At 39.3% G+C, this 69,763-nt stretch overlaps 2 protein-coding genes across 3 annotated transcripts in view; both read right to left on the bottom strand.

Annotated features, from left to right (window-relative positions):
- Window positions 1-23,281: 23,281 nt before the first annotated feature.
- On the bottom strand, window positions 23,282-53,546 carry LOC106547425 (LON peptidase N-terminal domain and RING finger protein 1). 2 transcript variants are annotated; one of them, XM_087709422.1, is made up of 13 exons: window positions 53,422-53,546; window positions 52,354-52,580; window positions 49,743-49,861; window positions 45,764-45,886; window positions 44,450-44,584; window positions 43,236-43,350; window positions 42,157-42,289; window positions 37,469-37,583; window positions 36,438-36,559; window positions 34,523-34,681; window positions 32,491-32,653; window positions 30,728-30,874; window positions 23,282-25,391 (listed from the first exon to the last, which is right to left on the bottom strand). In XM_087709422.1, coding segments are annotated over exons 1-13 (1,725 nt in total). In that variant the 5' UTR covers window positions 53,424-53,546; the 3' UTR covers window positions 23,282-25,226. The 2 variants fall into 2 exon arrangements, with proteins under 2 accessions (XP_087565548.1, XP_013920075.2); XM_014064600.2 differs by lacking the exon at window positions 53,422-53,546 and having other exon boundaries at window positions 52,354-53,400.
- A 10,419-nt stretch (window positions 53,547-63,965) lies between these two features.
- LOC106547427 (uncharacterized) overlaps window positions 63,966-69,763 on the bottom strand; it is a 17,031-nt gene continuing 11,233 nt past the window's right edge. Inside the window, exons 4-5 of the mRNA XM_014064603.2 lie at window positions 64,675-64,734; window positions 63,966-64,133 (exon numbers count right to left, since the gene is read on the bottom strand). Of these exons, the coding sequence (XP_013920078.2) occupies window positions 64,095-64,133; window positions 64,675-64,734 (99 nt within the window). The 3' untranslated portion in view covers window positions 63,966-64,094. The remainder of the gene's footprint in view (window positions 64,134-64,674; window positions 64,735-69,763) is intronic.

The raw sequence follows: 69,763 nt of genomic DNA, 5'->3' as shown, positions 1-69,763 counted from the left end.
TATTAATCGATAAGAAGGTTTTATTGATAACTACCATGCACAAGATAGGATTCACTGGAGGAGAATACTTAAATAGTAGACAGGTGAGACTTAAATACACAAGTTGAGGTCTCATGAGTATTATCAAAGTGCGTCATAATACAATTACATAAATGCATTTGCGTGATCAATAACAATACTTGGCAATATTGACAATAGTTGCCATTAATTAAGTGAACACCCCAAAAATAAAATTCCCTGAAATATTTCTGGGAACTTCAGGTGAATTTCTGTTACATGCATGTCAGGACATATGTCATTCTGAAACGTTCCACAAAATCTTCATTTCCTCCTTTCTCACAGTTAACAATAGCTAGATAATTACTGGCTTTCTGAAAAACATATCCATTTCAGAGGATTTTATCCCTATTCTTACACCAAAGCACCAACAGAATAATTATTAACTAGAATTTCACAGCAAGGAGAATCTGATTTGTAGCTCCAAGTGATTCAAAATGCCATGGTTTATCATCTGAGGCGTTATGGTTTTTCTTAAAAGCTGCTATTTGTATCTGTTCTTGTAAGAACCTGCCACAGGACAGAAGCAGTCCATGGCAGACATTCTCTTCTCTTCTCGTCTCCTCTTCTCTCCTCTCCTCTCTCTTCTCTCTTCTCTCTCCCCAGACTTAGTTAGCCAATATTGCAAGAATAGTCCTAAAACAAGAATGGCAACAAGGCACACACCATGAGAAAGCAAAATGGATCAGACATTTTATGATCTGGAACTATGAAGTGTGATTGGAAACTAATTAAGGCAAGTGTCAGTCTCCAAACTGGGCAGCCCACCTTTCCCTTTTCAAAGATATTTGAGTACTGTAAGAAATTTAGGGGATGCGGTGGCTCAGTGGCTAAGACTCTGAGTTTGTCGATCAGAAGGTCAACAGTTCAGCAGGTTGAATCCCTAGCACCGCATAACAGAGTGAGCTCCCATTACTTGTCCCAGCTTCTGCCAACCTACCAGTTCGAAAGCATGTAAAAATGGAAGTGGAAAAATAGGACTAGCACTCCATGCACCTTCAGCATTTAGTCATGCTGGCCACATGACCACGGAGATGTCTTCAGACAGCACTGGCTCTTTGGCTTAGAAATGGAGATGAGCACCACCCCTAGAACCGGAAACAACTAGCACTCATATACGGGAAAACCTTTATCTTCTTTTTTTTTTAAGAAGATTTAAATAGTCAAGGATTTTCAACCTAGCAAGGTGGCCTGGTGTCCTACATTAGGAAAACAGAAGGAGAAAGAAAATGTTAAAATGTATTTATTTATATGTTTATTTTATTTGTATCCTGCCTTTATTATATTTACAAAAAACTCAAAGCAGCGAACATAATAATCCTTCCTCTTCCTATTTTCCCCACAATAATAACCCTGTGAGGTGGGTTGGGCTAAGAGAGAGTGACTGGCCTAATTAGCTGGACTTCATGGCTAAGGCAGGTCTAAAACTCAGGGTCTTCTCTTTCAGATCCCAAAGAAATTAAATGTTTTCCCTGGCATGTCAGGGAAGTGTCTGAGTTGAAAAGTTTCTCCCTATCATCATCTAATTTTCTATTTCTCTCAAAAGAATTTGGAAGACATTGAACATGTCATCATATGAATGTTACTAGTTTGCATTAGCCATAGATCCAACTTTTAATGAGTAAAATTCATCAATTGGTTAAAGCAGAGAGCCAATAACAATTAGTGGCAGCTGCAGTTAGGTACTCAGGGGAATGTCTAAGCAAATAAAGAGATTTCTATTCCCTGTGAATTCCTTTGTGTACTTTTTTTTTTTTAAAAAAGAACTGAGTGCCCTGAGTTTTATATATATCAATGCTCCTTGCTATCCTTGCTTCTGGGATGCTCCCTTGAAGTCTGACTTACTAGCTTAATGTTTTCTCCACTGTTTATTTCTGCATTTACCAAAAGCAACTGAAGTCACAAAATATCCTCATTTATTATTAACCAAGCCATTGTTTTTTTTCAATGGCTCATTTTTGGGGGATTTGTGATGCTCCAAAAGCAAGAATCACATAAATTACAGAAAGGTATCTTAAACAATAACTACAAGCTATCTGAATCTAGACAACCAGAGTTCTGGGGCCAGTATTTGTAATGTTGGTTCTTCCCACAATATTGCATTTGAAACACATCCTGTCAGAGAAAGGGAGAGATTAAAGCTGTTGTTCGCACTTTTAAAAGTATCAGAAATAGATTTGACTCCTGGCTTGTACATGAAAGTTATTTTTGCAGGTTTTTTTTTCAAGTAGTTCCACTTTTTGATGTGAAGCAGGTGGTAACCTGAAAGAAGGATTCCCTATAGTGATGAAAAACTGAAAATGGGAGGGGGAAATCTTTTTCCGTTATAAGCTTCTGGTGCCATGACAATTATTAATGCTAATTAGTGTCAATGCAGTTAGGCACATTTTTATTTTATTGCAAGATAGCATATTTTTTCCCTTAAGTAACACTTCCCCCAATCTTTATTCACAAAATAAATTTATTGAATATTTATTCGATATTTACTCATAATCTTACAAATCTGTTAAAAGTACATGCTTAAATTTTATCTTCAGCCAGGGATCTGCAATAGATTTTCCAGCTGTTTTTAAGGGGTGCTCTTCATATTTCAAATCAGAGGAGGAAAAAAGAAGAAATTCAACTCATGATGTAGGACAGAGGTGTCAAACTCAAGTCATCACGGCAGTGTGATGTGACGTATCAGGACTTTTTTCCCCTTTGCTAAACTGGGCGTGGCCAGCACATGACGCATCCAGCCTGCGGCCTAGAGTTTGACAGCCTTGATCTAGGAGAACTAAGTTTTATACGTTGTTCTTAAATATGTAGGAAAATGTTTGCAGTCCAATAGAGGTGGCTTAATAATCTCTAGAAAAATTCTAGCCCAGTGATGGCTAACCTTTTTGTTGTTGGGTGCCAAAAATTTGAGCGTGCTTCCAGTAACGAACTTCCAGTAGGCCTGTTGGGCCTGTTTTTCACTCTTCCCAGGCTCCTGAGGCTGTCCTGAAGCCTGAGGAGGGCAAAAATGGCCTTCCCTGGTCCCCTGGAGACCCTCTAGAAGTCAGAAACAGATCATTTCTCAATTTCTGGTAGGCCCGTTGGACCCATTTTTCATCCTCCCCAGGCTCCGGAGGCTTTCCTGGAGCCTGGGGAGGATGAAAACGGCATCCCCCAGTTCTCCGATAGGCTGGAAATCAGATGGCTGACACATGCATACACACTGGAGCTGACAGCTTGCATGCCAGCAGATATGGCTCCACGTGCCACCTGTGACACGTATGCCATAGGTTCACCATCACGGTTCTAGCCCAATTACTTTCAAATATCTTTAATTTCCTTGAGCATATGTTTTAAAAGCATTTGTGAACTTGATATTTGATGCTTGAGTTCATAAAAAAAAACTTTATGAAATGAACTGGGACAATAAATATATTATTGAGAAAGTTGTGGTCTTCTCTGTCGGTTTATTGATCTATCTTTCTATCCCAATCAAACCATGCAAAGAAGTTCCAGCATGAGAGGCTACATAGACAAGTCTTTAACTTTAAAACTGACACATCTTCCATTTGTCATCATGCTCAGTAGTCTGATTCTTCATCTCATGTAATGCTCAGCAATACTTTCTGATTGAATACCTGTTGATTTCATCTTTGGCCTGACAAGCTACTGTCTTCATTCTATCAATCAAGCAAACAACTGGATTGTCAAGAGTAGATAGATGGCAATGGGGTGGGGACAAGGATGGAATCTTCTAATTCATTTTTATGTATTTATTTCATATTCTTATACAGAAACTGGTGGCCCATGGGCCAGATGCACCATACACAGGCCATGCCCACCCCAACTCCACAAATGGGAAACATCACGAAACATCAAGTGACGGCAACGTGACGTGGCAAGTTTAACACCCATGTTCTTATATCTGCCTCTTCCCTTTTCCTGGATGTCTGTTTCTACCTCGCCTTTATATCTTCTGCCTCTAACATTCTACAGCCTTATAATTTTCCTCAGTTTTTATCTCCTGAAGGTTCCCTGTTATGTGAAATATTGATGCTTCCTTAACACCCACTCCGAATCTTTTAAAGGAAATCTGTCAGTTTTGAGATCAAAGAGATCTAAAGTATTAATGGTAGAGGAATGAATAAATCTAAGCTTTTTAAAAAAGAAACATTAAAAAAACAACCACCATTTTCTGCCTAGGTAATGCAGCATATTTAGAAATATCACAGCTAGAGTTCTTTGCAGATAAATCCCTGTGTAGCCTGTTGCTATAGAATCAGATGAAGGCTCATATCAGTCTAACGTTCAATTTCTAGCAGTAGCCAGACTAAACTGGAATCCTGTGATCTTCACTCTCTCTATTTGCTCCTTGCAGATAGCATTCTTGACAATACAGCATGAATGTGCATATTACTTATAGCTACTAAAAAGATTGTCACTCTGAAATTGGTCTAATCTCCACTTCAGTCAACAAAATTGGTGATCACATAAATCTTCCAGTTGTGGATTATGTTAGCTATAAAGGCCATAAAATAAGGTCCACATTTGACCTCTTTTTGAAGCTAATTTTATTGGATCATGCTGACATGGATGCATTGCAGGAGAGAGGACAACAGCAAAAAAAAAATCAACCCACAATATCATTTATTTTAATATATCCTATTGTTATTCCTTTTCTAACACAAAGCAGTCCAAATACACTCTCTTCATTTTTATCAGAAGAGGTAAACAGAGAGCAATTTCTAATTTTAGGCTTTTATCCTCACCTCCAAAATAAATCTCATACATATATATTCCTACCGATTGGTTGGCAGAAGCTGGAGCTCACCCTGTCATGTGGTGTTCCAATCACATTAGTTCCCATCCTAAAGCCAGCTCCTGCCAACCTAGCAGTTCAAAAACATGCAAATGCAAGTAGATAAATAGGTACCACTTTCCTGGGAATGTAACAGCACCCTGAGCTATTCTATGCTGAACATAGAAATGTCTTCAAGCAACTCTGGCTCAAGGGCCTTGAAACCAGGTGGATTTCATTTAAATCAACTTGATCAACTGTCATCTCTGTCCCACAGAGGCTCCTCCTCTGACCTGCTGTTGACTCACTGACAGTCCCATTCACTTTAATGGGATGGCTGGTGATGTGGCAGTGACAGAATAAGATGAGGGACATGGCAGGTAGCAGGTGAGTAGATGCCTGCTAACAGGCACTGCCATGATGGATCTGAAATGACAGGTGCTCTTTAATATTATATTTATAATGGGGTGGGTTCCAGCAGGCACTATTGCCGGTTTGCTCATGGGTGCACTGAGCATGCGTGCGCACTTAATGCATGCTGCAAATGCATGAGCAGCACAATAAAAAATTGTTCTGCACATGTGCAGAACTGAAAAACAAGATGGTGCCGCCTATGGCGCCACCCAGAGAACTGGTTCAGGGATGTGGCAAGCTGGGTCGCTGCTGGTTCCAGCAACCCAGGCCACCAAACCATTACCAGTTTGACCGAACCAGTCCGAACCAGTAGGAACCCACCACTGATTTACAAGCTGCTTAGAAGGTTTCACTTTCATTTTTACTACTTGCCCTTCCTCCTCACACTTAGAGCTGGTGGTATAGATGTATTTCGCTTCAAACAATCATACAGTTTGTAGTGTACCTAGCTTTGCAAAACAATGGGATAAAGGAATATTCCTGAACTTTGTTTTATGGTTACCGTGAAATTGTGTGAATGTAGCGCATGTTATCTCAGCTTGCAGAGCTTGGATTCATTGAATGAATTTACCCAAAATGTAAATATTGCAGAATGTACAGCCTCATGCTACATAACTAAGCTCCATTTCATGCTGAACAAACTAAATGATTAATGTATCTTAAATAGAAAAATATATTTAGATAGATTTTTACTCCAAAAGCAATCATTAAAATTAATTTGATAAAAATAAAAAAAACTGATTTAAATTTAAAAATTCGACTTTTTTTATTTTAAAAAAAAATCATCGATTTTTATCCACCCTGCTTGAAACAGGGATGAGCACCACCTCTATAGTTGGCAACAACTAGCAGAGTAAAATCCACAGGGACTCCTCTCCTTAAATAGATACACAAACATACGTATACTCGAAGAAAGACATGAATCTTTTACATCCTTTCTAAATCCTGGTTCAAACATTTCTCAAGGTTTTTGTTACATGTTTCTCTAAATTTCACACATGCCCCTTGTCTTTCCCAAATTTTTCATGGCATTTTCTCCCATGTAAGACTCATTAAAGTTGACCTTCAGCTTACAAGCTTATGAAATTGCCACGTTTTTCAATAAAGCACAGTAAAAAGCATTTTAAAAAATGAAGTGTGATAAATATTATTCCTTTTGTTTTAAATGGGATGTTCTTTTTTAACTTCATAGAGACTCCAGGACAAAGATAGTCTTAATAACATCAATTTAATCCTGTTTAAATGTTCAACTGTTCCTTCTCAGATTAATTGACTATATTTTAACTCAGAAATACATCTCTTAATTCCCTTATCTTTCTGGGAGCACCTGGCAATGTGTCCTATTTAAATTTACCTATCCAGAGCATATCTTAAACAAATAATACTCAGTTTTCAGTCACCCATACCGACACATAAAAAGGTCTATATTTGGTCCATGTCGTTTCCATTTCCCACGGCGTTTGTGAGAGAAATCCTGGGAGAGCATAAAAGCTTTTAAGATAAATTTAAAAATTGTGACCTTGTGCAGTAATCTTCATAGCTATGAATTTAAGAAAAAAATGAGTTCATCGCTGTTTTCTTAAATGCTTTCTATAATATATTTAGGCAAGGCAGTGGGAGGGTTTGGGGCAGTAAATCATTTCTAATGGTATTTGCTAGGACTAGAATGGTATGAAAGAACCTTAAACTAAGTAATTGGTACTTACTGGCCAGCAAGTGCTTTTTTCTCAGTTTCTTTTCTTTTCCATCACTTTTTTGCCATTTCTTTTCCCCTTCCAGAATAGATAAAATAATTATGGGACTAAATAAGACTAGCAGTTATACAAAAAGTTTAAGTGTATTACCTCAAAACTTACAATCTTTTCCTATTTGCACAAATATACTCTGGCCCCAAATCTATGGAGACTCTCAGTTATCCGGACTGGACTACTGTAACGCACTCTACATGGGGCTGCCCTTGAAGAGCATTCAGAGACTTCACTTATCCAGAATGCAGCCGCGCGAGCGATTGTGGGTGCACCTCGGTACACCCACGTTACACCTATCCTCCGCGAGCTGCACTGGCTGCCTGTTGGGCTCCGGACGCGCTTCAAGGTGCTAGTCGTTACTTTTAAATCCCTACATGGTATTGGACCTGGGTACTTGAGAGACCGTCTCCTGCCAATTACCTCCCTATGACCAATTAGATCCCACAGATTAGGCCTCCTCCAAATACCATCTGCTAGCCAATGTCGACTGTCGACCCCTCGGGGGAGGGCCTTCTCTGTGGCTGCTCCGGCCCTCTGGAATGATCTTCCCGTGGAGATCCAGACCCTCACCACTCTTCAGGCTTTCCGCAAAGCCATTAAGACCTGGCTGTTCCGGCAGGCCTGGGGCTAATGAGTTCCCAGCCCCACTAGACTTGAATTGTTGCGACTCTTGCTTTGTTTTTAACTTGTTTTGTCTTTTGTTCTGTTGTTTGTACCCCCCCCTTGTTTGTTAGCCGCCCTGAGTCCCTCGGGAATAGGGCGGCATACAAATGGAATAAACATTTCCAAACATTTCCAAACATCCGGGTCATATTGTCCCAAAGGTGCTTTTTCAGGAGACAACAGGAGTTCTTTGAAGACATTTCACTTCTCATCCAAGAAGCTTCTTCAGTTCTGTCAGAATACTGGGGAATGGAAAGATTTATATTCCTTGCAGACAGCTGGTCATTTGCATCCTTTCAGAGGGTTGTTGAAGCACTTGGAGGTTTATCTGTGTCCTCAGGGTCACCTGAGTAGTGGCCCTGGTTCCTGTCGTCTGCAATTTTTTCTGTCTCTAGAAATCCATTCCTACTTCCAAACCATTCAAAGGGTATTCATCCCAAATTGTATAGCTAAAAGTCTGTAGAAATTCTCAGTCATCCAGGTCATGGTTGTCCCAAAGGTGTCTTTTCATGAGGTAACTGGACTTTCTTGTTTTTCTTTGAAGACATTTCACTTCTCATCCAAGAAGCTTCTTCAGCTCTGACTGGATAGTGGGGAATGGAAGAATTTATATTCTTTATATGATTCTGGTCTCAACTTTTCATGGTTTTATTTGATTGATTGATTGATTGATTGATTGATTTAATTCATTCATTCATTCATTCATTCCTTTTTATGCCACCTACCTCCTCTACAAGGTGACTATGGGAGGTTTTGATTCCCTTTTATAGAGCTTCAGCTTATTCCAGCCCTTGAAGGAAACCATCATAAGTTGTATTGGTACAAAAGAAGCACTCTTTCTCCTATTTTGACAACAAAATAGGAGAGACCGCCTGCTGCCAATTACCTCCACTAGACCGATTAGATCCCACAGATTAGGCCTCCTCCGAATTCCATCCGCCGGCCAGTGTTGACTGGCGACTACCCGGAGGAGAGCCTTCTCTGTGGCTGCTCCGACCCTCTGAAACAAACTCCCCTTGGAGATTCGAACCCTCACCACCCTCCAGGCCTTCCGCAAAGCCCTTAAAACCTGGCTGTTCCGACAGGCCTGGGGCTAAAGAGCTGTTGCCCCCGTCTCGAATGGTATGACTGTTGTGTGTTTTAAATTATGCATTGTTATGTTTCGTTTTTTAATTTTTTGTCTGTATCCCCCTTCCCTGGTTTGAGTTGTGAGCCGCCCTGAGTCCCCTTCGGGGGGAAAGGGCGGCATATAAATATAACAAACAAACAAACAAACAAACATTCGAAAGAAGATTCCAGGTTTTAAAATCTGTTAGGCTTTGTCACCCTCTACCCTTAGAGGGCAATCGGGTTGTTAAAAGCATTTGGAAGAGAGGCAGTGGAGGCAGGATAGAGGTTGGTAGCAGAGATAGCAAATGTTATGGTAGTATAACTTTTCCCAACTGATAAAGAAGTGGGCAACAGTTCATCTCAGCAGTGAGGAATAGAATAGAATAGAATAGAATAGAATAGAATAGAATAGAATAGAATAGAATAGAATAGTTGGAATTCTTCTAGTCCAACCCCCTGCTTAGACAGGAAACCCTACACCACTTCAGACAAATGGTTATCCAATATCTTCTTTAAAACTTCCAGTGTCAGAGTATTCACAACTTGGTTTTGAAAAGCCCTTGGTCTCATGAAGACCTAACTGTGCATATTGTACTAAGTTTATTAATGTAAGTCTCTTGTCTATAATATATTAGAGTAACTTTTTGTGAAATTGGAAGCTATACAAATATGACTGATAAATGGAAAAAAAATATCAGTTCCTTTTTCACTGCATGCTAGATAGCCACTTTGCTGGTTTCTACTACTAATAGTGCCTTTAAAAAAAATATGCCAAAGAGGTGGGTTTTTTTTCTGCATATGCCTTTTCCCAAACCCACAAAATAGATTCAGTCTGCATAGCAAAATGAGACAAGGAAACCACAATAAAGTTTTCAGGAATGAGATACTACAGTTCCAGGAGGTCACACTGCTCTGTTCAACAAGCTTTGTATTGCATTGCTTGTATTGCTTTGGGAAGATGAAAAAGCATCCCCTAAGGAGGAACAATAAAGCATTTCTATATTGTTGCCACTAAAACTCCATGGACATATCTATGAAGTCATTACAAATCAAGTCCCTTGAACAAGACTTTGTAGCCTGCTGATGCTGTCACTCACTGTGATAGAACTACTGATAATTAGTATTCTCAATACAGGTGTCTCATGGCAAATTTGGAAGGTGGGGTTCCCTCAAAGATACTTGGGATACGTATATAGAGACATATATAGTTAAGAGAATTTTAATTCTATGCTATGTTTCCTGCCTGTTTTTCAAATATAAATATAATGGAGAAATCAATATGTCCAGAGCAGGAAAGCTACTGACACAAAATGATGCCTAAGGCAGTTGGAAGTGTTTTGCTTCCTCTGCATTAATTAAGCAGCTTTGAAAAGTCGCACATGGGTTCACATGTAGAGTTCTCCTCTCTAATTGTCTTTGGGTATCCAGATTATAAATCATCTGAACAACAATTGAATTACCAGGATCTTCCAAGAGCATCCCTAAGGATATATCCAAGTTACAATAAATGCTCTGCTGAAATTGTGCTTTCCCCCACAAACACACACCTTTTTCTTTTCACAAAGGAATCAAGTCTTCAGCCAAATACTGAGATGGCTCAAAAGCTGTTTTATGTAAAATTCACAGTGCCGGTATTCCCACCTTGAATACTAAATTTAAGGATACGCTTGCCCTGTAAACTGCCCATAGTAAAATCCACACCCATTAATATTCCTGCAGCCAAATCACCTTATGTAATCTGTGGCAAGACTCCTTTGAAATGTCCATCTTATAAGTATGTATGTTACAACAGAATATTGAAAAAACTCAAGGAAGAATTTGAAAGGGTCCAGATAATTCGCTGTCCAGTTTCCAGGTACGCTTACCAATTCCAGTCAGATTTGATCTAATGTGTCTTTGGTTATTCTTGTTCTACTGCCATCATCACATGCTATTCCCAACCAATTTCTGACATATTTCTAATGTATTCTTATTTATTTTATTTATAAAATTTATTTGCCACCCATCTCACCACAAGGTGAGTCTCAGAAAATTCTTAGAAAATGAAGGATCGCTTTGGCACAATTAGACATTATGGATAGTCTGCACTTACTGATCACTATGTGGAACTAACAATTCTGACACTAAGCAGCACAGTTTTCAGTGTCACATACTGGATAGAATAGGCTCTAGAGGGATTTATGCTCAGAGGAACATAAAGTTGATGTGAGGGACCATTCAAAATGAAAATGATTTCTCTGGAATTATGGGAATGGCATCAGAAAGTATCAGCGTGTTGAATGAAATGTCCTACTATCAAGCAAAGGGAATAAATTAAATCCTGTGAAATTATAGCCAACTGGATCATTTTCTTAATATTGCGCTTCGGTTCCTGACAGATCTTTGATCTTCCTGCCTGTATTGCATATGTATTGCTGACGTATTTCATTTTGGGAATATGGGGGCCAGCAGGAAGCTAAACTCAGGTCATATTAAGTTCTGCTACAGTCAGCTATAACTGGCTTTATTTGCCTTATGTCTGCTTTTTACTAGGTTGCCTCTTGATTCATTTGTTTCTTACTGTCAACTAGAAACTAATTTCTGCTTAAGCATCCTTATTTTCTCACATGTTCTGCTATTAGAATCTCTATATTTCCCAAGAAAGCTATATATCTAAGAATAAACAACATTAACTTTCTGCCTGGGCTGCATTCTTTTGTCAAAGAAGTTCTATATTTTGTTTTCACCTTTCTTAGCAAAGATGTCTTCAGGGTATGGTTAAAGAAAAATCAAGATGGTGGTGACAATAGTGCTATTGAAGAGCCATCTGTTTCTATGTGCATTGCCACCATCTTGATTTTAACATTTTAGCTGATTGTATGTCTTTTTTAATTTTGTGCACCACCTAGAGTCCATTGGCAGTCAACTATAAGCAAACAAACAAACAAATCCTTTTTACCATAATCTGAGGACATCCCCGATCCTTAGTGGGACTTTCATTTCTTCAGCACTATGGCACAGACTCATGTAGAGAGACCCCAGGGAGCTGATTAACATAACAGAAAGCAAACACTGAATTTTCCTCTGGCGTGGAGAAAGTGATGAAGTTTCTTCTAGACAGTCCTTTGAGCATTCAGGAACAGGGGTTGCCAACAAAAGCAGACTCTTGGGATCTCAGCAACCCAAAACAAGAGCTCAAAAGTAATTCTCAAAATATCTAACCAATAGTTAGATATGGTGGTAGCAATTTGAGGCTTCTTCCTCTGCTTTCCCACTAAATGAACTCAATGTGTCTTCCAGCCTCAGCTGTGCGTATAAAGGCAATTTCCTACTTAGAAAGTCTCTGGCCCTTTATTTTTCTGTAAGAAAGGCCTTCAAGTATGAGGAATTAGCTCTATTCTGTGCCAGGAGAATGAACCAAATCTCAGCCAGTCAACTCAGAAGAGTTGTTTATAGAAGTTAGACCTTAAGCTTAGAACTTAAAGGAGTTGTTTATAGAGAACTGATAAGAATGATCCCCCAAGTGCTTTCTTTGCAGGCTTCTTTTTATTGTCCTCCTCAGGTAAAGACATCTGTCATCTCTCTCAACATTTTCTCCAACCCAGAGGCCTGTCTTTTTCTTCAGAGCAGTCTTAATGCTCAGCAGACACTGAATTTGCAGGCGTTCATATTCTGCTGCTTTGGGTTACTCATAAGCCTCTTCACGAGGCTGGTCTTTTCCCTTCACCACAAACACAGCAAATGCCTCCATTTTAAAAAGTAAAAAAAAAAATATCATCCTAGAAAGTTCTAAAGAGAGCCCTCACTTTGTTAACATCTTGTTCACAGCATTGAAGATGTGAGATGTGCTTCATGGCCTGAGGTTAATTGTTTGGTTCAGTAACCATTGTAGGGTTTTGTTTTTATTCTTTATAATTGTTTGCTTGTTTAACATGTATTTATCTGCTCGGAACTGCATTTGTGAGATGGGCTGTCATAGAAATCCACTAAATAAATTCTAAATTAAATAAATTTCTTCTTTTCTAAAGGAGGATACTTAATTTTCAAATCAATGAGGACCTAACAGACGATTAAATGAAGTGATCGGCACCCATGAGGAAAACTTGCTTTTTAATTCAAATTGCAGAGGGATGAGAAAAATTCAATTCCACTGGGCCAGGATGTCCAAATTTTTGCTGAAATCAGACCAGAAAAGGATTCTGCATACCACCATTAATTCTAAATATCAGTGGGAGTCATAAAGATGTGAATGCAAAATCCTCTAACCACATGATGGCAAACCCAGGTGGCACATGGACCCATTTCTGAGGGTACGCGAGGCATTGCCCTGTCAGTTCCACCATGCATGCGTGTGCTAGCCAGCTGATTTTCAGCCTTGATTTTCGGCCATTTTTCATGCAAACCTGAAGTTCAAGAATGGACTTCCGGTTTGCACGTTGGGTTGTTTTTTGCCCTTCAGGAAAGCCTGCTGAAGCCTTTGGAGGGTGAAAAACAGCCCAACAGGCACCCCAAAAGTCTGTTCCCAAACTTCTGGTTTGTGTGTTGGGGCATTTTTCACCCTCCCCAGGCTCCTAGAAAGCCTCTGGAGCCTGGGGAAGGCAAAAAACAGAGCTATGGGGCCGACCAGAAGTCAGAAAACAGGCCATTTCTGGCCTCCAGACAGCCTCTTGGTGGGTGGGATGGCTGTTTCTGCGCTCCCCATGCTCCAAGAAAGCTATTCACCTATGCGTGGGACAGCCGGGGGGGGGTCACGTGCACATGCACAGTGGGCACAACATGGGAAGCATTAATTTATGGGGCGCGTGGGCGCGCATACCTTTGGAATCTGAGGTGAAAAAGGTTCACCATCACTGCTCTAACCTTTCTCTTACCATATGTCATAAACTGAGACCAAAAAGCATGACACAAAATTAAAAAAAAAGATGGCAAGAAGATTCCTAAGTCAATCTGCTGCATAGGCTTGTCAGGGGCAAGTGGTTTATACCATTCCTGTTCTCCCATTCAATCTCCAGCTGCTCTCCCTTCAGTCTCCCATTTTGTGACAGAACAAGAAACAGCTGAGGTTTAGAAATGTTACAAGATTAGCTGTCCCTCCCTCCCAACTCTGTCCCTGATGTTAGGGTGATTAATTACAAAGTTGAAATGGGGAAATTTGATCATAAGAAATCCTGGGCCTTTGTCTTTTTCTTCAAAGTTTGCTTATATTCTGTCCATTGTGCTTGGCTTTTTATCACCAGCATTTGCAGGTTGGATACTGTGTCCCCATGCTGATATGACTGTATTCATTTATAAATGCCAGGCGTGCCTCCCTCAGTAACCAAGAAAGAAACCTCTCAACTCCATTGTTTGTGGAATTAAAACTACTTTTACTGGTTATGAATAGATAGCAGCGAAGTAAAGCGAGGTCTGAGGCAGAAAAGCACAAAATCATACATATCAAACATTTGCCCAGCCCCCTCCCTCCAACAACCCCCACCCCATTGCCCAATCTGCAATTCCCTTAGGTATCATGCGGGTTGCATCTCCAAGAAGCCTCATCAGGTTGGTATGCAGGACAGTTGGCCTTGACCAGGTCCATGCGCAGATGATGGTGAGAACAAAACTCCCTTTTTGACTAATCCTCCTGTACCAACTATTCCCATCCCAAATACCATGCCCCCCCCGGTTGCCATGGCAGCCGAAAGCAAGCAGGCGAAACAGAGGCTGACAATAGGTTTCTATATTCATTTCATCTCAAAGTAGTTTGCAGCATGCTGTTAGTGATTTCCATACTTCCATACCTGCTCGATTTGTTGGATAATATTTGTTTGTTTTTCCTTCACTTTCTATTCAGATTAGTAATTCATCTACCTGGATGTCTATTTCATGCATCTGATAAAATGAGTCACTGAGGGCAAGATTCATTCATCATGAGAGTATCATTTAGGGTAGCTCAATACAACAGCAAAGTTCACTATAGTTGGTTACATCCAGAAATCCAAAATGATAGACACAAATAAATTCCTCCCTTCTTTAGTGCTGTTTCCATTGCCACTGTGACGTTTGTCATTGTCATCTAAATGCAGATCTCAGCCTGCGAAAAGATAGCTTTCCCAAGTTGCTATCATAAATCTACTTTTTAGGAAAGTTCTGAATTTTCCCCAGTCCAATTATAGTTTGTCAACCATTAGGATGTGAAATTGAACTCTTAGCCCTTTCCAGAATCTGCTCATGTGCAACTTTCATTTGAGTTTTACTATACATATTTTATAACATGTAATGATGATTTATACTGACAAAAGAACAAAGAAGATAACTGATGAAAATGTTTTTCTGACAACTGATTCTCATTCATTTGTGCCCTTCGGTTGTCCTTGCATTTTTTTTCGACCTGGGAAATATAACCTCATCATCCAGATATCTGTGGTTAGTTGAGTTCCTTAGAAGCCATCAACATAAAAGCTTTAGAATCAGGTTAATATATTTTGCTTTACAGATTTCTTCTCAAATTATAATTAATGGAGAGGAAACAAAATAAACCAAGCAAAACTGAGATTACTACCTTCTCTAGAGGCAGTGTCACATTAAAAAAAATTTTTTTTAATTTATATCTTAAAAATAGTCACACACAGACTTATTATTATTTTTAATTAAAGTCATGTAAACTTTACTTGTATCGAACTCACTGGGGTGTATTTCGGAGTAAACATGCCTAGAATCAATTGAGGACATATTTTAAAAAGTAGTCCAGGGGTTCTTACAGAAAAAATACAGATCATGCAATATAGATTTCTTTATTAGAAACAGCTAATCCTGCAGTAGTTTTAAGAAATGACTGGAAGCTTACAGATCAGTTCTGAAATTGATACTAATTTTCCCAAGGTAGAAAAAGCTTGGGGAGACAATTCCAGTAAATACATGCAGGCCTGGTTTTATAGCATGTTAGATTAGTCTAATATTGAGGTGGGGTAACCTGTGGATTCTTTTATTGTGAGCATCTAGTAATTGTTTTATGTTATACAAACCAGTAAGCCATAATATGATTTTTGAGGGAGAAGGACCAATCGGCTGCCCTTTGTGCCTTCCTTTTGCTTGCAGAATTTTTTTCTAAGAAAGATCTATAATCTTAATTTCCATGTTGGTTAAGGAACACAATAAACAACAAAACAAGTGATTTCCCCTTACCTAGGACAATGGTTCCCAAAAGGATGAGCGAATCCTTCCAGCCTGTTGGTTTATGGATATTTGTTTGCTGGTGTTATTGAGCTAACGTGTCAAAAGAAAGAGGTGCACTGGAAGTTTAGAAACTCAATCAAATCGGTTAAGAAGAATTGACAGGCCAATAGACAGTGTCTCTTCGGCTTCATGTGGACAGCTGATGCTAAGAGTAGTGATATTTATATAATATTCTGAGTTTGGTGCAGCTGAAATTCCTAGTCTCTTGTATTTATATGATGCTGGGATTATGAATGGTACAAAAAGCAAAATAAAAAATGTCTCCTTGTATTTGGAATTGGGTCAGTGGAGGGAGGAGTTTGATTGAGATAATAGATTGACCCAGCAAAACCAAGAGAAGCTATGTTTGAAAAGTGGCAGAGTAGGATAATTAACAGTAGCTCAGTTCATTCATCAGATCTGATGAATACCAAATAATGAAACCATCCTACACTGCAGTTGATTGATTTGCCCTCTACACTACGTCATAAACTATATTTTGGAAATCACAAGGGAGTTTTTGCATAGCATTGTAAGTCAAAATCAAACAAAGCCCATTATGGCTTAGTGTGATGCTTGGACCATGCCACTGAGTTTATATACAGCCCTGGAACAAAAGAAGCAATACTAAAAATAAGATCTGGGAAGGAAAAGATGCTGAAGCCAAACCCTTGTGTCCCTGGATGGGAGACTACTTGGAAATCCCACACAGCTTAGAAACTCTCTCCAATCAGAGGGGCTGTCTAGCTGTCCCCCCCACCCACACACACACGTACACACACATTTATGTAAGTGCTCTTTCTTGCTGATTTGTCATTATGTGTTAAAGTGCTCAAGTGCTCCCCAGCAATTAGGCATTGCTTCTCCCCCTGATTTTTTTTTTTCAGGGAAGGTGAAAGGAAGGTAAAACTCTCTGCCTCTGCCCACTCTTATCTCCTCAGCACAGCCCAAAGAAACATGAGTTGTTCTGTTCCCATCTGGAATGAAAGTGGGGGCGGGAAGATTTCGGAACTAAGTAATTTATTTGGAGTTGAGATGAGGAAAGAAGAAGAGCCCTCACTGTAATTATAGATAAGCAACCAAGCATACCCTGCTATTAATGTCTGCTTGGTTCTAATGGGGGAAAGAATGGGGAGCTGTTATTTTTCTTTTAATTCTTTTCATTGGCATTTTTCAAGCCCCTGGCATTTTTTTAAAAAAAGAAATCTAAACTCAGCCTTTTCTGTTGACCTCAGTAGAACAGTGCTGAGAGTATTATTTTTAAAAAAATATTGAAGAACAAAGCAGCAGTTCCTAGGCAGGCTGCGGGTTTTCCTTTTCATGGTCGCCTCACTCCTGACTTTCAAGCAGCAGCTAGAGATGGAAACCTTTGATGGTGGCAACATCTGTGGAAATCCATAGCCTTCCAAGACCTGAAAGGACAGCTTCAAACACTGAGGCAGAATGTCAGTCCCCTGAAAGAAGTGAATTTTAGCAACAAAACATTACAAGTGAAGATTGTGTGCTTTAGTTGGACAGAAGGGCAATGAGTGACTTTAAGAGATTGTTAACTTTAATTTCTCAAAGGTGGCCATTCAAAGCAGGGGTCTCTCATTCTGGGAACACCCTTTCCCTATTAAATCATGCCCCTGTAGTTTCCAGGGTTGATTTCAGAGGTGGTATTTAGCAGGTTCTGACCAGTTCTGGAGAATCAGTAGCAGAATTTTTGTGTAGTTTGGAGAACCAGTAAATACCACCTCTGACTGGCCCCTCCCCTATCTATTCTCTGCCTCCTGAGTCCCAGCTGATCAGAAGGAAATGGGGATTTTGCAGTAACTTTCCCCTGGAATGGGGAGGGAATGGAGATTTTACAGTATCCTTCCCCTGCCATGCCCACCATGCCACACAGAACCAGTAGTAAAAAAAAAATGAATCCCACCACTGGTTGATTTGTCTAATGGGCTTTAGATGGGGCAGCCTTCACTAGTTGTAACTTCAGCTGGGTAAAAAGAGACTGGTCAGCATCTGACTGAAGAAAAATGTCCCCATGGTATTCCCAGCCTAGCATCATTCCAAATCCTACTGCAGGATACTCAGTTGAGGAAGGTTTCCCCATAGCAATTTATGCAAGAAATATCTTATGGTTAGTCTAAAGAAAAGAAGGACTAGGAAGGACATGATAGCAGTATTCCAGTATTTGAGAGGCTGCCACTCTCTGTATAGTCTTATTAATTATTAAAACATCAGCCAGTTTCTTTTGTATGTCCAGTATAACATGTTTTTCATTGTTACTCTGGTAGCAGTGGTGGGATTCAGCCAGTTCGCACCTATTTGGGAGAACCGGTTCTTAACTTTCTAAGAGGTTCAGAGAACTGGTTGTTGGAAAAAATCTTCTTTTGGTTTTTCTTTCCGCTTTACAGGGCTAATCCTGTAAGGAAAGCAGGAAGGAAACATTCTGGTGTTGCAAAGTGCCCATTGACCTGAGTAATGTTGAGTTGGCCACGCCCACATGGTCACATGACCACTAAGCCCCACCTACCCACCTGGTCATTAGGACAGAGAACCAGTTGTTAAATTATTTGAATCCCACCACTGTCTGATAGCCTATAATTTGTACGTGCACTTTCAGGTTCTGACTGCTGTTTGAGGAAGACTATCCTCTTGCCTCCCAGAGCATTAAACATCCCAGAGAGTGCTATCTTGTGGTCTCATCAAGAGAACCAGCTGCCCAGAGTAAATGTGGGTGATCTCAAGTCCTGTCCTTGTCTAGAGAGGTTTGAAGAGCCAATCAGTTCATTCTGCATTTCATTTGAACTGGTGTCAGCTCTGCTTCATTCTGTACATTCCTCTGAAATCCAAGCTCACATTAAAATAGTAATTACATGAAATCCTTTCTCTATTCCCAGTCACAAATAACTTCCATTTATTTCAATGCCTTCATTCAAAGAATAGCTAAATCCAGAACTAACCAAATATGATGTACAAGTAATCCTCAATTGGGATCAGGAATGGTGTCCCTAAGCAACACAGTCATAACATGATAATTCATGACCACACCAATTTACACCAGAAATTCCAGTTGTGGCTGTTAAGCAAATCACTAAGGCTGAACAAGTGTCACTAAGTAAGGACTACCTATATTGCATTAAATACTCAATATTAAATAACTGCAAATTGTTAATAAGGGCCTGCAGAGAGCATTATTGCCATAGACTTTGATGTCTGTGGAATCTGATGACTTCCAAATGTTGCTGAACAACAATCTCATCTTCTGAATCAGCATAGTCAAAGGTAAAAGATGAGATGAGCAATACCATAACATTTGAAGACCAAGTTCCTCTTATCTCTCTTAGAAGGAGTTTCATGATCTTTGGTCACTATTATGCTTAAAATTTCTTTGTTTTTGTCTCTGTTCATCTTTGCTTTATAATGACACCTAGTGGAAAGAATTTTCATTGCCAAAAGCTAACAGATAAATCCCCAAAATACGATCCTGCATTCATATTTTAGTATCATAGTTCTTTTCTTGATATTTACATTTGTTTTCTTCCCATATGAAAATGCTGCAGAAGGTGATTTCTATGTTCTTGCTGTTTGTCATAATTAAAACACTGCTAATATATAAAGGAGCATACTGTTCTTCTAAGGTACCACCATAAAACAATCTGTATGCATATGTGGATTTGCAAATATACAGATGTGCATCTTTCTGAGAACCAACAAATGGTTCGTTTAAATGAAGTTTACTAACACTTCATGTGATCTTGATTCTATGCCTCTGTTTATGTAGCCTAGGGCTAAATTGGCTCTTTTGGCAACTGCTCTAATTTTTTACTTTTCAAAATTCTTATCTTTCAAAACTAAGCACAGCCAGGAAGTTTGTGGGATAAACAACCAAGGTTTGCTTATTTGTCCATGCCAATTACTAAAACTTACTCATTTTTAATATTTAAAATTAATCTTCTCAAATCACTTTGGCCATCTGACAGCACCAAAAAAAAATTATGTATTGTCAGTAGTTGTTTTTTTCCTAAATTGTATTTTAACAGTGCATGGTGCAAAGAGAAGGATTTTCCTAAATTTGGTATATATTTACACAAATAATTCCCCCTCCCATTTACTGAGGATTTCAGGATTCCAAAGATATACAGGTGAAAGTCGAAAAATTAGAATATCGTGCAAAAGTTCATTTATTTCAGTAATGCAACTTAAAAGGTGAAACTAATATATGAGATAAGATTCATTACATGCAAAGCAAGATAGTTCAAGCCGTGATTTGTCATAATTGTGATGATTATGGCTTACAGCTCATGAAAACCCCAAATCCACAATCTCAGAAAATTAGAATATTGTGAAAAGGTGCAATATTCTAGGCTCAAAGTGTCCCACTCTAATCAGCTAATTAAGCCATAACACCTGCAAAGGGTTTCTGAGCCTTTAAATGGTCTCTCAGTCTGGTTCAGTAGGAATCACAATCGTGGGAAAGACTGCTGACCTGACAGTTGTGCAGAAAACCATCATTTACACCTTCTATAAGGCAGGAAAGCCTCAAAAGGTAAATTGCAAAAGAAGCTGGATGTTCCCAAAGTGCTGTATCAAAGCACATTAATAGAAAGTTATGTGGAAGGGAAAAGTGTGGAAGAAAAAGGTGCACAACCAGCAGGGATGACCGCAGCCTGGAGAGGATTGTCAGGAAAAGGCCATTCAAAAGTGTTGGGGACAAGGAGTGGACTGAGGCTGGAGTCAGTGCATCAAGAGCCACCACACACAGACGAATCCTGGACATGGACTTGAAATGTCATATTCCTCTTGTCAAGCTGCTCCTGAAAAACAAACGTCAGAAGCGTCTTACCTGGGCTAAAGAAAAACAGACCTGGTCTATTGCTCAGTGGTCCAAAGACCTCTTTTCTGATGAGAACAACTTTTGCATCTCATTTGGAAACCAAGGAACCAGAGTATAGAGGAAGAATGGAGAGGCATACACTGCAAGATGCTTGAAGTCCAGTGTGACGTTTCCACAGTCTGTGTTGATTTGGGGAGCCATGTCATCTGCTGGTATTGTTCCACTGTGCTTCATTAAGTCCAGGGTCAACACAGCCATGTACCAGGAGATTTTGGAGCACTTCATGCTTCCTTCCGCAGACGAGCTTGATGGGGATGCTGACTTCATTTTCCAGCAGGACTTGGCATCTGCCCATACTGCCAAAAGCACCAAAACCTAGTTCAATGACCATGGGATTCCTGTGCTTGATTGGCCAGCAAACTCTCCTGACCTGGATCCCATAGAGAATCTATGGGGCATTGCCAAGAGAAAGATGAGAGACATGAGACCGAACAATCCAGAAGAGCTGAAGGCTGCTATTGAAGCATCCTGGTCTTCCATAACACCTCAGCAGTGCCACAGGCTGATAGCTTCCATGCCACGCCGCATTGAGGCAGTAATTGCTGCAAAAGGGGCCCAAACCAAGTACTGAGTGCATATGCATGCTTATACTTTTCAGAGATCCAATATTGTTCTATGTACAATCCTTGTTTTATTGATTGCATGTAATATTCTAATTTTCTGAGATTGTGGATTTGGGGTTTTCATGAGCTGTAAACCATAATCATCACAATTTTGACAAATCACAGCTTGAACTATCTTGCTTTGCATGTAATGAGTCTATCTCATATATTAGTTTCACCTTTTAAGTTGCATTAGTGAAATAAATGAACTTTTGCATGATATTCTAATTTTTCGAGTTTCACCTGTATATTGTCCAAGCACCTATAAGATTTGATTTGTTAACAGATTGCATTCATTATCATTGTGCAGTCTTGCATATCTATGTTCACAGGTACCAATATTTCAGACCAGGCAAACAAGAGTATTTAATTCCAGCCAGTATTTTATTTTTATAACACATAAAGAAGCGCAAACAATTTGGCTTCATCCCTTCAACACCATTTTATATCTTTAAGTTAGAGAAGCTTATTATTCTGAGGAGGCACACCTTACAAAAGAATAATTTCAACACAAGTGGGTTATAAAGAGGACATTTGGAAGCAAGCAGAGACATAGCAGCTGGTGGTAGCATGATAAAATAGCCCAAAGGGCTATTAAATCTCTATTATGTCCTATAAATATCAGATGCCCTTTATTATCACTTTCCCTAAAATAGGGACTTAAGGATAAGATATAAAAGTTGAAAGAAACTAAGCCTAAATTTTATTCAACATTTATAATCTATCCCAACAGTTCCAAATAAATATAGAAAAATGGAAAAAAGCATATGGACAAAATGCCCCTATTTGACAGCTGAATTCCTCTTCCCTTGTAGTACACAAAAGAACAGCAAGGTAATTTAAGGCAAGCAAAAGACCTTAATGGGAGAAATTGTACCATTTCCATTCCTTCCTCCCAACTTTACATTTAAAAAAAAAACCCATGAAACTATATACATTTCTCCTCCCTATGTCAGTTCGATTGCTCCTTTCTATTTGTGCCAAGATGCCTTTATTTTGCTGCGGCTAAAGGTCAACTGGATACTCTGCAGAGGAAGGGCCATTTCTTCAATTGAACCAATCCTTAGCATTAGTTCTAATAGCTTTTAAAGCTATTCTTCTTATCCTGTTACTGCAGTATAATCAGTGAAGCAATTGTCTTGTTAACTCAGAATGTTGGTTTGACACCCTAAAGAAAACTGCTCTTTATAAAAACTGTTGGTTTTTTCCAAGCTTCCCCCATTTCCATTTATTTATCTGTTCTCATTCCACCATTTCATTAACTTGTCATTTGAAGTAGAAAAACCTTCAGCAATTAAGTGGCCGAATTAACCTACAAGGCCATTTAGAGGCTGGAGTGAAAGTTTATGTTTTAGGATATTTGTTTGTCTATGTGTGTGTATTATTATCCCAAAGCAATTCATTGCAGAATGAGGGTCTCTTCATTGAAAGTTATTGATCACCATACTGGCAATTGTGGATTGGAAGATAAATGTTTTCAACTTCCTGAGTGAGCTGACAGTGACTAGCCCAAAGACACTGACCCAGTTTTTATACCTAAGGAAGGATTAAAACCTGGGTCTCCTATGTGCAAGTCCAGCTTTTTAACTCTCTCTCCAAGATATATTTTTAATATATCTCTTTAAGATGTTCCACCCAGAGAAAGGAAAATGACCTGCCATGATTTGCCTGATAAGTAAAGGTAGAAGGGCACAAGAGGAATTATCCAATGGGAGGACATGATAAACTACAGTCCAAATTGAATACTTTGCAATTTGTAGACAAAGGATCTGAGTCTGGACAGAATTTTCTTAAACCACTGAACAGTCAAACCAGCAGAAGCACAAGATAAGATCAGCTTAAATAATAATGAAGCATATGCTCTTCATCTACAATGTTTTAATTCTTTTTGACAAACCAATTTTAAATTACATTGTTATAAGGAGTACAAATTTAAGTACAACTAAAATCAAACACAGCTATATATCCCAGCAGGTTTTAAATCTGCCAAAAAGAATACAGTTAGTCCTCAACTTAGAACTATTCCTTTAGCAACCATCGGAAGTTACAAGTGGTTTATGGCTGATCCTTACATTACAATCATTAGTTTCCCTAGTCATATGGTTGTAATTTGGGCGCTGGAGAGCTGGCATTTATTTATCACAGTTGCGGGATCCCAGGGTCATGTGATCAGCACTTGCAACCCTCCAGGTCAACTTCTGGTAAGCAAAGTCACTGGATACATTTAACAATCGCTGCAAAAAAGATCATAAAATTGATTAATTTTATGACCACATCACTTAGCAAGAAATGTTCCAGTCCAAATTATGGTCATAAATTGAGGGCTACCTGTATTGTATTGGTCAGTGCTGTTCATTCCTAGAATCCATATTCTTGAGGCTAGAGCACAAAAATATTTTATCTAAAAATAATTCTAAAGTTAGCAATTGTTTTAGCAGCTGTTGTTTTGAAAATCCCATGACTTCTTTAACATGAACAAATGATTTGTATAGGGAATTGACATTCCCTATACAAAACTTATGTGTACATGTTCAATTCATATTATATACATGTATATCAAACTTTTTATATTCACGGTAATTTGTCTAACAGCATGTGTAATTATGCAGCAGATTGGTTCAGCTGAATACTCTGCCATTTTAGCATCTTAAAACCTAGATGAATTCCTGAATTATACATTTTAGGTCGTAGTTAGTCCTCTAGCTATCCACTTCATCCCCATGAGAATTGCCTACAATTTCATTTTCATTTCCAGGTTTCCCTTTAAACATTTTCTGTAAATTAAATCTTTAAAATGGTCTACTTCAGACTGGTGGAAAAGTATACCTCTCCAAATGGTAGGAAATCATTGTACTTCCTGAACATCTGGATGACTACACATTATCTTTCCCAATCTAACTTTTATATCTTTCTTATCATATAGAAGTATTCTAATCTACTTTCTTCAGCAACGTATGTCATTTTACCTGATCCCTTTTGGAATTCTTCATTAAATAGCAATCAGAATAAAATAGAGGAAAGAAAATCAGCCCTTTTGTCATGTTTCTCATTGCTGAGTTGGCTTTTACCCTACAATCAATAGCAGTGAGTTACTTGAAAGAAAGAATATCATACATTATGAAGAATATGTTGAAGAGTCCCATGCAAACATCAATATGTGATATAAGGCAAATTTCCTCAGGAAGTCCCAGTGTTTGTAGTTTTATTTCCTATTCTCATGGTGTAAGGTGCTTAGAAATGTGTTCACTTGAATACAATTCACATCTTACTACCCAATCTTTTAGCCCTGTCGGTCCAAAACCCATTCAAAAAGTCTTGCTACTACTACACAGTAAATCTTGCTACAACTGCAGTCCAGTTTCAGAGTCCTCATTAAGGACCATATCTGAAGTCAGTTTTACAGTAACAAAATAATCACAATAAAGAAGGACCTAAAGACTTGATGTGCTGGGATCACAACTTGTAGAATTTCCTAGTCAACCAATGCTGGCTAGAAGTTCTAGGAATTGCAATCCCAGGACCTCTGAGTCAGGGTTCCCAATGGCTTTCAAACCTGACACTCTGCAGGGCACCAGATTGGCATTGTGAGGAGCAACAATATAGAGCACTTGTGGGCAATCTCAAATCCTCTCCTTGGCTGGATAGGAATTATGAAGAACTGGTCTATTCCTGGTTCATTCTTCTGTGGTTGTCAATTCTACTTTTTTGCCAAGCCATCTTCAGTTTGTCATTTCTTCCCCAGAAGTCACCACTTCCCAGCCTTTTATGTTATCTAAATCTTCCTTGTGGCAAGTCTGAGTCTATTAGTTGCTGTAGTCACGACTTTCCAGAATGATGTTCAGAATATGTTTTAGTTGGGTGAGGCGTGCCTTCAGGGAGGTTTCAGAAAAAATGGTCAACTTGTGGGTCAAGTCAAGGGGCAAGACAGATATAAGCCACCAACACCAAACTGGTCCATCTGGTGATGCCTAGTGAGAAGATAACAGAAAATACATCAATTCATTTTGCATAATAAATAAATCAGGAACTATTAGTTATTTGAGTGGAACAATCTTGATGACATCAAGATTCAGCGCGGAAGTGTAACAGGAAAATTTCTTTATCATCTGAAGACTTAATTCTTGCCACTATCTACTGAGCAGATGATCAAATCTTTTCAATATAATAAAAATCATTTTTTTTAAAACTCCTACAAGGAAGACTAAGGAGTAGGAGCAGAACAATGTCCCAAATGTTACACTGATAGATGTTAAGTGACATATATTTAATGATATACTGTAAACTGGTGCGTTTATATCAGCTGCATTCATAAACCATGCTTAATCGAGTTAGTTAAAAATGCAGTGTCTGAATTCACAACATGGTAAGTTTGCTTTTGGTTTTTGGTTTTAACAAACTGGTTGAGCAGATCTGGTCTGTTTGCCTGATTTGTGGCTTAATCCATTTTGTGAACTCAGAAAATGGATTCTGTCTTTGATCTTTCATTCTGATCACAGAAATATGTCACCTATGGGAGTGCCTCATTTCCCCTCATTATCATGAGACAGATCTCCATGATCTTAAGATCAAGATCTCATTTCAGGCCTCTGGAGCTGTTAGGATGATCTGGACCCAAAATCTATTGAATCCAGTTGGTGATATATGCAGCTGCAGAGGTTATTTTTCCATGCACATCGTGCCTCTGCAAGATGGTCACCTATTCAGCTGTGTGAGAGCCCCTGGCACCTTCTCTAAGCTTGATTACAGGATTCTGAAGCTCATTGTCATTCTTTTACTGGTTGTTTTTTTAAGCTGATCAAAATCTTGCATATTTGAGGTACTCTTGACAGATGCAGAATTAGTATGGAGCTGCTTGATGGCATCTTTTCTAGATGCATTTCCATTCATGGCACAGGACATGAACAGACTTGCTGGCGAGGTTTAGTGTAAAGGTTAAGGTGCTGGACTGGAAACCAGAATGCCACAAATTCTAGTCCTCCCTTAGGAATGGTAGTTGGTAACTCTGGGACAGTCATTCTCTTAACCCAAACATTCCTCAAGATTGTCATAGGGCAAACAGCAGGGAACGTTATCTATTCTACTGTGAGTTGCACAAAATAAAAATATATCCACCACTTGTCTATGAATCCTTGCTCAAATTGTTTTGTAGCTCATAGTCAGGAATTATTAGATCATTATAAATGTCTGCCAGGAGGAGAAGGCAGCAATGATTAGACTATTTGTATCCTTTGGCGATTATCAATTATAGGTTAAGCTCTAATGTGACTAAGGAAATGAGCAGCCCTAAAAAAGCAGATTAATGCTGACTTATTAGCCTACTAGTTAAGCAGCTTCTTTAGATAGACATGTGATACTATTGGTTCTTCTTGATCTCCCAGATAAACCAGTTAGGAAACACAAATAGACAAACTAATTCTACTTTAAGGCTTATAAGGTTCTATTGACAGATTCTTGCATGCCTAAAAGTACAAACTTCCAGCTAGCACTTTTAACTGCTTAAGCATTGGAAACAGTCTTTTCTAAGTGTCTTTCTCTTGACAGTTAAGTCACTGGGGGCTCCTGCCTCTCTTGCCTGATTGTTTCTTAGCAAGCAGCAATTTGTCTCTTTCCTCAAGGTCATATACACATTCCATTATAGCCAGGAATTTTCCATCTGTTGATCAATTTTTAGATTGTCTAGGAGAGCTGGGGCGGGGGGGAACACTGCTTGACATGGGCATCCATCAGGTTGATCTCAAATGATGTCCCTTGGAGATGCTTGAGTTGCTCCTAGAAATGGAGTTATTACATGGTGTCTGTCAGTGCTCTATTCTGCCTCTTTTCAGTATCTACATGAAATTATCATGAAGTATGGAGTTGAGTCCTCTCTGTGTTTGGTGGAATCTAAATCTATCTCTTTAAAGCTGAAGAGCCTGACCATCAAATAATGTTTGAAGGTGCTCAATGTAAAAGATCACGGTTTCAGAGAGGTGGAAGACAATTCCATTCAGAAGTGGTCTGAATGGAATCATATTCTAAATGAGAATATACGTGGGAATACTGCTGAATCCAAACTCTTTCTGTTTTCCTAAAATGAAGCCATGATCAAAAGTATCTTTTATCAGCTTGGTACATCAATTCCATCATTTCCTAGAAGAAAATGACTATGCAACTATGGTACACATTGTAATAGCTTCCAATTTGATTATTATAATATTTATTATAGTAGATGGGCTGCCTTTGTGTCCAGTCTGGAAAAAAATTACAAAATTCAAAATATAAGCCATATTAACTAGCACCGTGATGGCGAAACTATGGCACACAAGCTGTCAGCTTCAGCATGCATGTGTGCTCTGGCCAACTGATTTCAGGCTTTCCGTAGGGCTGGGGGAGGCTCTATTTATCTTCCCCAGGCTTCAGGAAACTTCCAGTAGGCCCGTTGGGCCCATTTTCCACCCTCTCCAGACTCGGGAGGCTTTTCCGGAGCCCCGAAGGAAATACCAAGCTCAGTTTAGAGGTGAGCAGTGCGGTGCACATGGGGGGGGGATGTATGGGGCTGTGCGCGCATATGCATGTGGGGATGCACTTTGCATTATGGGTGCCGGCACACGCATGTGCTATCGCACACCCACACTTGCATTTTTGTTACCAAGCAACAAAAAGGTTAGCCATCACTGTCCTAGTACATTTCAATGGATCTCATTCTGAGTGCTGACTTTTGATAGCCTAAATCCAGGTTATCTGAAAGTATACCTTTTAGGTATTTAGGATCCTCATAGTAAAAGTAATTAGTGGAAATGTGATTATTGCTGCTATAAACAAGAATGTCCAGAATGTTGGAATATTCCAATTATTTGTTAAAAACCTAATTGGCTTGCAACTTTTCTTTAAAAAGATTCTAAGCAAGCCTCTTAAAATAGCCCTAAACTGATTAGTCTAATTACAGCTTTTTTTAAATAATTCTGGCTTAATTTGGATTTTGATTTTATGTCTTATTTTAAAGACTGAGATGTCAGAAAACAATAACACAGCCTAAGCTAAGGAATAATTAATTGAAATAAATCAAGTGTTGTGGATACCACAGATCCTTTAGAAGGAACATTTTTAGGAGGTGAAATGGCAAGTAATTAGGAATGAAAAGTAGATAAGACTTGATTCAGTTTTTTACAGAGAAGAAATCAAACACTCGAGGAAAACATATTTCTAGGCAGGAATAGATACACGACTTGCCATTACTTTCTTCTAGAATGTTTTTTCAGCTTCTCAGTCCAGTTACAGCCCTGGAATTTTACAAAGTGACATAGTTTGAAGATGAGTTCATCTCGCCTAAAACCATTCCTCCGTGTAAAGCATGCCTCATAGATGATCATCTAGCCTTTCCAAAGACTTCTGATGAAGAAGCATTCAAACTTTCATATGGCAGTCAGGAAGTCCCTCCTAATACCTAGCTTGATACTTAGCCTACAACTGTCTTGTACTTTAATGTTGTTCTGGTCCTGTCCCCTGTAGTGAATATGTCTACCCCTTCAAGCACAAGCCAGGAGCAACACTGCTTATCCTTTTTCAAGGTCAGCTAAGTGCTGCCATCTTCATCAAAGGATCCTTCCCAGACAATGCAAGGTTACTTGCAGTGATGCAAGTGATGAGTGAAGTAAGGCGCTTTTGCTATGGCACTTCTGTGTAAGATACTGGATAAAAAACATGGGTGAGGTTAATTTTAGGTTATTTTTTTCTTTTTAGGCCAAACTCAGGACTGTTCTCTAGTTGTTCAGGCATTTTGCTCCAAATTATAAGTTGCTTTAATTTAACCTTATGGCTCTATAGATGTTGCCAATTTTATGGCTTTCCATTCTGTGTGCCTCATTTCTTTTTATGGGTTATTAATCTAATATTCTTAAGTGTATGCCATTCTAAGGATTTTATAGCAATGGCAATTCCTTAAATTATTCATGCAACTAATAAATGATATGGTGTAATATTAATACAGCCAACTAATATCTTAAATTAATAATTGCTAATGTAATAGCAACTTAATACTGAAATATTTAGAATAGTCACCATGGCAAAATTGCACAAAGTAGGATGTCCTTTCTAGTCTTTAAAAAAAATCCCAAACTTCCTATTTTAAAAAGCCCTAAAGGTGTGATCTTTCTTTTAGAGCTGTTAAAGTCTCACTTACTACTTGAAGAAAAAGGTTTGGAGATTCCAGCAACTGAAAATCATAATTCCTAAAATTAATTTATTTAGACAGAAAAGTGAGATGTAATAGGTTATTTAATTCTAAACTAAATTTATTTTGCCACTGAATAAATTAATTAACTTTGTTTATTACTACACTCCTCGAGAACTATGATTTTCAGGTACTAAATTATCTTAAGGCCATCTAACTGCTTCTAGAAAGAAAAACATATATAGATAGCTATGATAATGCAATATCCCTAATAGTATTTACTTGGAAAGGCAGCATTTCTAAGTCTGTATCATGAATCATTTGTGCCTTATGGTAATTTAATACTGCATTTAAAGAGCATTACCTGGTCAAATAGCTAAAAATACATTTTTTTAAAAACTGCATGAATGTACAAACTGCAAAATTTTAAACTGCTAATTTATTTTGTTAAAGCTGCTGCAACTTCTTATCTGCCTTTATCTGATCTTGAAAAAATATGCAATGACAGACCTGCATAGTAATTGGATGGGATACTACTGTAAATCCCAGGGCAATAGGCAAATCTAAGAAATCAACAACGCAGCCCAGAAGGTAAGAGAAAATAACTTCCATTCCTGCCAGGAAAACTTCATGGATTCCTTGGGTCCATATAATCATCGGATATTGAGTTGGATTCCAGGGAATTATTTTTTTAACTCCTTCAATTTATACTGTACAGAAAGCAGATGAATACATTTACATATATGAACCTAGATCTGAAATTCAAGGTAATTTAGTTCCTGTAAAATAATTTAAAGATGGCTTCTTCTTTCATCATCATCTTGACCCCATAATCCCTTGCAGGGTAGTGTCTGAGCAACTGAATGGAGCTGAGTGTTTACTGGCCGGATGCCCTTTCCTGTCGCCAATGCGGAGTTATATTCAGCAGATATATTCTTATCGTGCCCAAAGAGAGAAATATCTGCCTCTATGCCAGCACAGGATAATTAACACATTGCTCCAATCCTCCTGCATTCTTCTACATTCTCTTCCAAATTAGAATGTAATCTGAGTAATTTTATTGTTATATACATATGACAGTCATATATCCCTTTTTATCAGATCTCATTCCCCTGCAGATTATTTTATATTTCTGGTGAGAACAAGTCTCAATACCTGTATGTCTTCCTCTTTTTCTGGAAGTGGTCCATGATGCATCACAAGCTGTCTGAAAGTCCTGCCCCCATGTTCATAAAATCTCTGGGTTAGCTCATAGGTACAATCATGTAAATTCTGCAGCTCAGTCTGTTCTTCTCCTTCCATCTAGATCACAAGGTCAGAAGTTGAAAATAAACAAAGTGAAGCACATCGAAAGTAAAAATGAAAGAACCTGAACAACAGTTGAGATCAAAAGAGAGTGTTAGAGAGAAAACATAACTACTAAGTAGAACTCAAATGTGGTTGACATATAGTAGGGATATGTAAAATATTGCATGTTTGAAAAATCTGGTTTTGAGTGGTCTGTGCCAAAACTGAAGCATGTGCTTGGATGTTTTGCTCCACACACAGAATTAAGTGTGCTATTTTGTGCAGAAATGGTTTGGGGATGGGAGATAAGAGAAGGAAATGCTCTTGACGAAACCCCTCAGCCCAGTGGGAAAGGAAGGTGCTAGGACAATAGGGACAAGTCAAATGCTTTCTTCTCTACTACTGAGGTTGCAAAATTGCAAAAAAGGAAAAGTACAAGTCCTTTTCATTGGCAATAGTGACAGCTGATCAGATGAATGGGATAGAAGGCAAATTATGGGGCAGGAAGGCTGGTGTACAGGCCATTAGGAGGAGCAAGAGAAGGAAATAGGAAGATGCATTTCAGTTACCCAGGCTTCTTTAAAGAAAAGAGTCTTCTTAAGGCAGACATGTACTCATTTGAGAGCTGCCAGAAGAAAGTTTTGCTTACTAAAAGAAGCAAGGTGAATAGAAGCTATGCATTAGTACATTATAAAAAAAGCTCAAGCTTGGCAAGTGACTATTTTAACCAATGAATCAAATAATTAATGCTGTGTTTGGGTGGGGTGCAGAGATTATCCTGGCTTTGCTGCAAAGAACAGAGAAGACATTTAAAAAGTGATTTTCCTTCTAACAGTGAACAGCTGTTGACCCATAAATTGAAAGCGCAGACCCGTAAATTAATGTGATAGGTTTTTCTACTTGTTTTATACATTTATTGTACCAAACTATCAATGAAAAAAACAACAGCAGAGGGCCAAATTGAATATTCTATCTCCCATCTGCCCTATAAGATTCAACAGAGTAAGCATGGTTCAAGTAATTATTTTGTAGCTCAGCTGTGTTAAATTTGTTCATTTTAATTTATGTTTACTTATTACCACCTTGAATGCCATCTTTTGGTGGAAAAGTGAAATATAAACTCAATAAACCATGAACACCTAATAAATCATGTAGACGTAGTCCTCAACTTACAACAGTTCGTTTAGTGACCATTTGAAGTTACAACGGCACTGAAAAAAGTGACTTATGGCCGTTTTTCACACTTGCAACATCTCCATGGTCACATGATCAAAATTCAGATGCTTGGCAACTGACTCATATTTAGGATGGCTGCAGTGTCTCAGGCTCATGTCTCATGTCTCACCTTTTGCTACCTTCCTACAAGCTAGGTCAATAGGGAATCCAGGTTCACTTAACAACCGTGTGATTAACTTAAGAACTGCAATGATTCGCTTAACAACTGTGGAAGGAAAGGTCTAAAGTCGGACAAAGCTTATTTAACAACTGTCTTGGTGAGCAACAAAAAGTTTGGGGCTCAATCGCGATCATAAGTCAAGTCCTACCTGTATCAAGCGGTTATCCAGTGCATATCATACCTTTTATTTTAGCCAAATCTTTAGGACTTTACTCTTCACATAAGAACTACTCACCTTCTCGTCTTCCAAGTATTCAACATCTGCAGTGTTGTAGCCATCTCTGTGCCCTCGTCTCAAAACTCGAAACCTCCTCTTGCCTATAGTATCCACCAATGATCGTCCATCAGGAAAAAATGCTATTTTTTGAATCTCCAGTATGCAGCCATAGTCAGCAAAGCTGAAAAGAGACAAGGCTATTAATACAGGATAGAAGGAAGATTCATATCCTTTCCCCATTTCTGGTGTGCTATGTAACTTGTGTGAAATGAAGCAAACAAAATGTTAAAAGGTTAGGATATTTATGTAGTTACTTACCAAGCATGTCTAAACTATATTAAAGTAAGCAAAATATCTTTACAATCCCCAAGGCATGTCACAACTTTTGAGCACCCCTAAGGTTTGGAAATTTAAAGTTGAAAGATTTGACACGTCCTATGTGGGATGCTACTAGGCCAGCGATGGCTAACCTTTTTTGGCTCGCGTGCCATAAAGGGGGGGGAGAGCGCAGGGGGGTCGTGCATGTGCGTGCTGCACCCATAATAGAACATGCGACCCCCCCCCAGTGCCTATGCGTGCATGAGAGGTGCTCCCTCCCATTTTTCCATGCTTTTTTCGCCCTCCCCAGGTTCCAGAGGCGAAAACAGTCCCCCCTCCCCCCCAGAGGCCTTCCAGAGGCTTCAGGGACCTTCAGGAGGCTTCCCTGAAGCCTCCGGGGGACTAAAAAGGACCCTCCGAGCAAACCAGAAGCCACTTCCGGTTTGCTCGTAGGGTCGGTTTAAGCCCTCCGGAGGCTTCAGGGACCTTCAGGAGGCTTCCCTGAAGGTCCCTGAAGCCTCCGGAGGGCTTAAACCGACCCTACAAGCAAACCGGAAGTCTGTTCCCGAATGTCCGGTTTGCCCATAGGTCCGGGTTTTTTGCGCTCCTGAGACTTCAGGGAAGCTCCTAAATCCTCCAGAGGGCCTCCGGAGGAGGGGGAGGGGAGGCTCTTCTTGCCCTCCCCAGGCTCCTATAAAGCCTCTGCAGCCTGGGGAGGGCGAAAAATGTCTTTAAAAAGGCTGAACTCAGCTGGCCAGTGCGCACATGTGTGCTGGCCAGCTGACAGGGCAATGCTTTGCATGCTTTGCATGCCCTGACAAAAGGCTCCACGTGCCATAGGTTCGCCCTCCCAATACTAGGCAAATGCTTTGAATTGAATGGCTTGGGATAGGAGGATCCAGACTCAAAAACAATACAATTTAAATGTAATTAAATTAAAATCCAATCACTATCCAATACTGGAATAAATTTCTAATACTGATTCCTTTTCATTTGTACCCATTTGACTCTGGCATTTCACACACAAGAAAAACTTCCTTCTATCTTTTAGGTTTTACATTTACTGCATATCCAGGAAATGTATCTAAAGAACATGCTTTTAATGTATTTCTGGGACTCCCACATAGTCCCAAATAATGACATTTTCAACCAGATGCATATGTTCCCTCCTTTTATACTGCTAACACAAAAACACTACAAAAAGTCACCCTGCACAAGCAACAGACTGCATTCAATATGCAGATGTTAGAGAGAGAGCTGGCATAGTGTACAATATTGAGGGAAAGGCTGTAACCATCTCTACTCTACCATAGATAAGCACTAAGTGCAGACTAGCATGCAAAGAAGTATCAGTAAAAACATATCAATATCCACTCATCTATTTATTTAGATTCTGATTATGTTCCTCCTAATCATTGGTATCTATCAATGAAAGCTGATTTGCAGCTTCATTTTTATGGAGCTCAGTGGAGTTTTCTTCACTTCTCTAAAATCTAAGTTTTATAGGAGAGAAGGAAGAGGAAGAGAGCATTCAGTTACAATTCAGAAGTTGACATTCTGCCTCAAAATGCCAAGCAGAATCCACGTATAGCATTTCAGAAAACAAAAGTTAATGTATTCCTTTTAGTATGGTTCCATCTGTTGATTCAATCGACCAAAAATTGTGGGATTCAACCTCTGCTGTAGACTCAAATTTTAAAAAGTCATAGCCTCGGCCTTCTGCATGACTTACTTTTTTCCATCTTCATACATGCACATGCCAAACATCTTTGTGCCAGTCTCCTGACATCTTCGCATCATGAGTCGATAGCGAGGTTCAAACACATGCAGAGGACATACAAGACCTGGAAATGATATGGTGCACACAAAGATGGGGATATTCTTGTTTAGGCTATAAAAGAAAAGGGGGGGAAAACCATGATCAACAAAAGTGCTACTAGGAACTTGAAAAATCAACAGCAGGATTTCAGAGTAGAACATACCACTGGATAACTTTTATGCATGCACAGAAGGATATGAACCCTCCATGCCTGTTCAAAAAGATACAAATGCATGTGGACCAGTGGTGGATTACAACCGGTATGCCCCAGTATGGGCGTACAGGTGCCTGCCGGGAGCACCAGGTACCGTTCCAGTATAGTGCTCCGGAGGGCCCACCCGCCCTCCCTGTTGCACCTTACTGGTTGCAACAGAATCCGGAACCCACCACTGATGTGGACTATTGAACCTACCAAGAAGCCAGATATTTATTAGATTTGCAGGCCCATTTTATTCCATGAACTCTAAAGAACTACCAAAAGTCATGTTCTATAAATGCATCTAGTTCATCTGTCCGTTCTAGCATTGCTCGGGACATTCATCAACACTGGAACCCTACACTGATAGAGAGCTACACTTCTCTGAATGTGTTTATTCAACCTTGTAAGTATTCCTGGAATAAGATGTAGGGAGACACTGCCATTAAAACCTTCATATCAGATTACAGAAGACACAACAGAGAAAAAGGCTTAAAGGCATGATAATGTGAGGCACTCATTATAGAGCAAGGATGGTGAATGGGTTCCACCACAAATCCGTGAAGCCCTTATCCACGGAGACATAAGTGCGAAGACTAATTTGCGCCATTTGAAGCGCTAAGGAAAAATGCGACCCTATTGCGATGACATAATCGCGGAGGGCAAATCCGTGCATTCCCAAGCACTCAGTACCCTAAACCTAACCCTAAACCTAACCCTAAAACAAACCCCTAACCTAATCCTAACCCTTACCTTAATTGAAATCGGTTTTCTGCCGCAGCGCCGTTTTAAAGCGCCCTTCTGTTGCCGCGCTGTTGTCGCGGCGGTGATGACGCGCGGTTATGATGTCGCGGTGATGACGTCGCGGCTTTAGCGACGCGCTTATGTCTCCGCGGATAAGGGCTTCGCGGTTTTGTCGTGCCACGGGTGAATGAATGAATGAATGAATGAATGAATGAATGAATGAATGAATGAATGAATGAACGAATGAATGAGTCGGGCTTGGAAGCCATCTTTTACAGTGAGCCTCAAGCCTGCTACATATTCTACTGTGGGAGACTGGGAGGGGGGATTGTATATGTGGGGAAAACCTGGAAACTTTCAGATTCGGGTTTTTCCAGGTGTGCCAACATGGCTCTTTTAATAAATTGGAACTTTGAGGAATCTCTAGCCTCGAACTTTTATGTTATTGAGGATGCTATTTGGAATCCTGACAGAATTAATTAATTAATTAATTAATTAATTAATTAATGACTCAGGGTCGCTATGAACATATTCTTGGGTTATCTAAAGCTTACCTTGTGTAGGTGTATGCATGAATACAGAGAGAGAGAGGACCAAACACACACCATTTTTTTAAAAAAATGCTGGAAAATGCTAAAAAGTGCTGGGGGAGATAATTAATTATCTGTGATTAATAATTGAAATAAGCAGCAATGAAGGGAACTGAAGTTAGGAAAACCAGCTCATCTTGCTAACATGCGCCCTGAAGCTATCTTCCTAACTGTAATAAGCTTATTTCTAAGAAGAACTGGATAAAACTGTCAAATATACTTTCCAATTCCTTTATAATAGGTTTTCTGTTTCTGGGATTGTACAAACAGAATATGCAGCGAAAAGGTCCATATTTACTTTGAAAGTTCTACCATATCAGCTTGGTGGACCAGTTTCCTTTCTGCCAGTTGGGAAGGGAAGACTGTAGTCATCAACTCTTCAAGCAGAATGGTAGTATTGTATTTTCCAGCTTTCAGATACTGGAAGGAACCAAACATTCATAATTATATCACCTTGATATATTTTACACATATTTACAGATATATCTTACATATTTTAGTCTCACAAAGTACATCTTTTGTAGAATGGAAGTTTGAAAGCATTCAGCCCGGTCCCCGTTCACTGAGTTCCTCTTCTGGACTTAGCCAGTTTTAAGAGCAGAGGGTTTTTTTCAAAATCCAGTTTTGAGTTGCACAAAAATGAAATTCTCTTTCAACATTGTATTTTTCCGAAGAATAAAACCTTGGCTCAGTGACAACATTTGCCAAAATTTTATTCTGAAAATCCCACTCTTAGCACCTGTCAATATTTAATATTCACTATCTGATGCTTGATGCAAAATTAGTTTTGTACTAATTATAGCTATTACCTGACCATAATTAATACATCTATTTGATTTAGCACTTGGTAAGTGCTTGGTAAGAGCCTAATGTTTTCATGAGATAGTCTAAACTACTATGGCTAATTCGCTGCCAGGTGACTCTGGGTGGCTTACAACATCAAGATAAAACCATAAATATATATATAAAAATGTATAAAATCACAATAAAATTGTAGTAAAAATAGAAATTGTTGTAACATTGTAAATGTAATGTTATAATGTTGTAAAAGTACCTGCCAGGAGAACTGCTTTCATACACATCAGAAACACTGAGACTCTTATCTTAATCAAGGCCACTTTTATTACCCCAAAAAATTCCATTCAATAGTGAAAGTCAAGGCTAAAAAATATGCCAACCTACAAATCCAAAATCTGAAAATGCTGCCTAATTTAATATTCTTCAGGTGCATTGGAATGACAGAACTGGTTTATCATCTCCTTTTTCGTGCCTACATAAAGAAAAGCACCTAGCAGTTGGAAGCAAACAAGAGAAAATTGTCCCTCTTACCTCTTGCAGGCTTTGCTTGCAAAGTGGACAGTTGGGTCGGTGGTCTAAGCAACGCTCCATACACTCTTTGCAGAAGGTGTGGCCACAGGGTGTGGTGACAGGTTCATACAACATACTGAGGAGAAAAAGACTATCTTTTATTGGGCACTGACATGTTTATTATTAGCGAGCCACCTAAGTATGGGATTGATGGCCTGTCTATTAGGTGGTTGGAAAGAATTCAAGAGATGTCATCAACCAACGTTCTGCCTCAAACTGAAGTAAGGTAACAATGGGATGTCACAGAGTTTGGCTGTGGGCCCTGTACTCTTGCACATTTTCATTCATGACCTGGATGGAAACAATGCTTATTACATTTATAGGCTATCCAAATCAGGATGGGAATGTCAATACCCAACAAGAAAGCAGTACATTTCTGAACAATCTTAGAAAGTTAGAGAAATGAATGGAAAATGGCAGCATAACAATTAACAGAGGCAAGGGTTGAGTTTTTCACTTAGATCTCAAATGCATAGGTGTACCATGGGTTATTACCTAGCTTGGTAATGATACTTGCAAAATGATGGTGAAGGTAAAGGTAAAGGTTCCCCTCATATATACAGTATGTGCTAGTCATTCCCGACTCTAGGGGGCAGTGCTCATCTCTGTTTCAAAGCTGAAGAGCCAGCGCTGTCCGAAGACATCTCTATGGTCATGTGGCGAAGATGCACGGAATGCTGTTACTTTCCCACCAAAGGTGGTTCCTTTTTTTCTACTTGCATTTTTAAGTGCTTTCGAACTGCTAGGTTGGCAGAAGCTGGAACAAGTAATGGGAGCTCACCCTGTTACCCGGTGCTAGGGATTCAAACCGCCGAACCGTCAATCTTTCTGATCGACAAGCCAAGTATCTTAGCCACTGAGCAACCGCGGCCCTCAAATATTATGACTACAAGCTACATATGAATTAGTACTTTGACTGAGGGGTAAAACAGGAAGCTTCGGTTCAAAATGACAGAAGATCCCTGCTCTGATCAGAGTCCATTTCAAAGGCAGTCTCCAATTCATGGCACCTGATTTAAGATAAAATGAAAACAATTCAGAGAAGATCAATAAGGAGGATCCAGCATGTAGTAACTAAGTTCTAGGAAAAGAAAGTGAGGAACCTGAACATACTTAGTTTGAAAGAAAATTATGACCAGAGGAAAATATTATCGTATGTCTCGGCAACCTTCAGAAGAATGATTTGTATTCCACTATCCCAGAGAACAGAAGATGGAATAATTAGATAAATGGCAGGAAGAAATATTCTGGTTGAATACTATATTAAGAGTAAAACCAATAGCAAGATAATGGGCCCCTTTTTGCAGGACAGTCATAGATGCTTTTTATTTGTATTTTTGAATATTCATGAGATTGACTTAATAGTATTGATTTCTTATCCTTTTCTTATCCTTTTCAGGCCACAGAGCCTGTTAGTTGAAATTATTGTGTTGTTATTATTCCTGGAATCCCATATCCAGAGGCAAAGATCTAGCAATAAAGTGACTGCATTTGAGTGAACTTTGTTCTCATGGAATCCCATCAAATTATTGCTGAGCCCAAGTATTTTGCAGAAGAGAGTTTTAAAACCCCAGTCCGTATAGTCCATTCCAATTGCATCATAACTCAGTAATATAAAGGGAAATATGCTGCATTCTTGGGAAACATATGATTGTATAACATAATAATCAGTTCACAGGATCAGAAGAAAAATATTACAAAGGTGGACAGCTTTCTAAACAGCCACCAGCAAGTTCCTGTGTTAACTTGAGATAAATGCCCTGTTCCTAATTCACAACAGAGAACTTGGAAAGAAATTGAAAAAGTCTCCACCACAATGTAAAGTAAGATAAATCGGCTCTAAAGTGAAAAGTGTTGAGTGCTCTAAATCTTTTCTTTCAATACATCCTGTTAAAGACTTTGTGAATCTTTCTTGAAGATTTACTTTTAACTGAATCAGCTGCCAAGAATCTAACACTAAGATTCCTAAGACACCTTGGGTTATAACTACTTGTTCAACAGCCATTCAAAGTTATAATGGTGCTGAACAAGGGGGACTTACAACCACTCCACAAAATTGTGGCTGTTGCAGGCCTGGTTCACAATTATGATATTGTCAGACCTGGAAACCATCTTTTACATTGGGCCTTTAGACCTGCCACATTTTCTACTGTGGGAAAATGGAAGGGAGGATTATATGGAGTATGAGAGATATATAGTCAAAATAACATTCTTTTCTAAGAGAGTCAAGGACACCTTGCCCTACAGCTGCGATGATGTAACTGGGAGGCACCTCCAGTTTTGGATGGTGCCTGATTGGATCATGTGATGGACATGTGAGTGCTGGGCAGGGACTTGAACTTTCACTTGGATGGGGAAAACCTGGAAACATTCAGATTTGGGTTTTCCCAGATGTGCCAGTATGATGTCTCTAATAAAATGGAACTTTGAGGAACTTCAAGCCTCGGAGTCTTATTTTGTGGGGGTGTTATTTGGAACCCTGACAGATATTGCAGTGAGCCGTGATCATGTGATTGCAATTTAAAATCTAACATTAAAATACTACAATACTTATATGAAGAGAAACATTATTCTATAATTTCTCAATTTTTTTTTTCCAATATCAGCCCCCAAATTGGTCCACTCCAATTCCATCACACTGGACCATTGTATGATATAGCCAGTGTTTCTATTTTCCACATAAAATATATATATTCTGCAAAAGAGATCGGATTCTATTAAGGTTAACTGCCAAAGGGCCCTCCTTTCTTCCTTTCTTTGAAATATCCATCTTCAAATGAAACAAATTTCAGTTCATTACAAAGTAGTATCACTCTGCAAAAAGTATTACACTGGCACACTGAAACTGGATAACAATTTCAGGGGTCAAAGATGTCCTCTATTAAGTTTTGCCCGGACTTATTTTTCAGGCACTCCATCTCTTTATTGTATTGAATACTGTCATGACATTCTAACCCAGTTGTAATTTTTGTTCATAGCCTTTCCACAGTAAATGTTCAGGCACTGAGGTCTACATCGCCGTTGAATATCTTATAGTCCCTCCTCTGCATTTCAGACCAGGCAGCATTTCTTTGCCCCTTGCCTCAAGGTTTTTCTCACCACTGAGGAGAGGATTTAAATGGCAAGAACTACATCAAAGCAGAGATGGGGGTTTTGCAAGCAAGTTCATTTTGTCTTCTAGCAAACATTCATGATATGAGATCCCTAATCTTCATGGTTGGGCTAAACTTATATAAAGCATGCCTCAATGTTTAACTCTTTAGATTGTTAAAATTATTATTTTAAATTCTAATGCTAAGCTGTACTTCTAACAAAAACTTTGGTGTGTAATCATCACTATTTTCTCCTTTTTTTAAAACAGTCAAAAAAGATGTTCTGATATCATACCTTGCAGAAGTATACAGAGTGTCTCATTTCTGACTGTTAAAAACCTGAGCATGCTTTTTTGCACATCATTAGCAAGCAGTCCTATAATATATACAGGTTTTTAGTACATGTAAGAATATACAGATTATGAATATATAATTTTTCTATTCACAAAAAAAATATAATTTTGAACAGTACTTTGAATAGATGTACGGTGTTTTTTGCAGTATAAGATGCACCTTTTTCCCCTCCAAAAAGAGGCTAAAAATCTGGGTGCGTCTTATACACTGAATACAGAATGTTTTGCCTCCCGAAACTCCACCCCTTCACCAAAATGGCTGTGCATAGCTTTTAGAAGGCTTTCAGAGCTTCTGGGGGCTATGAAATGAGCAAAAAACTGCCCGTTTCCTCTCCCCCCGTCCCCAGCAGCACTCTATAAGCTTCCTAAAGGCTATCCATGCCCTTTTCTTTTTTTTTGACAAAAACAGGCCCGTTTTCAGAAAAAAAGGGTCATTTTTTGCTCATTTTGGGGGGGGCGCCCCCCAGGAGCACTCTACAAGCCTCCTAAGGGCTATTCATGCCCCCCCTTTTTTTGAAAAAAACGGGCCCATTTTCACGAAAAACGGGCCATTTTGGGGAGGTTTGCAGAGTGCAAAAACGTTTTTAAAAAATTTTCCTCTTCAAAACCTTGCTGCATCTTATATTCTGGTGCATCTTATACTCTGAAAAATATGGTATTTAAAATACCAAGAGGAAGTGCAAACATGTTTCAAAACCTTTTCTTTACTCTTAAACAAATAAGGCGGAAGTTGATCCCCATGGCTTTTTCAGAAGTCCATTGGCTAGAACATGGGTGTTAAACTTGTGGCGTCACATTGCCATCACTTGACATATCATGTTTTTTCCCTTCGTAGAACTGGGGTGGGTGTGACCCGTGCATGGCTACCAATTTGACACTCCCTGGACTAGAACGATAAGAAGATACCTCATGCTCAATTTGCATAGTATTTCAAAACCCCTTCCCCAGCAGCTCTTAACAGAATAGCAGAGTTGGAAGAAACCTTGGAGGTCTTCTCGTCCAACTCCCTGCTCAAGCAGGAAACCCTATTCCATTTCAGACAAATTGTTGTCCAATCTCTTCTTAAAAACTTCCAGTGTTGGAGCATTCACAACTTCTGGAGGCAAGTTTCTCCACTGATTAATTGTTGTAACTGTCAAGAAACTTCTCCTAAGTTCTAGGGTGCTTTTCTCCTTGATTGTTCCTAGGCAGCTAATTAACTGACCGTATACAAAGGGAACATTCCAGGTCTGACGTAGTCAAGAAGCCTATGAAGTCTGGACAATAGTCTGTCATAGATTTTGTATCTGTTGATCTAGTTCCTGAAGTCTCTGGTGAGGCCTCCTCTTCCTCCAAATCTGGTTCACAAAAGGAAAGTCAGATTATGAACATTACACACCAACCACCTTCTCACTGAACCCCACTAGTCATTTTTATCACTTGTTTTAGGGGCTGGGGAGTTTGTCAAAGAACTGGGTAGACCAAGTCACATATTTGCAAGAAGCTACTTTGTAGGGTACACCTCCCCCTTAAGACCAAGGATCTATTATGGTGTCATGCCAAGGGTAATTGGTTTCACATGAACACTGGCCACTTATATCTATTTGGGGCTCTATTCATAAAGCCCAGACATGTTACTTTAAGTATATAATCCCTTTCAGAGATTAAAGAAAGAAGAATCTTTCAGCCACTGCCTTCATCTTTTATATGCACTCCTGTCTCCCAGTAAAATCCAAAAAAAATTCCAATTAGACTGTAAATCAAAACTGGAAATAATTGTCCAACAACAAAAGAAATCAAACCATTAAACCCTATTTGGGATACCACTTTGTGCAGGTTCAGATGGATATTATTATATTTATCTCCAGTTGGGTCCCCACACCACTAGAAAGATCCAGTATATACAGAAGCAGGACTCTTCTGTAAATCATGCTGGACTGAGTGTGATGTAGCTAATTTTAACATTAACCTGGGCTGCCCTTCTCTACCCTATCATTTGATCCGCAATAAAACAGTGCAATCTAATCAGGGCCCTATTGATATACAACATGCATGATTCCTTGGGACTTGTGATGGAATTTGGTCTTGAGAACAGTCACATGATTCTAGGGTTTGGGGAACATGCTCAAAGTGTCTACTTAAGGTGATCCTGGTGGGTTGTGTGATCAAATGACAGAGCAAGGTTTTCAAGCACATGGGCAAAATATTTTATCATAATTAGGGCATCAATGATTTCTCCTAGGCAGAGACAAGAAACTTATTTTTAAAAAACATGGACTTGTAAACATTTATTGATATACTCACCTTCTTTATTTGCAGAAAGATCTGATCTGAACTTCTTCCTCTTCCATTGAGTCATGGGAAGTGCTGCCTGGCTATGATCAGCCATAGTTTCTTCCAGCCAATTTTCTTTTTGTGTCTTCATGTCCCATTTAATAAAGGAAAGTAAGATGTTAAATATCAAATCAGGGGTCACAAGCATAGATAGGAAAACAAAAATACAACACTACATATAGTATTCCCAAGCTTTATTTTACTCATGCACAGATATTATTTCTTGATACAGTTACATAATATGACACCTTCTCTAGATACTGTTTTCTGTTTCGAACGAAGCATGACCATACCTAAGAAGGAAATGGTATAAAACCTGAATCAAATGTCTTACACTAGAAATTCTCAGATATCTACTGGTCCACATACTCTACCCAAACATAAAGTAGCTTTAATCACTCCACAAGATCAATGGAGTCATAAAGAGTACATGACAGAAACATCTGTCAAATGGACAATTTGGGCCTGATGTGCTAGCTGAACGTGAAGTTCCTAAACTTTCTAAAGTTCAGTTTTATTTACAACTGGAAAATTGTACAAAACTAGATAAATAACTTACATGTCATTTGGATTAAGAAGTTGCAGTATATGTTTTATCAAACCACCAATGGTTAAAACTTTAATAATTTAGAACATAGGCTTGCAGGTTTTGAGCCTTCTCTACATTATAATCATTTTGATTTAAAATTCAGCGGATTGTAAATTGTGGTCTGAGAAATAAGGGCAAAATGTGATATGAATGTGATATTGAATGACAGCCTGAAAACCTATCAAAATATGAAGAACTAGGATCTGATGCTGTTGCCTATTTGAATGTTCTAATCTCCATTAACTTTATTTTTAAATTGTGTTGTTCCTTTGTTATTGCGGTATTGTTTTTTTCTACATTTTAATTATTTCCTGATTTACGTTCGCTTTGCTTTTTGTACTATAATGCATGATGGTATTTAATGTTTATTTTTAATTCTTGTATTTTTTATTATTATTAATTAAAAGCAGAACTTCTTTAAGTGGAAAAACTAGAGGTGAGTGGACAGTCTTGATGTAGTTGGACACAGGAAAGGGTCCACGTGGAAATTCCTTCACCAATGTCTCTTATACATATTTTTGTATATATTTTTACATATTTTTGTTACACCACCTCTAAACTTGGAACTGGTAAGGCATCATCCCATAAGATTTACCGGTAGGGTTCCGCCTTCAAAACTCTCAAGAAAAGTCAACTGTTCCCTTGAATTACAACCTTCCAAATTTTGACTGCCGTTGTTCTTCAACTCCATAACAGTACCAGGAGTAGAGGAAGCATCATTCGTGAGAATCTGCAACAGAAAGATTTTACATTAATTCATTTTGAAAGAGAACACAGTCCCAAAGGTGGCTTTTTGAAGAGGCACCTGGACTTTCTGTTTTTTCTTTAAAGACATTTCGCTTCTCATCCAAGAAGCTTCTTCAGCTCTTAGAAGCTTCTTGGATGAGAAGCAAAACGGCTTCAAAGAAAAACCAGAAAGTCCAGGTGCCTCTTCAAAAACCACCTTTGGGACAACTGGATGATTGAGAATCTCCATAGACAGAAGCTTCACAGTAGAATCTGACAGAATTCTAAGAAGCCTGCAAGGCTCATGTCTCTCAGATGGTTAAATATGGAGCTAGTCAGATACAGGCTTCACTGTCTTCATGCTATACTTGACAATACATCATGTCAGTACATGTACAGTACAAATAAGACAGTTGTTCAGACCGAGACACTGCATTACATAGAGAAATGACTTCTCATAAATCTTACCAATACAGAAGCAACCTGCCTAACAATATATTTATTAGAGGTGAGCAAACACCTATATTCTAAGGCCAAAATGTGATTCAGACCACAGCAAACATGCCCCACACCTATCAGGAATGTTGTAAACCTTTGCCCAGCATCACATAAAAATGACAAACTGTGTGCAACCATAGACACATCAAATCATATTTTGCCATTTAAATCTTAATTTCTATGTAGCTTAACAATTCTGTATCCTTAACAATTCTTTAAAAAAACAAATACTTTTCTTTCAAAAAAGCCCAGAGTGATATCCAATTGGAGAAGTATGAATAGATACAATTTCATCAATTCTAAAAGTAAACTGCTACATCCTTCTATGCAAACTAATTATGCTTCCAACATTTAATCACAAGGTACTTACAGTCCAGTGGTGGGTTCTGGATCCCATTCCAACCGGTACGGTTGGAACGGGCCCGGCGGCGTCCACATGGATGCACGCAGTATGCACATGCGTCTTAGCAAGCCTCCGCAATGCTCCAGCTGCTCAGCGGAGCGTCATGCAGGCACTGTATGCGCCAAAGACTTAAAAGACCAGTAAGGAGCTTCGGCGGGTAGGTGGGCCCTCTGGAGCACCGTACCGGAACGGTATCCGGTGCTCCAGGCAGGCTCCGGTATGCCCCTACCGGGGCGTACCACCTGCAATCCACCACTATAACAGTCATAATAGTGCACTTACCTTTTCTATTTCATATTCAGCAGCATGAAAACCGGAATCCAGTGTAAGGCAATGTTGAAATTGCAGCAGGGCCTCTGGTTGGTTCCCTAAGTCCAAGAGCACTTTCCCTTTTCTAAAAAAGCCCTGAAAAGAAACATGAAACACATTTCAGCTGCCTTCCTGAACTGTCACAACATTCTGTAGCAGCTGCAGATTGCTTTGCATAATGCCAATGACAGCAGGTTTACTCAATCAGTCAATCAAGTATATATTCCTAAGTGTAGCAGGTGTGTCAAACTGGTGGCGCACGGGCCGGATGCATCACAGAGGCCACGCCCACCCCGGCTCCACAAATGCAAAAAATGTCGAGATACATCATGTGACGTGATCAAGTTTGATACCTGTGGTGTAGACTCTTGATGAACAGGCAAGCTACTACTTAAATCCTCCTCCCCATGATCGGCAGAACCAAAGAATCACCCAGCTATTAGGGTGGGCTAGTAGCTATAGTTAGGCTATTTCCTGTAGCCTAACTTCTCATTTTTCAACAGAGCAACAGTGAAATACTGTATTTTTCAGAGTATAAGACGCACCAAGGTTTCGAAGAGGCATTTTTTAAAAAAACAAAAGTTTTTGCACTCTGCAAATCTCCCCAAAACAGGCCCGTTTTTTCCCCCAAAAAAGGCGTGACTAGCCTTTAGGGGGCTTGTAGAGTGCTCCTGGGAGGTGCCCCCCCATAAAATGAGCAAAAAACACTCCACTGTTTGTGAAAACGGGCCCGTTTTTTGTAAAAAAAAAAAAAATTCATGCATAGCCTTTAGGAGGCTTATAGAGTGAGTGGTCTTGGGGGCTGGGGTGACAAAATTGAGCAAAAAACGGCCTGTTTTTCATTCATTTCTGCCTTCCCCAGCCCCCAAGAGCTCTCTGAAAGCCTTCTGCAGGCTCTGCACGGCCATTTTTGCAAAGGGGGCGGGGTTTTGGGAGGCAAAAAATGTTGTATTTAGTGTATAAGATGCACCCAGATTTTCAGCCTCTTTTTTGAGGGAAAAAGGTGTGTCTTATACTCCAAAAAATACGGTATGTTGCTGGAGCAATGAAATGGCAATTAGGATAGGGATCATTTTCCGCATCAACTTCCTCAATCCCTGTGAAGCAAGAAAAATAAGAGCAGGAAAACAGTGATGTCACTTGGAAAATCTATGAGACAAACGGTAAAGTTTTTTACCATTTACCACCATTTCTGAGAATGGATGCTATATGGAGTTAATGCACCCCCAGGTGCAAAAAAAGTACATCCAAAGTGTAGACTCTTAATTCATCTAGCTCAGAACTATCTATACCAAAGAATGTGTAATGACCAATGTGTTGGTTTATATACTAGCTGATAACCCAGCATTGCTCAGGTATTTATTTATCCTAATGCTCTATTAGAAAGGAAAAGTCTTGAATTTGGCAACAATTAAATTAGTTACAAATGTTTTCCATGTGCTCCCAGAAGCATCAAGGAAAGTGAGAGCACCCTTGTGGAGTACTGTGAAGCCATTACCATGGTAACTCCACTGAGCTGTATAGTAGAAACCATTTTATGGCAGTACAGTAGAAGCTATTTCAAGGCACAACAGGCTGTATCTTAACAGAACACACATCCCGAGGGGTATTAAGGGTGTCTTACCCCCACAGTATTTCTAGACAGTAAGTCATCTATGTACCAAGTTCAGTTGAAATTGCTCGAGGGGTTCCAGAGTTATGCTGGAACATACACACATACACACACAGCCATTTAGATATATATAGTTATCAATATATAAACAAACATACGCACTCCCATACCAGAGAGAGTTTCACTGAACATCTTTATTTGGATTACACAGATATTAAGAATGCTGGTTAGATATATTAGAATAGAACTGAGGGGACCCAAGAAAATATTCTTTAAGGAGGTTACTATGACTCAAAGGAAACTTTATTTTTAGTTTCAACAAGTGGCAGCACCTGATCAACCTACTCTGAGCACAGAACTTGGGGTCTTAAAAAATCTACTGTAAAACAGGATGAAGGGGAAGAGCATATTCATGAGGGAAGTATGAAATAGTTTCAATTAGTGCAACAATATAACTTCCCCACTTCTTTAAAATGTGCAATTAGTGCAACAATACAACTTCCCCACTTCTTTAATATGAAGAAAATAAAGGGCTAAAACAAAAGAAAACTATCTGAAAATGCAAATAAAATTGGCTTCATTGTGATCATCCCCCCCACCCCCAAAAAAGCAGTGCTTTTTGATTGTTGTAAAAAAAATGGTTAGCAACTATCATATTTGTGCATGTACCTTCAGAAAGGGTTAAAGTAATTATTTGGGAATACACAAATATCGAAAGACAGAAAAGAAGTTTTAAGAAATTAGGAGAACATATGAGACCAAGTTTGAACATACGGCCAATTGAAGAATGTTAAGTGCTCCAAAATAGCATTTTCAAATTACTAACCATGATGATGCCAAACATTAATCATGCATACATTAATCTACAATGCAAGCTCTCCCTTTTAAAGCTGCATTGTAATATCCCTCCAGACAAAATATGCAAGGGGAAGAATTTGGCCTTTTAAAAATATACAATCAAAATATACAACCAAACATACAGAAGTTAAAATAACAGAGTTACATAGCATCCAGTAAAAACCTATTCATACTTGCACTAATTATACCAGGGGAAGCAATCAGGTCCACAAATCTGAAACTATTATAGCAGTGGTATAAAGTTGGACTACAATTCTAGAACTATCTTAATCATTTAATAGATAGCACACAGTCATCATCTGAAGTTGGACTGAATAGTTTGTAATTAAGATGAAAGATTATCTCTGCTAAACATGGTAGATAAGATATTTCAGAAGTACGTGGGCTATTATCTCAGTTTCAAAGTCTATCTAAATACACAGATGGTCTTGGTAAGGAATACTATTATATTTACCCACAAGTGTCATTGTAGGGAGAGCATCTATACAATACATGCCAAAGTAAAAGGCCCTCCTGTGAGATGGAATTAATTAATGATATAGATATTGGGGAACTGCAAAGGGGGGGGGATTGTCAGCAGAGATGAGAAGTGTTGGTTCGATCTCTATGTAAATCAAGATTTAAAATTCTCTGATTGAGCTCTCCAGGCTATATTCAAGCCTAGCATAGATACAGACTGAGGGATAAGCCGCAATAAATCAGTCATCCAGTATTTGTTTCTTCAAAGTAAACTGGCATCTGTCAGAACTGGTTGGGCTAGAGATTTGCTTCCCCAATCATTATGTCACCATACAGATCTTATCACTCCCCGTACACATACAGAGTGGGAATTTTCTGCATAGCTCACTAGGCCTTGTCTTTTAGAATATTATGCTGATTGGATGTGAAAACTCCAATCTCCAATTCTTTCAAATTTATCCAAATAGTAAAAACCTCTATTGTCTAATTTTTCTAGAAAAATTTATTGTCAGGGAACATGATATGGACAAACGTAGGGAAATTTTTACAAAGCAGTCCTGTAAAATTCACTAAGACCTCCCTGATTTTCTGCTATCCAATTTCAAACATTCAATATTTCCTAGAAATTCTCCAGACTGCAAATTTAGCCTATAGTTGGGCATTGATTGGAACATTGGTACATTTATCTTTGACTACAAGAGAAAGTTCAGAGAAAGTTTGTGAACCTTCCAGAAGTAATTCAAGTTTTTCTTTTGGTGCATTTTACCAGGAGAATGTTTTTTTTTAATCAATCTATTAGAGCATATGAGTCAGCATTGGCTTGTACAGAACCAGGGAAAGCACTACCTTGTATTTAAATAAGCAACTATATGAAATAATATGTTCACTTTCTATGCTATTATTGCAACTGAGTTCAAATGCAGCCTTTTCCAGAAAAGCTATTTCATCTCACCACTTAAAAAAAAGTTGGGAAGAACACATGCTTGTTCTGGATCACAACACCCAGCTTTACACTCGACTCACTTCACATTCTTCTGGCTTCTGCTTGCATAGAATCTCCAAATCCTCCAGAGCCCCTTCATACTCCTGTAAAGCCACATAGAGCTCTGATCTGCATACCCTTAATGTAAGATCATCCGGAGCTATAGGAGGAAGCAGAACATTTCACTGTTGAAATAAGAAATAATAAAAACAAACATTGTACACTTATACACATCAAGGCACTATAAGAAAATCTTCAAGAAAGGGACTTACTGACTAGAATGAGCTGTGTTCGTTTCCAATAAGTTTAGCCAGATTTTTTTTAAAGTCACAAAGTGTACATTATTGACAAGAAGGATGGCCTCAAGTATTATCCATCAGTTAAAAGGGAAGATCAAATCATCCGAACGTAGCTTATTCTGATACTGTCAAAAAACGATTTTGTGCTTTAAGGAAAAGATCTATTGTTTTTTAGTTGAAAATATACAATGATACTTGCATCATTTGAGGATGGGGGGTGATAGGAGTGAATGGTAAGAGAGAACTCACTTCATCCACTGACTAGATTTCCAGAATTAAAAAGTTTTTCAATGGCAGAAAGTCCCCATCAAAGAAGTTTCCAATGCAGAGATATTAAGAGAATGAAGAATAAAGAATAGGAGACAATTCAGTCTGCTAGCTGTCACCTGTTAAGGATCTCATACTCTAGTAGTATTGTTTTTCTTTTTACAACCCTTTACAGGTAGTCCTCGACTTATGACCACAACTAAGTCCAAAATTTCTTGATTTTTTCCCCTATCTAGCAACATATAAAGGATATTAAAGTAAGACCCATTGGTGAGGAAAAGTAGAAAATCGCAGCTGACTAGATTTTAGCAAACTTTTATCATCACCTTAAACAAGAATTTAGTAGAGAAGATAAAGTTTAAATAATTAAACTTTCATTGATGATTGATGATTACCATACAAAATCTTTCTTATATTATCACTTTCTATATTTTCAATTAAAAGAATTGAAAAAAGCCTATATGTCAATCAATACAAAATGAGCAGGACTTACTCAGGATTAAAGTTTATCTATAGTTATAAATGGTAATAGGTAAAGTCTGGTTTTAGAATGTATTAGCACCCCATACCACAGTATTTCAGAATTTGGATAATAAAATGTTATAAACATTCTTAATCTAAAAAAAAAACATTTTCATGAATCAGTTGAAGTTAAAAAAAAAGTCTTTTTTAAAAAATGCTAAATACTAGATTAATTTGATAGCACATTTTCAACTCATCCGCTTTGGTGTTTATTAAAAAAAAGTATAGTATAAATGGTAAAAAGTTGAAATGCCAAAGCATTGTTTAATATTGCTCAATCTATTAGCTCTTTAACAGTCCATGTTATAAATTCACCTGGATTAAATTCAAGAGCCACTAAATTTGAGTTCTATCCCTATTAATTAAAGGAATCCTCCAATTGAAGTTAAAAAAAATATTCAGGGTAGATGAAAATATTCCAGTATAAACTCACTTGTTGATTGAAACATACTGACACTTGTGTCTGACTCATTGCAAAACAAGAGCTAGCATTTTATAACAGCACTATATATGAGAGGGGTGTGTCAGCTTCCACGCACAGCAAAGTCTGAAACAGTAAAGGAAGCTTGAGTCCTAATTACTCATTCCTAAATCCTAAGGTTTAAGTAGCATCAGCTTACCAGTTCCAAAGCTGATTTTAATGTAAGTTTTAAGATTAAAAATGAAATGAGATTATTAATTCTAGGTAATAACATCTTTTCCCTCCTAACAAAGACACTAAGTGTTTAATAAAAGTATGCTAAAAGAAATTTGGTATATTTATCATCATAATATCACCATAATAGGAAAGCAGCATCTGTTGAATGTCTGCCTCTTCAGTAAATGGTAAAGAAATAAAGACTCCATGCAGCATAAAATAACCATTTCAACACTGAAAAATAGTGCTCTGAAGGGTTAAGATTCCCACATAATTTAAGAAAGGTCACAACTGCTCATAGTTATTACTTCAGAAATTCTTTCAAACCCTTAAATTACCGAAATGACACTGAAATATTATAAAGATCTGCTCTATTTTATTCTTGCCCTCCATGAACAGTTGAAGATGGTCCCACAGCCTCCAAGGAGGTCAGCAAGCTACATAACTCAATTTTTTTAAAGGCCCCTAAGGAATAACTCCAAAACAACAGTCCTATCCTCACACACACTTTAGATTTACATTTAATTTTCTGATGTGACCATTACCACTTTGCAGCATTAGGTTTCACCTCTTGTGAACCAAATCTGCAACAGAAACGAACTACAAGCAGTAAGCCTTTTTTTTTAACTTAAAAGAGAAGGAAATCACAAGATCTACCAGCAAGGCACCAATAGGAAATACTGTAGACCCAAACATTTATATGACCATAAAATCACTAGCCTTTTAAGGAAAAGGAAAGCCATAGCTGAAGTTAGTGAAAAGGGTTACCAAGAATTGTCCCTCCCCTGCTTATACAACGCAGCCAGCGAGATGGTGGCAAGTTGTATAACCAGGGCAGCACCTGGCGGTCAGTCCCGCGCATATCACCCAGCCTCCCTTCCCCTTCGCCCCCGTCGTCGCAACCTCTGGATACCGCGCAAACCTTACCCAAGCCGATTCCCTTCTGAAGCGTCCTCAGCGCTTCCTGGAAGTCCCCGTTGCTCACCAGCTCCCGCAGGTCCCTTTTCAACCGGGCCACCTTGGCGGCCGTATCCAAGCCCTTTTCTAATAGGTTCCCGATTAGGACGTTCGAGCTGGGCGTCCGCGAGCCCAGGAGGCCGAGGTTCTCCCCGCAGAGGCAGCACTCGGAAGGCAAGGTTTCGCCCAGGCATCTCCTGCAGAAAGAATGGCCGCAGGAGACCGTCACCGGGTCCCAGAGAACCAGGCGACAGGAGGGACAGAGGAAAAGCTCCATGCTTCTGCTCTGCCAGAGGGGAGGGGGACGTGAACGAGGAGTCAGGAGGGCACCGGGCAAAGGTCGACGGCTTCCTAAGAGCAGCAAAGAAAAGCGGCCGAAAGAGCCACTGGGACACTTTGGCAAACCTTGAACTACATTCCCCTCCCTCCTATCCAACCAGCCAAGACGGAGCAAATCGCCGGCTCTTCAAGTCACAAACTTCTCTTGCAGTTCCCTTGGAGGAATTCTTCAATTTCTAAAGGAAAAGAGCTGCTTTCTCTCTCACCAGGGCTTCTTTGCCATGCAAAATCGACCGCTACATCTTTTTTTAAAGACCCCGGTGCCCTCTCCGCCTGAGCATCTAAGCGCACTCTGGTTTCCCCCAAGGCTTATTAACTCTTGAAACTCAACGGGGCCCTTGCGACAATCACTCAGTCAATGGGCAGCCGCTGGAGAAGACTTGATCCCCGAGGGTGGTGGGTCCCTTCCTGCCGCCCGAGGCGATCACTCAGCCTGGGCAGGAGGAGACGGCATCGTTTTTCTAGTTAGCGACTAGGAGGCGGGGCGGAGGGGGAGGGGAAGGTGTCTCGGCGTGGGACGAATAAAAGGAGGAAGAGGAGGCCCCCCAAACCAGTAACTTTTCCGCCTCCGCGCAGTATCGTCTTATTTACGCCGGCTCGGTCTTCAGCTACCGGATTGCTCTGATGACCTTCTACATACAGACAAGCACACACACGCGCGTAAATTATCCCCGCCACCACCACCCGCCGGAATATTACATAAAATCGGGAGCAGCCCCGGGTGATGGCGTCGGAGAGCCAGCCGATTGGCTGCCAGCTTCGGCCGGCCCCCACTGCGAAATAGACGTAGCGAAGTGCGTTTCATAACCTCCGAGAGGGATGAAAGTTGGGAGTCGCGAACCGGTCGGCTAAAGAAAAGGGGAGGGGAGGGCAGGGGGGCGCGTTTTGCCTGCTGCTGCGTCCTGCCCTTAACGTCACAAACAAGTTGCTTTTCTAAAGAGAGGCGTGTAAGCGAGAACGTTCCGCTTCCCGCTGCATCGTTCTGAAATTAAAAGCATCTCGTGATTCTTCCCCTGACATTGCCTTGGTCATATTATTATTATTATTCGTTCCTTTGATGGAGCGATGACATCCGAGGAATGTACTTCAGTGCAAAACAGTATGCGACTGATATGCAAGTGTAGTTCATAAGAGTATAACAAGTACAAGTTGTACACTTGTTACCCCGATTACTGCCTAGATGTAAACACTATTGTAATTGTGAAGGCTTTCACTAAGCAGCCGGTTCCATTCGGTCTGCTCGTGGGGGGGGGGGGGGAACATGACTTTACTTTTAGTGTACCTTACAAGAATATTGTTCTCTAGGACAACAATCCTGCCTCCATTGCATAAAGTGTGAGCAGGGTCAGTAGTGGGCAGCAAACGTGCCATTTCCAATCAATGTCTGTGGAGAATCTCAGTCATCCAGGTCATGGTTGTCCCAAAGGTACTTTTTCAACAGGCAACTGGACTTTGTTTTCTCCTTGAAGATGTTTCGCTTTTCACCCAAGAAGCTTCTTCAGTTCTGACTGAGAAGAAGCTACTTGGTTGAGAAGCAAAACGTCTTCACGGAAAAAACACCTTTGGGATTTCCAACCAATGCACATAGACATACATGCATGCACTAAAAGAGGTTTTTTTCCCCCCTAAAACATGTTTAGCTTGAGATTTAGTTTGTCTTATGGTTTATGCTAGTTTTTGTCAACTTCAGTCACTTTAGAATACTGTATGTGGACTGCAGCTCTCAAAATTTGCTCAGCCAGAATGATGGGAAGCTAAAAGTCCACACATATTGAAGTTGCTGTGGTTGAGAAGCATTGATTTATGTAATGAGCTAGTTTAAGTATGTCCTGGTCAAACAAGATTGATTTGGGTTGTTTTGAAAACATGGGAAAAGTTAAAGTTCTTTATTATTGACATTTAATTTTGAGGGATCCACCCAATAACCCAGACCACAATGTGGTTTAACAGGCCATCAGAATGTGATTGTGGTGATTTGCAATCTTGGGAGCCACCAATGAGAAGTTCGATTACTGGTCGTCGTTCCCAAAGCTGCTATTTAGATCAGATATTGGACCATATCTCCCAAATTTCTCCAAATTTGTCTTAGTTTATGTAGGAAGCGATTGAGACTACAGAGTAAACCACCACTTCAAACAACAAAAACAACTTTGGAGTCATGATTATATCGCCAGAGGGAAAAAATACTTGGTAGGGTACAAAAATCCAACAAAAATGCATCATAAAAATAGTGGAGGGAGCAGAATATTGAAGGAACATAGCAATTTAATTTGGGAGAATGGATCATATGCCCTTGTATTCAGTAGTGAGATAATTAGATCATATGCCCTGAACCAATATTCAGTGATGAGATAAATATTCTACAGATTCACCTCCTTTGTAAACAGCTCCCTTTCATAAAGAGGCTTCTGTGATTAAAAAAATATATAATCCTATCATTCATATTATTTCGCTTAGCTAAACACATGACAAAATGCCTAACAAATGTTGATCAACTTTCACAATATCATTATAGCCAGTGGTAATTGCCAAAATATTAGGAAATCATCATAGGTTGGTTACAGCACCTCTGTAGAAGCAACCACAGCAAATCTTAGATTATGAAACCTAGTTTCGAAATCAAGAGTTACCCTGTTGTTTTCCTGCAGAATAATCTTTACCTCACAACTGCTGCTTATCATTTTAATAAGTACAGTACATTTCCCCCTAATTGGCATTTTACACATTACATTTCAGTTTAAGAGACATTTATGAGATGTAATTTCAAGGAAAATCTGAAGAGCTGGTTGCTATGGCAATATACACACATCTTCCTGCAAATTAATAACTCAAGATTTTTAAGAATCCCACAACACTAATCATTTCATCTATCCACAGAGGTCAAGTATAAGATAAACAGATAAACTGTAGATTACATGTTCCTCTGGTTCTGTCTTTTTCATTGCTTTTATAAAGTAGCATTCTTCATAATGGTATCTAAATTATATGGAGGCAGTCCTTGCTTAGCAACCACAATGGGAACAGGCAACTCCAGTGTTAAGAATCATGGTCAATATTGTGTAACCATAATGGAGTTAAGACCTGCTGCAATAATTAAATGAGACCTTATGTGATCATAATTTCCAATTTTACTGCTACCTTCTACATTCTGGTTGTTGAATGATAGTTGCAAAGCATACAAATGGCATTTATAAGATCATAGAGACACGGTGCAGGTCATAAATGCAATGACTGGTTAAAAATGTAATTTTTCACTGCCATCATAACTTTGACAAGTTGCTAAACAAGATGGTTGACAAGCGAAGTTTACCTGAAATTCCATCTTAATGGAGATTAACGTTCCTCCAGGCCTTCCTGTCCTCTACCATCCCCTGGAGTCCATTTAAGCTGATGCCTACTGCTTCGGTGACTCCCTCCAGCCACCTCATTTTCTGTCATCCCATTCTTCTTTTGCCCTCCATCTTTCCCAGCATTAGGTTCTTCTCCAGTGAGTCCTTCCTCCTATTAGGTGGCCAAAGTATTTAAGTTTCATCTTCAGGATCTTCTAAAGAACCATCAGGATTGATCTCTTCTAGAACTGACCAGTTTGATCGCCTTGCAGTTCAAGGGACTCGCAGGAGTCTTCTCCAGCACCATAATTCAAAGGCCTCCATTCTTCGGCACTCAGCCTTTCTTATGGTCCAACTTTCACAGCCATATTTTGCAACTGGAAAAAACCATAGCTTTGACTATACGCACATTTGTTGGCAGGGCAATGTCTCTGCTTTTTAATATGCTGTCTAGATTTGCCATAACTTTCCTCCCCAGGAGCAAGCATCTTTAGCTGCAGTCCCCATCTATGGTGATCTTGGAGCCCAGGAAAATAAAATCTGTCACTACCTCCATTTCTTCCCCATCTATTTGCCAGGAATTGAGAGCCAAATGCCATGATCCTAGTTTTCTTACTGTTGAGTTTCAAGCCAACTTTTACACTTTCCTTCACCCGCATCAAGAGGCTCTTTAGTTTCTCTTCACTTTCTGCCATTAGAGTGGTATTATCTGCATATCTGAGGTTGTTGATATTTCTCCAAGCAATCTTAATTCCAACTTTTGATTCATCTAGCCCCGCCCTAAGTTAAATAGGCAAGGCAACAATATGCAGCCTTGCCAGACTCCTTTCCCAATTTTGAACCAATCAATGGTTCCATGTTCAGTTCTCACTGTTGCTTCTTGAACAGCATGTAGGTTTCTCAAGAGACAAATAAGATGGTCTGGTACTTCCATCTCTTTAAGAACTTGCCACAATTGTACTTCTAATTTGAAACAATTAAAGTTAACAGATGGCTGCTGTATTTCAAAATGGGGGTCAGCCCTCAGGACAGCATTGTGCAATCTAAAATCATCCTGTCACTTGATATAAGCATAGGATATATATGTGTGTGTGTGTGTGTGTGTGTGTGTGTGTGTGTGTGTGTACGTGTACGTGTACGTGTACGTGTACTATTCAGCAAAGAATTAATATTAAAATAGCATTTGAATTTCAGTTGCAGTCAACATAATGGCATGTCCTATTTCGTTCTCACCCAATCCTGACGGTGTCTAAGTCATTATTTCTCATATTCTATCAATGTTGAAAAAATGGGAATTGCCAACCCCCCATTATTTCAGAAAATATATGTGTTTCCAATGAAGAAATCCAGGACAAACTCAGGCTGCATGCCCAAGTCAGTATAGGCCACAGTAGTCCTTGTTTGGACTGTTAGGTTCCACTTTACAGTTTGGTAAAATATATCTAATGTGCAAGATTTATTTAAAAATATGTTCTACCTCAGATGAAATAATGTTTTTTATTGATTAGAGTAATCACAGCGTTAAAATATAATACAAATAATACTCCTTTAACAACTGCCTCAGAAAGTTATAACTTTCTGACCAATGCCTGCACTTAGGTCAACACAAGCCTTTAATGTGAAACTGATTAAAGACTGCTCAGTTTCCAGCAGCTACCAGTCCCCCATCAAGCAGTGACGTGCAGTGAGGTTTATGGCTGGTGAGGCAGTCCTCTCCCCCGACACCCCACGGACTAAAGCACTTTCTTTTGCCCGCCTGTGCTCACGGCAGAGCTCAGGCAGGCTGCCGCGAGCTCAGGCGGGCGAAAGAAAGTGCTTTAGTCAGTGGGGTGTCACGGGAGAGGAGAGAATGCCTGAGCATTGCATTTATTAAAGAAAAAAGAAAAAAAGGAAATTTGAAAGAAAAGAGGGAGCATGGGGTGGGGGTGGGGAGCATCAGAAACGGAGAAAGAGAGGAGAGTGAGCGTGACGCTGCAGCTTTAAACAGAATGACAGAGTTGAAGCCTCTAAAAAATGTGCCCTCTACTATGAGGCATGAGAACTGCGTGCCTCAACTACCTCAGGATTTTTTAGGCTTTTAACCCTCGTTTAACTCTGCTCGAGCGCCTAAAAAGTCAGACTAGATGAGGCATGCAGTTCTCCTGCCTCATAGTAGAGGCCACTTTTTAGAGGCTTTTTTAAACAGGCATTCACGGTGTGGCAGCAGCTAGCTAGCCTAACCTCAGCCTTTTCCCGTTTACATTTTTTTCCTTTTCATGATTGACAGTGGTGAGGCTGTGCCTCCCCTGCCTCCACGTCACTGCCATCAAGTAATGAAGATCACAGAGTTGAGCTTGTTAACTTTTCCTTAGCCTTTTAGAGAAGTACAGTCTATGGAAAAAAGCAGCTCAGGAAGAGATAGCTTGTGATAGGATAGAAAATGGTAAAGAAAACCAGGCCAGACATAGAAAGCTATATGAGAGGAGGACTTTATCTGAATGAGACAGAAGCAATTGGCAATTTTCACAGCATCTTTGCCTCTCAGTAATGTGGTTCCATGTGGATCATTTTTCTGGAACCAATTTCAGTCACTAAATGAGGACTAGGTGTAGTTTAACCAGTGGCAGGAGCATGATAGTGCAGATGTGAGACTTGCTGAAAAGAGGTTCTCCAAAGAGCCAGAACAGACGCTGCAGTGTGCCAAAGGAAGCAGTAGATGGCACTCTTCACACAGTGTTGTAGTACACCAGTGTTTCTCGAAATTGGCAACTTTTAACATTTGTAGACATCAACCCCTGAAATTCCCTAGCAAGTATGGGAATTGAAGTTCACACATCATAAAGTTGTCATGATTGAGACGTTATAGTCTGATTGTCTCATTTACACAGAGAAACTCTATCATACTAGAGTACTCCAGGCCAGGAACCCCTCCTTAAAAAGGTAAAGTTATCCTCACATCAACCTCTATTGCCAGTGACTACATAGATACAACTTTGCAGCTTTCTTACCTACACTGACAACTGCCTTAATTAAACCATTCTCTTTCTGTAAAGGACAAGAGATCAGCCACAATCAGTCTTCTATATACATTCTTACTATAGCAGCTTAAGGCTAGTGAAAACACCCCCTAGGACAGTGATGGCGAACCTATGACACGCGTGTCAGTGCTGACACGCGTAGCCATTTGGGGTGACACGCACAGGATTTCATGCGATTTATCCTCGGCTCCTGCACGGCCGCCGAGGATGAAAGAATCTGTGCTGGAGGAACGGGGGGGGCGGGACGTGTGATCTCCCCCGCCCACACTCACTTACTGTATCGCCACCGCCCCTTTCTGAGCGCAGGGGCTGCTGGTAAGGCGTGCGTGCCGTGCGCACACACGTCATCAGCGCGGCGAGGGAGGACCCGCAGGAGAGGAGCGCGGGAACAGTGCGCGCCTCTCTCCAGTCAGGCCGGCACAGAGAGTCTACTCCTGGGACTGTCGGTTACGACCGCACCACAGCAGGGAACAGCGGAGTGCCAACGGGAACTGTGAGCGCCATTAGCAGCAACTATTGGGGTGCCAATAGTTTAAGGGTAAGTCCATCCTTAAATTTATGAAAGGCTCTACAAATTTAAACTCTGCAAGTTTGAGCATTGCTCACTCCATAGCTCAGCATGCAAAAGCACTTAATGAGGGAGAATTTATTAAAGAAACTCTCCTAAGATGTGCGCCATTTCTATTTCACGATATGCAGAATAAAGATGCAATTATTAAGAGAATATCTGAGTTCTCTTGGGGCGGGCTGGAGCGGCATGTTGATGAGGACGTGGAGCTGGAAGCAGCCGACTCCACAGCCCTGGTTCACGGCACCCCAAACAAGTTCAATAATATCAAGGGCAACATACGAAATCGACTGATGAACAAAGAAGTTACTAAGCAGGTATGTTAAATAATTTGTTTTTGGTTTATTAAATACAATTATATATTGCAATTATACATTTTTGTAGTCTAAACTATAAATTGCGCAAAATTATGTTTTTGTCGAAGTGACACACAACGCGAGTTATGCTCGATTTTTTGCCAATTTTTGACACACCACGCCAAAAAGGTTGCCCATCACTGCCCTAGGACATGGTTCCACCACAAATCCGCGAAGCCCTTATCCGCGGAGACATAAACGCGAAGACTAATTTGCGCCGTTCTAAGCGCTAAAGAAAAACGCGACCCTACCGCGATGACATAATCACGGAGGGCAAAATCGTGCATTCCCAAGCACTCAGTACCCTAACGCTAAACCTAACCCTAAACCTAACCCTAAACCTAACCCTAAACCTAACCCTAAACCTAACCCTAAACCTAACCCTAAACCTAACCCTAAACCTAACCCTAAACCTAACCCTAAACCTAACCCTAAAACAAACTCCTAAACCTAATCCTAACCCTTACCTTAATTGAAGTCGACTTTCTGCCGCGGCGCCGTTTTAAAGTGCCCTTCTGTTGCCGCACTGTTGTCGCGGCGGTGATGATGTTGCGGCTTTAGCGCCGCGATTTTATCACCGCGATTTTGACTAGCGCGGTTTTGTTGTGCCACGCTAGGACACAGGCAGGAATCTTTTAAAAGGGCAATTGATAAATAGTACTACATATGGTTTAGAGGCAGAAAGTGCCTATGGCAGAACAAGCTGCCATGGTAGCTGATTGAAGAGTGTGTAAATCAAAATGAGTATCATTGTATTTGTGGTGGTTGTTGTTTTCCACTGCTGCTTCAGACTGGTGGTATTCCATAAGGTCCCAGTAATTATCTTCTCGCAAGCACATTTGACCAAAACCTAAACTGCACTCTTTTGATTTCTCTCGCCTGGTTGCCCTCTTCCTTCTGCTTGACTAATACCAGGAAGCCGTTTTCCTGCCTCTTTATCCAACATTCTGTAATTGACATGCCCAATCATAGTCTGATCATAAGGGTTATTTTTACTTGAGGATATTTCTGCCAACCGTTGGACGAATTCTTCTTCAAGCTCACATTATCATGGCAATGTTTTTTTTATTTATTTCACCTTGCTTAGGCAAAAGTGTCTGTGTGTATTTCAGGCGTGAAATATTCTTACCTTCGCTACCAGTTCAGAACTGGGAGTGTGTGTGTGTGCATGGACAGAGCGTCCGTGATGACATCTGGGTAGGTGGGCGGAGCCTCCCACCACCGCAACTACCAGTTCGCTCGAACTGGGGCAAACCGTCAGAATACCACCTCTGGTGTATTTGTGTGTTGATAAGGTGGACTGGTAGCCTTGATTGTTAAATATGAGGTTAAGACAAATAAAAGTCAAAATAAGATGAGATAAGTGAAGAATGCTAACACTTCTTATTCAAAAATAGAAAGAAAAAAGAATAGTATATCATTAGTTCAGTGAGAATGACGAAGTGGTACCATATAGCAAAGAACAGAGAAAAATAGTCTTTTCCTGCTGCTATCCTCCACCAATAGGTTTTGGTTGGGTTTGCATACTCTGAAGCAGAATTAGGTAGTTAATGTGAGTTTGCAAATCCCGCCAGTGTGATTATTCTATGACATAATGTACTATATAAATAAATTGAATTAATGGTGTTAACTGTAAAGGGTGTGTGGAATGGGCTAGAAGAAGAAAGAGCCACTACCAAAGCAATGATGAGATAAGCACAGCTTGAGTCCCTAATTCACACAAGGGAGAAGGAGGGAAACACATCCAAACTTGCAAGATTCTGATAATACAGGTATTCTTCAGGTTACAACTACTTGTTCAGCAATGACTTATGATGGTTCTGAATCAGTGGGGGGACGTATGACTAGTCCTTGGAGTTCTGGACATCACAGCCTACCTACATTCACTAATCATGTTTGGTGCCTACTTGACAATTACAATATTGCAGCAAACTGCAGTTATGCAAACAAGATCTCCCATGTTCTTTGCCAGCTTCCCACAAGCAAAATCAATGGTGAAGCTGATAGGAAATTGGAAGTCAATCATGTGAGGTCCCTGATTAACAACAGCAACCAGGACTTCTGTCACTAAGCAACACTGCCACATGAACCATGTTCTATGACTATGTCACTTAATGATAGTAATTCCAGTCCTAATTGCCATTATAACCTGGCTATACAGTGGTTCCAATAAAAGAAGTTTCATACTTTTATGGCTTTGGTTTCTTAGTCTGGCTTATTTTACAAGGCTGATTTTAACCATGGTTTGATATACTTTCTTTGATCATGGACGTACCATACTCCCATCAATATATTGTTCAGACTGATTATATGAACTTCCACTGATCTAATTTTAAAGCCATTTAAATGACTACCACCACATTTTGTAGCACTCAGTCTCCATATAAGGTTACCTGTTCATGTAATTGCCAGGTTTAATACAGCCAACTGCAATTGCTATTTTAAACTTCTCACTTAAACTTCTCCTTATAAATAATATGACATCACTGCTTCATTCAACACTGCGTTTTTATTTTAAGTAAGTGTAATGTCCTGCCTTAAATACAGTCATCTTCAGAGGCCATGTCCTGCAGATGAACTAGTCCTAGAATAGAGCATACTGAATATGATCATTTATGACAGAATATTATTAAATGACAGAAAAACAGAATAACAGATTTGGAAGAGACCTTGGAAGTCTTCTATTCCAATCCCCTGCTGAAGCAAGAAACCCTATACTATTTTTGATGGTATAGTATATGTCATTCTTCAACATAGTGATTAAATTAGTAGATCAGCGAGATACTGTGGACATAATAGTCTTTAGCAAGGCATTCAACAAAGTAGTCCACAACCTACTTTTCGGTAAGCTAGAAAAAAGCAGGATAGATAGCATCACCACCAGATGAATTTGTAACTGGCTGACAAACCATACTCAACGAGTAGTCCTTAATGAGTCTACGTCTATATGGAGGGAAGTAATCATTGAGGTACCCCAAGGTCTTAGGCCCAGTACTCTTCAATATCTTTATAAATGACTTAGATGAGGGAATAGAAGGGGGACTTACCACATTTGCAGATGATACTAAGCTGGCAGGAATAGCCAACACCCTAGAAGATAGGCTTAAGATCCAAATGGATCTTGACAGACTTGAACACTGGGCCTTATCTAACAAAATTAAATTCAATGTAGAGAAAAATGAAGTCTTACACTTAGGCAAGAAAAACCAAACGTACATATATAGACTTGGTGAAACCAGGCTTAACAGTAGTAACTGTGAGAGAGATCTTGGATTCTTAGTGGACAATCAGTTAAATATGAGCTAGCAGTGTATAGCGGCAGCCAAAAAGGCCAATACAATCCTATATTGCGTTAAGAGTGGGATACAATCAAGATCAAGTAAGGTACTAATACTACTCTATAAAGTCTTAGTAAGACCATGCCTAAAATACTGCATCCAATTTTGGTCACCACACTATAAAAAAAGATGTTGAGACTCTAGAAAAAGTGCAGAGAATGTAAACCTGGATGGTTAGGGGACTAAAACATATGAAGAACGGTTAAAGGAACTGGGCATGGCTAGTTTAGTGAAGAGAAGGACCACGGGAGACATGATAGCAGTGTTCCAATATTTGACGGCTGCCACAGAAAGGAAGGAGTCAGGCTATTTTCCAAGGCATTCAATGGCCAGATAAAGAATAATGGATGGAAACTGATCAAGGAGAGATTCAACCTAAAAATAAGGAGAAATTTTCTGACAGTGAGAACAATCAACCAATGTCTGTTGGGTGAAGGATGAAAAACTAAATATGGAATTCAAATGAAATGACCTGTATGAAGACAAAATTAGTTGGTTAACTTATTACAGTAGTACCTTGAAGAAGAATATAAGGATGTGTATGTTTCATTATAGGTCCCATTCATTTATTGATCATTCCTAACATGAAGCCTCAGTCAAATGAGCAAAAATGGGAGAAAAATGAAACAAGCATGTTAAGGTAAACCAAAATAAAGACATTTTATTTTGAAGAAAATGAACATAATTTTTTTTCTCCCCTTATGCCCAAATACCCTTCACTAGTTGAACTTCAATTCAGCTGGAAGATGTGGGCTGCCTCAAAGTCATTTCTTTTCCTTTTTCTTTTTTTCTCCGCTGTGAGTCTGTGTGATTAAAAGAAAAGCATCGTTTGACTTTAAATTGAGGAATCTTTTATCCTTTCAATATGATAGTCCTGAAGGGAGTGAAGGAGGGAGGCATGAAAGCAAAACAGGGTTGACTCTGCTTCAGTGAGAATGGCTCACTTCAATTTAGATTACTTTGATTAGGTTGGAACAGGTTACTCTGATCCCACATGACTCCCTTTGATGTCAGAATCTGGATTTTGAAGTGTGAGCTGTTTCAGAGTTGGGACTTTTGCAGCTTCAAATGTTTTCTACACCGCTAGTGGAAAGTTATTTTCTAGCAGGACTGCAGAAAGGCTATTAATAGTAATAGCTAAAAACAACATTTTTCAACTGATAATGTTTCATATTGATTATCCTTCTTCAACTCTAACAATTCCACAAATCGCCCATCCTTGCTATCTGGGAGGTGATGAAATCCCACACATCTGGGAACACCAAGCTGCTGAAAATAATTGGCAGCTCTAATTATCAATACATTTCTCTTCCATCTATCAAGTACCCATTCAAATTGTTTTACCTTGCCAGAATCACTGTCAGAGCTGCTGCTGCTGCTGGAACTGTCATCCTCTTGCCCAGGCTAGAAAATAAAACCCAAGAGATTAGGCCAGCAGCAGAATAAAACATGGAATTTGGAAATCAACTTACATTGTATGTGACAGCATGTACCTAAATGGCAGAGTCCTTATTTTTCATGCAGAAAGTCCCATATTCAGGCCCTGCCTTCTACACTTACAGTGGGAAAATAACACCACTTACAAATTTAGAGGGTTGCTTGCAGTAAAACTGGCAGTAATGAGGTTGGAGGAGAGAGAATCAGAGAGTTGGAAGGGTTCATTTAAGTCATCTAGTCCAACCCCTATTCAATGCAGGAATCCATTCAGTCACTACCTGACTATATCCAGTGAAAGAAAGCTTGTCTTCTTCATCGTCTTCTCCTGTTAACTCTTCCAACTGTAAAACTGCTCTTACTTTGTCTCTTATAATAAATCAGAAATTGTTTTCTACAATATAGCTCCATTATTCAGTTTCTTATGCTTTGGTCAATACAAAGAATGCCTTGATTAAATTTCAGATACTTGAAGAATGCTGTTATATCACATTCAGTTTTTCCTAAACATTTTCAGTTACTTCTATCCAGTGATGGGTTTCAAAAATTGTTCGAACCTACTCTGTGGGTGTGGCTTCCTTTGTGGGAGTGGCTTGCTGCCCATGTGACCGGATGGGAGTGGCTTGCCATCCATGTGACCAGATATGAAGATGCCGACGACACTAATCAGAATCACCTTAAATTACCTCACACACAGCACTGGCATGCATAAGAATATGATGTAAACTTGTTTTTCAAAAGGCATCTTTGGTTTACGTTAAAACAACTTCAACAGACGCAATGTTCTGATTGCACCACAAACGCAGTAGTCATCCTTACCTTTCACAGAGGCACTGAGTTTTATAAATATGAGCATGATAGTGTAGAATAATCATATCCAAGGACCAGTGGTGGGTTTCAAAAAAATTTGGAACCTCTTCTGTAGTTGTGGCCTGCTTTCCGGGTCCACTGGTGGAACCTCTTCTAACCGGTTCGGTAGATTTGACGAACCGGTTCTACCGAATAGGTGCGAACTGGTAGGAACCCACCTCTGCTTCTGTCTCTTGGGATAGGACTTAATTTCCAGGCCTCAGATTTTACCCTTCTCTGAACCTGTCCCGATTTATCTGAGTCATCTTCAGGTTTGATGCTTAGCACCGGAACCAACGTTACATAGACGGGTAAAGTAAAAAATTACTGCCTCCAATAGGACAAGTATACTTTGCAGCAACCTAAAATTGATGTGAATTTTTTTTCTGCACACTACCCACATCACTCACATTTACTTTATAACCAGTTACTCTTCCAAGACCTTTTTCTAGTATGACTAAGCTAGGCATACCTCTTCTATATCTGTGCATTTCATTCTGACTTCTAAACGAAGAACTCAAAAAGCTATTTTATTAAGAACTTTAAGAAAAATGTGGAACACTTGAAGGTTTGGGTGATCTGATGATCTTGTGACACTCTGGCAAACAGCCTTTCAGATTGATAAGGGACAATTAACATTCCTTCAGTATTTGAATAAATAAATATATAATTATATTCTATATGTATTTATGTATGAATGCATATAGTGTGTGCATGTGCGCACACTCGTGTGTGTTATAAGATGCTGGGTTTGTCAATAAGAAAATTGCGAGTTTGAGACCCAAATACCCCATTCTTGCCCCAGTTCCTGCCAACCTAGCAGTTGAAAAGCATGCAAATGCAAGTAGATAAATAGGTAACACTTCAGTCAGAAGGTAACAGCATTCCATGTGCTTCAATATTGATACATGACACACACAGAGAGAATAATTCCCTTGATTTTTCAGTCACAGAATTGCCAATCTTCTGCCCAAATTAGACCTTAGGTGAAGCCAGCCCACTGTAATCTTTTCATTGAACAACATTGTTGTGTCTAACCTTTGAATATATTATAATTTTCCCATGGCTCTTCTGTTCTTGTCCTATGATGTTATATTTTGCTGTAAGCCATTGTATTATCAGCCTACATGTATTTTACTTTTTACATGGGAAAAAGCTACATTTTAGCCCAGCAAATCATCTCAGTCATTAGGCAAGAAGAATAAAAGGCAAACAAGTTTTTTTTCTTTTTTGAAGTGATATAGTGAAGAATCTTTTTTTTTCTTTTAAGAGTGAAAGCAATGGCACTCTTCTTGCCAGCTACAATAAAAAAAGAAAAATATCCTGTCTCTGCTCTTTATATTAAAGATCTATTAGACTGTAGCATTAAGTATCCGATAATCATTCAGAGCAAGCCTCGCTATTGAACTGTGAAGTGCAATAAATTAAGAGAGGGCAGATGTCACATTTACAGAAGCTATTAAGTGTATGTGTGTGCAGTGACACTCTTAAGATCCATCAAAGAGTCTGGTTATCCAGGTTGACAATGATAATGATTGATTATTATCATATAATATATATCATGATAATATATTGATATTAATCATTAATTAATTCATATTGGTTTTGGAATTATGAAGTAATTAGGAATCAGAAACCCTTACCAATTTGTCACAAAACAACCAGAGAAGTACTGACTGTTGGGTTGAATCATGGTATGCAATTTTAGTTCAATTGAAAGATACAAACTGCATTACCCCACAAGTCTGCCAAGTCAGAAGTAATTTAAAAATAGATGGAGAAAAAACAATCTGTAGAATGTAAAAGAATTATATTATATTAGAAAGAGGATTTTTTTAAAGTTAACGACTGGCATATGTATAATACAGTATAATAAAATAGGCAAGTAGAAATAAATTCTAACTAAAATGTGTAAAACTAAGCCAAGTGTCTAGGTTTGTAATTCTATAAAAGGCTTGTAATCTATAAAAATGAGCAGAACCTAAAATTTGTTAAAGCTATCTACAAGACTTAACCCATAAAACTTTTAAAGGGATTCTGTTCTCTTACTATATTGGAACTCACATTGATGCCACGATACAATAAAATATTGTGCATAATATGTAAAATCTATTTAAGTGATGTCTAATAAAAAATGCAACCCACAGATTTTAAATAATAAATAAATAATATATAAAATAATAAATAAATAATATATAAAATAATAAATAAATAATATATAAAATAATAAATAAATAATATATAAAATAATAAATAAATAATATATAAAATAATAAATAAATAATATATAAAATAATAAATAAATAAAATAATAAATAAATAAAATAATAATAAATAAAATAATAATAAATAAAACAATAAATAAAACAATAAATAAAATAATAAATAAAATAATAAATAGTAATAAATGCAACCCACAGATTTTATATTCTTGCAATTATATTTGAAAGTCCATTCCAAAGCAGAATCCCTCAAATGAAATCAATGTAATCCTTGCTTTCTCACAGAAGGCTTAAAACTCAGTTTTAAAACTCAATACAATGCTTATAGTTTTTGTTAGAGATTAGTTCTAACTACAGTGGTTTCCACCAAAGTCTTCTGTTCCGGCGGGAACAGAGGTTTAATCCTATTGGTCGAAGGGTCTGACAGCTCCCTATAAAAGGGCTGCTGTCAGACTCAACCTCCGCTGGATTGTTCTCACTTATTGTACTCAATAAAGAGCTATTGTTACCGTTAAGCCTGTGTGTGCCTATCCATTACCCAATCTAACAGTTTTCTTCTCCCCACAATAGCAAATTAGGAATTTGCACCAGTAAGGATGAAGGATAAAAAGCCCAGTTTGCTCCTTCCCTAAATGGTCCTCTCTTTTCCCCCCATCTCCACTTAGTAGCCATGAGTTTCAAATGAATTACAGGGACCACTTCCTTTCCCACCATTCCCTACCTTTGAAAGAACACTGGACAAAGAGAAACTATTGTAAAATAAATATCCCATACACATACAAATTAAAAATATAGAGAGGAGGCAAAGACAATCTCTGTTATAACAAGCTCTATGTTTGCTCCCCACCTCCTTTAAAAATAAAACCATTTCAGTCAGGGGTGGGCTTCAAAAGTTCCAGCTATGGGTTTGCTGCCCTTGTTGGTGGGTGGGCTTGGCCATGGTGGGCGTGGCCTAGCTGGCCTCCTGCACCATGGGGGGGATTTTTTACCCTCCCAAGGCTCCAGAGTCTTTCCTTGAGCCTCCAGGACAGCAAAAACTGTTTCCCCCAGGCTCCAGATGCCCTCTGGAGGCCGGAAACAGGCCCATTTCTGGACTTCTGGAACCTCTGGTAGGCCCATTTTTCACCCTCCCCGAGCCTCTGTGTGGGCCCTGCGCTTACCTTACATGATGAACAGGCCACATGGAGACACCTGAAAGGGGCAGGGTGGGTGGGGAGGGGTGGGCAGAGCCAGCCAGGGGTGATATTTGGGGGTTTGCTGAACCGGGTAGAATCCTAGCTAGAGGATTGCCTGAGCCCATGTAAACCCCCATCCCTATTCTGTTGGGGGGTGGGGGTAATTGCTTTTGCTTTAGCCATCCTTAAGTCAGTTGGATGGGTAGACAAGATGGAGACTGAGCAGAGGGAACAGACTGGAGTGGAATGGTAAAGGGTAAAAAAGAGTGGGGTGAAGGAAGGTAAAGCAGTAGAACATGATAAAAATTGGACGAGAGACAGGAGTGGCTGGAGTAGAACAGGTAGAAAATGGGGCCAGGGACACAAATGCAATAAAAGTTGACAAGAAGGGGGCCTGGAAAAGATGGCAACAGCAGTAGCAGGAAACAAATTAGGATCAAACGGAGACGAGCCAAATGAGAAGATATCAATCAACAGAGGTGAGGAGGGAAACCAGGACTATATCAGTGAGATTGGTGGCGTAAAAATTTAATAAATAAATAACTATATTTCAGCAGAGGAAATTGCTCATGCCTGTTGGCAGATACTGTAGGACAGGACACACAGTCAGGCTTGGAAGAAGGCTCATCTTGTCCCATGTTTGACTTTGTTTTGTTCCCTAGCCCAGGATGCAACTGATTTAGCCAAGGGAAGAATGAGGTGGTGGCAGCAAAAATATAGGATAATATGGAGCAGCTGGCAAAGAAAGCAGAA

The sequence above is a fragment of the Thamnophis sirtalis genome, unplaced genomic scaffold, assembly GCF_051295495.1.
Source record: "Thamnophis sirtalis isolate CommonGarterSnake01/CBP01778 unplaced genomic scaffold, rThaSir2_p1.2 scaffold_3, whole genome shotgun sequence".
Lineage (NCBI taxonomy): Eukaryota > Metazoa > Chordata > Lepidosauria > Squamata > Natricidae > Thamnophis > Thamnophis sirtalis.
This window is presented reverse-complemented; position numbering and strand designations above follow the sequence as displayed.

Excerpts from the sequence above, each read along its gene's own strand:
- LOC106547425 (XM_014064600.2), bottom strand. The coding sequence starts at position 52,660 with ATGGAGCTTTTCCTCTGTCCCTCCTGTCGCCTGGTTCTCTGGGACCCG. Across the intron at positions 44,585-45,763 it reads CTGAATATGAAATAGAAAAG|ATTCTCACGAATGATGCTTC; the intron begins GTAAGTGCACTA and ends TTTCTGTTGCAG. Across the intron at positions 34,682-36,437 it reads GATATGGTAGAACTTTCAAA|CCTAAACAAGAATATCCCCA; the intron begins GTAAATATGGAC and ends TTTCTTTTATAG.